The 72,089-nt window shown below is 33.5% G+C and overlaps 1 pseudogene; it reads right to left on the bottom strand.

Annotated features, from left to right (window-relative positions):
• Positions 1-16,083: 16,083 nt before the first annotated feature.
• Positions 16,084-39,605, bottom strand: LOC141424274 (uncharacterized; annotated as a pseudogene).
• Positions 39,606-72,089: the final 32,484 nt, after the last annotated feature.

Genomic DNA, 72,089 nt, shown 5'->3' on the forward strand with positions numbered 1-72,089 from the left:
AGTTGGTATCAAGGAAGCAAAAAACAATTGTATTTTTAGTAAGAATTTCAAGTACACTCAGCCCATCTACCTATACATCTAAATTTACCTGTAATTATATGCATTTATTTTTTCAGTTTTGAAGGTTATTATTTATAGAGAAGACACTTCAAAGAAACCTATTCCGCAACACACTGCCATCTGACATACAGAAACTTATGGGTAATAGAGATAATTACAATACTAAAAGGATGGATTAGAAACTTTGTGTTCAGTGCTTATTTTCCCCCATCTTTAGACTAAATGGATATTTTCATCTATTTTGGGAAACATTACTTTGACTTCTGTTTGAATCATACAACAGTGCTGACTCTACATGTCATAAAAACTGAATCTGAATTTTCTTTAAAATTCCTCTAGCACTAGAAAAATGATGGGTAATTTAAGCTTATTTGCAACAATTTTGACAAACTAAATGATGGACTGCTTCATTAAAGGTATCTAAATGTCCAGAATGATGATGCTTAGTAAAAAAAAAGTAAAACAATTCCTTAAGGAACATACATGGTTTATGTCACAAACCTAGTAACTTACCTATACATCCCAAAATTCCAGTTGTTATGAGAAGAAATAAGCACAAGACACCAAGAATCACAAGAGTGCGATGCCAGGCAAAGGGAACAGAAGATGCTGCTCAAAAGAAAAAGAGAAGCCGAGAGATCAAGAGAAGAGACTGAATTAGAAGAAGCATTACTACAAATTCCATATTCTGACTCTTTAATGTCTCCAAACTAAAAGGAATAGGGACCAATTAGACAAAGCATTGAATTGAGAGATAGATACTAGATGCTAGAGCTCTGATCCCTGTTCTCTTTTCTCTCTTACAGAAGTCAAATATTCTAACTTTGCCAAAATAATCTCTTGATTTATCTCAATGGTGTGATTAATGACCTTTACTTTTTAAAAAGTAAAATAGTAAGTGTAAATTAATTTTATTGGTCCATAAAAAGATATTTTATTACATCATATGCATGCACACACATTTATAAACATCACAATTTATTCACAATGAGTTTCTATACTCTTTTTCATCATGGAGAATAGCCACAGTCATGCACAGAAGAAACTGTTATTACAAATCCATATCATATAATGCTAAAATATATTGTTTCATGAATCTTCATAGAATGAGTTTCAAATAGTTTGAAATTCACAACTGTTTCTAACAAATGGAAAGGAAGTCTTTTTCCTACTGGATCAGTAATGAAGGTATGTGGAGAACCCCCGAACTGTGTGAGTATTCTTTAGAACACACTGAACTTGGATATTTGGCTTTTAACATTTCTTTTCCATTTAGATTTTTAGACATAGTTTACACAGCCTCATGGAATAGGGCAGGAATAGTAGTTGCTTGAAAGAGTAGTTTCTGAATTAAGTTATTTTAAACATGAATACAGAGGTTTGAACTTGGAGGACAGTGAAGCCCTATCCTCTGCATGAACTTTACCTTGATATCCAGGTGATTCACTTCTTTTTTTTGTCTGATTGGACTGTGAAGGATGTGTTTTCACTTCTGAGTAAATTATCTGCTCTTCTATTGCTGGAGATTTAAACAAAGATATTCATACTGCTTCATAATTACTCTGTCTGGGAAAGCATATGTGCTTTTGATTTGTGTGAAGATTTAGCACAGTTTATGGCCATAGTACCCTGAAAACTCCTGATCTCATCTGGTCTCAGAAGCTAAGCAGGGTTGAATCTGGATACTACTTGAATTGGAGACTGCCTGAGAATATTGGCTGATGTTGGCTTTTGGGGCCGGATCATGGGGGAAATTGTCACAACAAATATCCCCTGTACAATGACTATATCCTAATAAAAATGGAAAAATAAAATAAAGTAAAAGAATTCGCACAATAAGATTCTTTTCAAAGACTAGCAATCCATATAAATATTTTCTCCTTGCTCTATGTAGTCTATCAGCGAATTGTATTAGAGAATGAAATCTTAAACATTCAAACTCTTGAATAAGTACATTAGGCCAATCTCTACTTCTTAAATTATAATGAGAACAGAAAATAATCAGGGTTCAGTTGGAGTTGGGAAGAAAAAATACTCACTGTCCTTTTGCATGTTCTTCTTGGAAGGAAGATGTTTCAGCTTTGCACATTTTTCACTCATCTCTGAGAAATTTGCTGATGTGATTCTAAAACACACACAAACTTTTTAAAAGTAAATTCTTGGTTCTGTCTTTTTTGATGTCTTGTCACTGAAATAAATATTTCATGTGACTTAACTGCTTATGTCTGAGATTTCACTTTCTTAATTTTTGTTCAAGGAAGATTTTGTTCAGATAATTTTCTTATTCTTAAGATTATTAGTTACTAACATCTGTCCCTAGCTCCTTGAGTACTGTGATTTCACCTACTACATAGAGTTCTTCAAATGTGCTATTTACTTTAGTATTAAAAGGGTAAAATATGGTCATTTATGAAGATTTTATATGTGACATATTAGATTTCATAACAATGTTCAAAAGCGCTCTTTCAAGGTTTTTGGGGATTAATTCTGCATTTACTGACATTTCATTATTAGTTTTGAAAGAACAACCAATTTCTGGCACTATGTTTCTAAAGGTTTCTTGCACTTTCTCAAATACAGATGAAGGAATCATATGTAGGACTCAACTGGTTTGGTTGTAGTCCCTTGCATGTGCCATGGTATGCCATGATGTCAGGTAGTTTTGCAAAAAAAAGTAAACAGTTCTTGAAATATTATTTTTTTGCAAATTAATGAAAAAGTCACTTGTTTCAAGAATTTTACAAGAACAGAAATTAGTAAAGAATTGAATTCTGCCTCTGAAAAATTTTTAAAAATTACACTCACCACTTGCTTGAGTACTATAAAGTTAATATTTATATATTTTGGTTTCTTCAATTACCACATTTTCAATTTAAAATATATAGAGCTCTGTGTGTTCACACATACTCACTTAGGAACATTTAATAATTTCTCATTGGAATGTATTCCGTAATACAATATGTTTGTATACAAACATGTCATAATGCATTTAAAATCCTTTACCAAGTTTGGGCTATCTCAGGTATGTGGAAACTATATCACATAAATGAGCAAGATCTAGATGTGAATTCAATACAGGAACATTTCTAAATACATAAGAAAATCATAATTGAGTTACAAGTATTTAGTTATAGTAATTCTAACATCACTGCTGTTACCATTTTCTCTATAAACACACTAGGTCAGTACAAAAAATATATTGACATGTTTGCTGAGAGATCTATATTAATGGAAAGTCATGAAACATTTGAGGAAATAATTCTCCCTGTAAAGGAGTATCTAAACTTGAATTGGTCAGCATTATTGCCCTCAAGTTTAAATGTCATGACTTTACAAAATCTCTATTCTTTGTGCCATGTGTCCAATAATCAAGAGGTTCCCTAATAAAGTAGAGATGTACTAAGTGCAAGAGCTGTAGGTACAAATAAGTAATACCTGAGTCAGTGAAGTAGCTTTTCTCCTGGCAATGGAGTCTGGTCTAAGTAGAAGAGGTAAAGCCCCAGTGAACAGGTGGAACTGATGTATATGAGGCAGAATGCAAGGCACTTCGTCCTGGTCTTTTATCTTATCTTCTCTTATCATCCATGAAGCTTCAGTATTTTTCTGCTACAAGTGATGATGGGAGAATACAATTCATATTTGAGGTGTAGCTTTCACCCATTTGCATCTTTTGTTAAGAAATGAGTGCTTAAAAAAAAAACAGGAGATGAATGGACAAGAGAATTTAAAGGGCCCATACTCATTTTTCACAGAATCCTAATCAACAAACTCTAAATATTTACAGAAAAAAACAAAGTCCACCTTCATCAATAACAATGATTTTACTTCATTACCAAAGGAAATACTAAGGTTCTGAACATAATCATTATAACAGACATTAACATTTGGGCTCTAAATAGAAAATCACTTAATGAGATTTACACACCCATTCTCTATTATAGTATTTGCTAAGTAAAAATATGTGGACATTATTTGGCCATTAATTCCCATGTATATCTGCAGCGTATTCAACCACAAGGTCTTTATTAGACTCAATCTGTGTGTCCTTTAGGATAGATCTAAATTCAATTGCACTGTTTTAAAGTCTGCTTTTCAGTTCATTACAGCATGAAGTATAAATCCACATGATCTAAACTTTGGGTTTCAATGATTTTGTTTCCATTTCACTCTAAAATTTATTAAGATTTAGACATTTTTTCCCATAAAGGTAATTTTTCTCTTTTAAGATTTCTGTTTTATTAAGTTGCATGAAACAAGCCAGACATAATGACAAATAGCACATGTTCTCACTCATTAATGGAAACCAATCAGTCACCCTTGCAGAATATGGAATAGAATAGTGGTTACTAGAGACAGGGAGGATAGGAGTGATTCATTAATATAGACTCTTGGTTTTGGAAGAGCGCTGCCGGGAGTGTGAAGAAATGAAAGTATGTTTGTGAGTAGATAAAATCTATGCACAATTTATAAATGTATGGAAATACAGGCCATCTCATTAACTTATACAATTAATACATATTGACAATCATAATTTTAAAAGATTTCTGTTGTAAGATTTGACTGTGTATACAATGTGGTGTTTGGTTATCAGATCTTTGATTTGTGACAAAAATTTCAGTCTTCTTTCCCCATATTTTCAAGAATACTTTAAAATTTTTTTTGTTTAGTAGAATGTCTCCCAACTTTTATTTATCTGGTACTTTTTTCACTATTAGACTGGATTATGAATTCTTACAAAACTTCTCACAAAACTGAAGTGTTCTGCTAATGAATCTTATCTAAGACACACATTGTTCACCTGACATCATTGGTAATATTAACCACAACACTTGAGTTATTGTTTGTAAGGCTTCTCTACTGTAAAGCGACCATTTACTTCTTTGCATACTGTTTCTGTATGAAAACAAATCACTATGTCCATCTCATCCTGGGTCAATGTGGGCTCTATTTTCTGAAGAGGGAGTCCTCAAAATTGTTTTATAAAGCAATTAGTCTTTTCTCTGGCATTTGTCTAATTATTCAAATTTTTACACTATTTTTCACTTTAAAAAACATGAATATACTATTTTATGAATTCTAAGGTAATAAAAGCTGGTAATACAAATTATCTTTATATTATGAAAAGTTAATTACTTGTCTAATACTTTGTCTTAATAGAGGCAAATCAAATGTCTGATAGTCATAATTTCAAAATGGATGATCACACTATTGCCTATCAAGTAAAGGAAATGAATTTGATCTTACCCTTATGTTAAAATGTTGCATCCGTATTCTTTGCAATAGGAGAAATTTCTCCAAAACATCCCTAGTACATTTTCAAGCTCAATGTTAAAATCTGATCTATGTCCACTTTGAGAATTATACATTAAAATCAGTGAGGGGTCTAAGCATATTAATTTCAACCTATTTAACATGTTTTACATTTTTAAATACATTTAGAGTGCTTTAAAATAACATACAGAGCATATTCTTGGAAACTAATAGTTAATGACATTAAAATTAATATGAAATAAAATATATTTTGAAAAGTGCATTGTATGTCACAATTTAAATGGTTAAAAGTGATTAAGTTGAATTCCCTTAACACATTATGAAAATTATATTTTAAGTGGTCATGTGATTCATGTTCTCCAATAGTGCATTTTCCACTTGAAGTGTAGAAGATATTTACTGTTTGGCTGAGAATGAGACTATGATCTCTCCTTTCTTTTCTCCATTTCTACCACTGCAAACTTTGTTTTGCACTCTCGAGTGCTATGGTTTGGGTGTGGTTTGTCCCCCAACTTTTCACATACTGGAAACTTGGTCTTCCTATGGTGGTGCTGGTGTGGTGGGGGATCAGGAGGTGCTCGAGGGAGGTCATAGTTACAGCTCATTCCTCCCCTCACTCTGGTTTCCTATCTTGTGATGTGATCTCTTGCTCTTGCATGTCATTCTGCCAACTGCCATGAAGTCCTCACCAGAGTTGAGTTGATGTTTGCACATGATGTTGAATCTCTAGAATTATTAGCTAACTAGATTTCTTTTTCTGTTAAAGTAACTAGTCCAAAGTGTTTTGTAACAGTAATAAAGACAGACTAATACACCAAGTATTTTACTGAATTGGTCTATAGTTCCTTCCCTTCCTTTTTTTGTTATTGTTTTTGCCTTATACACTATTACAAAATTTACATGAAATTTAATTGACAGCAAAATCCATATTGCTTATCACAATCAAGATGGTATATGACAATCTAAGATACCCCAGTTGATTAGATGTACATTTTGATACAAAATGATTTAATTATACACAGTAAGAATTCTAAGACAATGTAACTTTTTAACAATCTCCCGTTGGTGTTAGGGTCTAAAAAATAGTGTCTTAGACTATTTATTATTTGTTTATTTATTATTTGGCTGTATTGGGGTTTGAACTCAGGGCTTACAGCTTGCTAAGCAGGCAGTCTAACCCCCCGAACCCCTTTACCAGTCCTTTTTAACTTGGCTATGTTTTGAGTTAGGGTCTTTCAAATCATTTGTCTTGGCTAGCTCTGAACAGCAATCATCCTGATTTCTGCCTCCTGAGTAGCCTAGATTACAGTTGTGGGCAACTAGTGACAGGCTATTAGCTCATTTCTGATGAACTAATAATAAAATGTCTGTTACTGAATGATGAAGAAAGAACAAAAATCTGTATTCTGGGGGCTATATAGTGTATCATCAAATTGATGGTGTTTTTGGTGTTTGAAAAGCACCTGTTCCTACACAGTGCCTTTTTGCTCTGTCCTCATATGGCGGAGGGGAAATGAGAGGAACACTGTGTCCTTATGAAACCGAAAAAAAAGAAGGACCAGGAAACTCTCTGAAACCTTACATTAAGGGCATCAACCTTATTCATGAGGCCAGGGCTTTTATGGACTAACTATCTCACCAAATCTCCCTTACTACTAGGACACTGGAGCTTAGGTACCAACCTAAGAATTTCAGAGAAACACATGCCATGAAACACTTCCCTCAGGGAGGTGGTGTACAAAGAATGCAACATTTCAATTAGGAAGAATAAGTGCTAGATATATCAGTATATATTTGATATTAATATATGAACTTTCAATTCTTGAAAATTGCTATTTAAGAGTAGATTTCAAGTAGTCTCACCACATAGATAATGTTATTAATTAATTTCATTTAATGACTGCAATGAATACATAAGTTTATATCATATATGTGATAAATATATATGTATGATTTTACCTTATAATATCTTTATTTAATAATATCATTCACCATGTAGATCGCTTTCTGTCCTACTGTAGAGATCTAAAGAGACAAGATAGACACAGACTACTAGAACCTTATGTTTTTGCCTTTTAAAGAGCAACTAGCTATTCCTTAAAATAAGAAATGTTATTAAAAATCTAAGGTAACTACAGTAGTAAAGATCATAAGAATTTAAAATCTATTTATTCTGCATAGTCTAATTATTAATCTTATAAATACTTATAAATTATTTTTATACCTTCAGAATCCTATGATCAGATATTAACTTCATTGATATCATTTTTCCTCATGCATTTATAAGTGAATTTAATCAGCTTTTAGGTAACTTCATGGAAAATTATACCTTACTCTTTTTTTTGGCAGCACTGGAGTTTGAACTCAGGATTTTGTATTTGTTAGGTAAATGCTCTACCACTTCAGCCACATCTTCAGCTCTTTTTGACAGATTATTTTTGAGATAGGGTTTCACTTTTGGTCCAGACCAGCCTGGAACATGATCCTTTCCTTTACACTTCCCACCATAACTTGGATGACCCAGCTATTTTTATTTATTTATTTAAATTGTTTTATTGTTCATATGTGCATACAAGGCTTGGGTCATTCCTTCCCCCTGCCCCCACCCCCTCCCTTACCACCCACTCCGCTCCCTCCCTTTTCCCCACACCCCCTCAATACCCAGCAGAAATTATTTTGCCTTTATCTCTAATTTTGTTGAAGAGAGAGTATAAGCAATAATAGGAAGGGACAAGGGTTTTTGCTGCTTGAGATAAGGATAGCTATACAGGGCATTGACTCACATTGATTTCCTGTGTGTGGGTGTTACCTTCTAGGTTAATTCTTTTTGATCTAACCTTTTCTCTAGTTCCTGGTCCCCTTTTCCTATTGGCCTCAGTTGCTTTTAAGGTATCTGCTTTAGTTTCTCTGTGTTAAGGGCAACAAATGCTAGGTAGTTTTTTAGGTGTCTTACCTATCCTCACCCCTCCCTTGTGTGCTCTTGCTTTTATCATGTGCTCATAGTCCAATCCCCTTGTTGTGTTTGCCCTTGATATAATGTCCACATATGAGGGAGAACATACGATTTTTGGTCTTTTGGGCCAGGCTAACCTCACTCAGAATGATGTTCTCCAATTCCATCCATTTACCAGAGAATGATAACATTTTCTTCTTCTTCGTGGCTGCATAAAATTCCATTGTGTATAGATACCACATTTTCTTAATCCATTAGTCAGTGGTGGGGCATCTTGGCTGTTTCCATCACTTGGCTATTGTGAATAGTACCACAATAAACATGGGTGTGCAGGTGCCTCTGGAGTAACCTGTGTCACAGTCTTTTGGGCATATCCCCAGGAGTGGTATTGCTGGATCAAATGGTATATCGATGTCTAGCTTTTTAAGTAGCCTCCAAATTTTTTTCCAGAGTGGTTGTACTGGTCTACATTCCCACCAACAGTGTAAGAGGGTTCCTTTTTCCCCACATCCTCACCAACACCTGTTGTTGGTGGTGTTGCTGATGATGGCTATTCTATCAGGGGTGAGGTGGAATCTTAGTGTGGATTTAATTTGCATTTCCTTTATTGCTAGAGATGGTGAGCATTTTTTCATGTGTTTTCGGCCATTTGAATTTCTTCTTTTGAGAAAGTTCTGTTTAGTTCACTTGCCCATTTCTTTATTGGTTCATTAGTTTTGGGAGAATTTAGTTTTTTAAGTTCCCTATATATTCTGGTTATCAGTCCTTTGTCTGATGTATAGTTGGCAAATATTTTCTCCCACTCTGTGGGTGTTCTCTTCAGTTTAGAGACCATTTCTTTTGATGAACAGAAGCTTTTTAGCTTTATGAGGTCCCATTTATCTATGCTATCTCTTAGTTACTGTGCTGCTGGGGTTTCATTGAGAAAGTTCTTACCTATACCTACTAACTCCAGAGTATTTCCTACTCTTTCCTGTATCAACTTAAGGGTTTGGGGTCTGATATTAAGATCCTTGATCCATTTTGAGTTAATCTTGGTATAGGGTGATATACATGGATCTAGTTTCAGTTTTTTGCAGACTGCTAACCAGTTTTCCCAGCAGTTTTTGTTGAAGAGGCTGCTATTTCTCCATCGCATGTTTTAGCTCCTTTGTCAAAGATAAGTTGGTTATAGTTGTGTGGCTTCATATCTGGATCCTCTATTCTGTTCCACTGGTCTTCATGTCTGTTTTTGTGCCAGTACCATGCTGTTTTTATTGTTATTGCTTTGTAATATAGTTTGAAGTCAGGTATTGTGATACCTCCTGCATTGTTCTTTTGACTGAGTATTGCCTTGGCTATTCGTGGCCTCTTATGTGTCCATATAAATTTAACAGTAGATTTTTCAATCTCTTTAATGAATGTCATTGGAATTTTGATGGGAATTATTAAGCATGTAGGTTACTTTTGGGAGTATCGACATTTTTACTATGTTGATTCTACCAATCCATGAGCATGGGAGATCTCTCCACTTTCTATAGTCTTCCTCAATCTCTTTCTTCAGAAGTGTATAGTTTTCCTTGTAGAGGTCTTTCACATCTTTTGTTAGGTTTACACCTAGGTATTTGAATTTTTTTGAGGCTATTGTAAATGGAATTGTTGTCATACATTCTTTTTCCGTTTGCTCATTGTTAGTGTATAAAAATGCTAATGATTTTTCTATGTTGATTTTATATCCTGCTACCTTGCTATAGCTATTGATGATGTCCAGAAGCTTCTGAGTAGAGTTTTTTGGGTCTTTAAGGTATAGGATCATGTCATCTGGAAATAGGGATATTTTGACAGTTTCTTTACCTGTTTGTATTCCTTTTATTCCTTCTTCTTGCCTTATTGCTCTGGCTAGGAATTCCAGTACTATGTTGAATAGGAGTGGAGATAGTGGGCATCCTTGCCTGGTTCCTGATTTTAGAGGGAATGGTTTCAGTTTTTCTCCGTTAAATGTAATGCTGGCTGTAGGTTTGTCATATATAGCTTTTATAATGTTGAGGAACTTTCCTTCTATTCCTAGTTTTCTTAGAACTTTTATCATGAAATGATGTTGAATCTTATCAAAGGCTTTTTCTGCATCTATTGAGATGATCAAGAGGTTTTTGTCTTTGCTTCTGTTAATGTGGTTTACTACGTTTATTGATTTTCGTATGTTGAACCACCCCTGCATCCCTGGGATGAAGCCTACTTGGTCGTGGTGAATAATCTTTTGGATGTGTTGCTGAATTCGGTTTGCCATTATTTTGTTGAGGATTTTTGCATCAATGTTCATTAAGGAGATTGGCCTATAGTTCTCCTTTTTGGAGGTGTCTTTGCCTGGTTTTGGGATAAGTGTAATACTGGCTTCATAAAATGTGTTTGGTAGTTTTCCTTCCCTTTCTATTTCATGGAACAGTTTAAGAAGGGTTGGTATCAGTTCTTCTTTAAAGGTCTGATAGAATTCAGCAGAGAATCCGTCAGGTCCTGGACTTTTCTTTTTGGGGAGACTCTTGATTGCTGCTTCAATTTCATTTGTGTTATACGTCTATTCAGGTGATTAATTGCCTCTTGGTTCAGTTTTGGATGATTATATGTATCTAGAAATCTGTCCATTTCTTTAGATTTTCAAATTTATTTGAATATAGGTTCTCAAAGTAGTCTCTGATGATTTCCTGGACGTCCATGGTGTTTGTTGTTATCTCCCCTTTTGCATTCCTAATTCTACTAATTTGGGTTTTTTCTCTCCTCATTTTAGTCAGGTATGCCAGGGGTCTATCAATCTTGTTTTTTTTTTCAAAGAACCAACTTTTTGTTTCATTGATTCTTTGTATGGTTTTTTTGGTTTCTATTTCGTTGATTTCAGCTCTTATTTTTATTATTTCTCTCCTATTTGTTTTGGGATTTGCTTGTTCTTGTTTTTCTAGGAGTTTGAGATGTATCATTAGGTCATTGATTTGGGATCTTTCAATCTTTTTAATATATGCACTCATGGCTATAAACTTTCCTCTCAGGACTGCCTTAGCTGTGTCCCATAGGTTCCGGTAGGTTGTATTTTCATTTTCATTGACTTCCAGGAACTTTTTAATTTCCTTTTTTATTTCATCGATGGCCCATTCTTCATTAAGTAATGAGTTATTTAGTTTCCAACTGTTTGCATGTTTTTTGTCTTGTCTTTACTTTTATTGTTGAGTTCTACTTTTACTGCATTGTGATCAGATAGTATGCATGGTATTATTTCTATTTTCTTATATTTGCTGAGGCTTGCTTTGTCCCCTAGGATATGATCTATTTTGGAGAAGGTTCCATGGGCTGCTGAGAAGAATGTATATTGTGTAGAGGTTGGATGAAATGTTCTGTAGACATCTACTAGGTCCATTTGATCCATTGCATATTTTAGATCTTGGATTTCTTTATTGATGTTTTGTTTGGATGACCTATCTATTGATGATAATGGGGTGTTAAAGTCTCCCACAACCACTGTGTTGGCGTTTATATATGCTTTTAGGTCTTTCAGGGTATGTTTGATGAAATTGGGTGCGTTGACATTGGGTGCATACAGATTAATGATTATTATTTCCTTTTGGTCTATTTCCCCTTTTATTAGTATGGAATGTCCTTCTTTATCTCTTTTGATCAATGTATGTTTGAAGTCTACTTTGTCAGAGATAAGTATTGCTGCTCCTGCCTGTTTTCGGGGGCCATTGGCATGGTAAATCTTCTTCCAGCCTTTCATCCTAAGCATATGCTTATTTCTGTCGGTGAGATGAGTCTCCTGTAAGCAACATATTGTTGGATCTTCTTTTCTAATCCATTTTGTCAAACGGTGTCTTTTGATGGGTGAATTAAGTATGTTAACATTAAGTGTTAGTACTGATAGGTATGTGGTAATTCCTGCCATTAAGTTGTCTTAGTTGTTTGAAGGTTTGATTGTGTGTACCTAACTTGATGCTACTCTCTACTGTCTTGCTTTTTCTTTTCCTGTGGTTTGGTGCTGCCTGCCTTTTCATGGTTAAGTTGGGTGTCACTTTCTGTGTGCAGAATCCCTTGCAGAATCTTTTGTAATGGTGGCTTTGTGGTCACATATTGTTTTAGTTTCTGCTTATCATGGAAGACTTTTATTGCTCCATCTATTTTGAATGATAGCTTTGCTGGGTAGAGTATCCTGGGGTTGAAGTTATTTTCATTCATTGCCTGGAAGATCTCACCCCACGCTCTTCTTGCTTTTAATGTTTCTGTTGAGAACTCTGCTGTGATTTTGATGGGTTTACCTTTGTATGTTACTTGTTTTTTCTCTCTTACAGCCTTCAATATTCTTTCCTTAGTTTCTGAACTTGTTGTTTTAATGATGATATGTCGTGGAGTAGTTCTATTTTGATCTGGTCTGTTTGGTGTCCTGGAGGCCTCTTGCATCTGTATGGGAATATCTTTCTCTAGATTTGGGAAACTTTCCATTATTATTTTGTTGAATATATTACACATTCCATTCGCTTGCACCTTTTCTCTTTCTTCGATGCCCATGATTCTCAAGTTTGGTCTTTTGATGGAGTCAGTGAGTTCTTGAATTTTCTTTTCACAGGTCTTGATTTGTTTAATTAATAGTTCTTCGGTTTTTCCTTTAATTACCATTTCATCTTCAAGTTCTGAGATTCTGTCTTCTGTTTGTTCTATTCTGCTGGATTGGCCTTCCGTTTGGTTTTGCAGTTCTGTTTCATTCTTTTTTCTGAGGTTTTCCATATCCTGACAGTTTTCCTCTTTAATCTTATCTATTTTTGTCCTGAGTTCATTTATCTGTTTATTCATTGTGTTTTCTCTTTCACTTTAGTGTTTATACAGTGCTTCTATGGTTTCCTTTATTTCTTCTTTGCTTTTTCAAATTCTCTATTTTTGTTGTCTTGGAATTTCTTGAGTGTCTCCTGTACATTTTGGTTGACCCTATCCAGTATCATCTCTATAAAATTTTCATTGAGTACTTGTAGTATGTCTTCTTTTAAATTATTCTTGTGGACTTCATTGGGTCCTTTGGCATAGTTTATCTTCATTTTGTTGGTGTCTGGATCTGAGTTTCTGTTCTCTTCATTCCCCTCTGGTTCCTGTACTAATTTTTTGCTGTGGGGAAACTGGTTTCCCTGTTTTTTCTGTCTTCCTTTCATTGTCTTTGGTGTTGTTACTGTCCCTGTACTGTGTGCAATTAAGTATTTTCTAGCTTGTAATAATAACAATGGTAATATTTAGAATGGAAGGGTGAGCTGAGATGGAAAGCAAGAAGTTAAAGAAAAGGGGAAAACAAATATACAGACAAGAGGGAGAAAGCAGAACAAGGTATCAGACAAGAAAGTTTCAAAGGTATAAACAGCGAGTGTTAGTGTACTAATCGACAGTAAGCTGAACAGACATTAGAGAGACAGAGAGAGGATTGAAAATCAAAGATAAAAAAATAAAAATAAGTAAATGAAAGAAATATCTATATATAAAAATGAATTAAAATAAAATGGAAAATAGAAAATTAAAAAAAAAAAAGAAAAACCAAAAAACTTCCAAATTTATATGCAATGCAGTTTCAGTCTTAATAATTTGGGTGTCTGTCTCAATCTCCAGTCCTGGAGTTGGTGCCTCAGATGTTGTTCTGTAGTTGTCTCATCAAAGGGGATGCATAAAGTAGAACAAAACTACACAGACACACACACATACACACACACACACACACACACACACACAAAGCCCCACCAAGTGTCCCAAGTTCAAATGCAATACAGTTTCAGTAAGTTTTTCGGCTTGCAGGTGTAATTCGGTTGTTCTCTCATCAAAAGTAGGGAGAAAAAGAAAAAATAAGAGTCTGGAGACAGTTCTGAGATTGGTATCTGCAACTGTGGCTTGCCTGCCTGCTGCTCTCAGCTTGCTGTAGCTGGCGGCATTATTTGTACAGATCTCTGGGGTGAACTTAGCACTTACCTGGTCCCACAGGCTTTGTTTGTTCAGAGTTCTGTGCAGGAGACTCTGCTACAGGCTTTCCCCTTTCCAAGCACTGGGAAAGGTGACAGTGCCCCCCGCGTTGTCAGGCCTGCGTGTTTATTTACAGTTCATGTGGGAGGTCGGTCTTCCTCCCTCTCCTGTGCAGTTTTCCTCCCACTGCCACTTTCATAAGCTTTCCTGCTCCTGCTTACTGGGCGGTGCTGCTGCTCCTGCCGGCCGCCATGTTTATTTACAGTTCACGTGGGAAGTGGGTCTTCCCTCCTCTCCTGTGGAGTTTTTCTCCCTCCATCATTCTCACAAGCTTCCCCGCTCCTGGTTGCTGGGTGTGCGCCCAGCTCCTGCCAGATGCTCTCCAGCCTGCCCGGCTTGTTTATTTATAGTCCTGGGAAGGATTCCCTTCCCCCAATCTTCAGCACTCAGGGCGCCCCACCCTCTTTCCAGCGTGTCTTAATTGTTCTTATTGCTTATTACTCAGTTTTTTTTTCCCGGGTGGAGGTCGGTCTGTCCAGGGGGCTATGCTGCTCTGGCCCAGGCTTGTCTGTGGGAGTACCGCGGTACCGCGAAGCTCACCTGGTATATGTCTTCCCTATGGGTGCCGGCCACTGGCGGCCCCGGGGGCCCTCCTCGTTTCTCCGTTTAACGTGAAGTGGAGATTCTCTGCACCAGCTGGAGGTGTGGAGGGGTCAAAGTTATGCCTTTTCTCAGTGATTATGCCTGCAAAGTGTGTCTCCAGCGTCTCTCCAAGATTTCACTATAGGAGGCTCGCTTTCTGCTTCCTACCTCTATCCACCATCTTGGAATCCTCCAAAAATTTCTTCAAAGTATGCATTTTTAATTATCATATTATTGTTGTACTTAGGGTACATCATGACATTTGCAAAATTCTTATAGTACATCATGGTTGAAGTCATCCCTACATCGTTCTCCTTTATCCTCTCCTCCCCCCTTTCCTGGAATAGTATCGACAGGTTTCATTTTTCCATTTTCATACATGAGCACATAGTATTTCCACCATATTCACCCACCTATGCATTTTCCTTATATCTTCCCCCTACACTGCTACAAACCCCCAGACAGAACCTGTTTTACCTTCCTATTCTCTGTCATTGATAAAAGGCATTTTTGTTTATAGATAGCTATACAGGTAGTTTCATGGTGACATTTACGTTTATACATATATATATACCTTTATATATGTACATATGTATTATAAACCAAATTGATTCATCACCTCTATTTTTCTATTTGAAGTTGAACTAGGTTGATGTACTTCTTATACAGGAATTAATATAGAATTTTTAAACCTCTCAAAAGCACCATAAGGAAGGGACTAAGGTAGAAAGAATGCCTTTTGTAAAAAACAGGAAAAGGCCTGCTCATTTTTAGGTATCCATGGGTATTTGGTTGACCTTCATGGAACTTTCAAATTATATATTTGAACATTTAATCAGTGAGTGGTTAAAAAAGAATTAAATATGAATTAGAATTAATGCATATTAATATATGTGACTACATTTTCATTCTTATAGTGTATGGTAAATTATGTTTGTAGATGGTAAGCTTAACTACTTAAAGAATTATTTTTAAGTGCTTATTTATTACAATGGTACTAACAGAAAATTGGAATCACATGAAAAACTTTAAGATCTATAAGTTTAGGACTGATACTCTTCAAACTATTAAAAATAGAAGGGTTTTGAAATCTAAGTATATTAAAACTTACTCTGAGATCATTCTGATGTATACTAGATTTGGGAAGCACTGCTATAGATTACAGCATGTCTGTGGAAATCAATATCCAGATTCAATTGCTACATGGGCTCTTAAGTTTCCTCCTTTCTTCTCTTTGATTCTTCTTCATTTTTTTCTTTGACTTTCAGTGCTTTATCACCTTTTCCAGCAGCTTCAAGGACAAGTTGTATCCTGGCTTTGGCCTGCTGAGCTGCTATAAAATGTTTTAATCTAGCTTTGATGTTTCCAGATTCACCAATTTGATGTTGTGCAATTCCTTGTCCTTGACTTTTTCCTTCTCTTTTTCTCTTTTCTCTTTATCTCTGCCTTTATGGCTTTCTCTGTCCTGAGATCAACTTTGGGTTCTTCTATGACTTTCACTGCTTGGACTATGGGAACATGGATGAGGTCTTGACATAAATCTTGTTCGCTTTTTGAAGTAGACCTTTGAATGCTATAGGATTTTCCTGGATCCCTTCCTTGAATGACTTAGGCTTTGTTTTCTTCTAGAGCCATAAGAATTGCTGGTGTTGATCAATGCCTGTACTTCTATCATAAGAATATAACTGGGACTGAAGATTTCTGGACCAATATCTTGACTTTGATCTTTAGTTTCCTCAACCTTTGTTTTGGCTCTATGTTATACTGTCTGAAGAACTGCTCAAAGGTGACCGTATTTGGCATTTTTTTTCCTCTAGATTATTCTTTCTTCTTCAGTGTCTGGTGACAAGCATCCCGTGTCTATAAGCTGGAAAACTTCCCTGGCCTTAGGGCACTGCCAGCGTCCTCCAACATGCCAAGTTTAAGCTCCCCCATTATATTTGATAAGAGAATAATATTTTCAAAAACAGTTGCTAGAATAATTAGCTATCTATATTCAAAAAGCAAATAAATAAGAAGGGAAAATAACTTTACCTAAGTGTTGTATCATATAAAAATTAGCTTACTAGGCAGTGTAGAATTCAGTGCAAACTTAAAACTTTAGAAGAAAATAGAGAAAAGATTTTAATATTATTTTAGTAAATATTTCTTAGCACAAAATGATCATGAATAAAACTTGACTGTATTTTATCAAATTAAAAACTGTCTAAAACTTTAGTGTTTTTTCTAAAGACACTGGTTTTTAAGAGAACAAAAAACAAGAATGACAGAATAGAAGGTAATATGTAGAAAGCACATACACAATTAACTATTAGTGCCATCAATATGTGAAGAAAACTTATAATTCAATAATTAGAGAATGAACAGGTCAGGCACACTGGATTACACCTATAATCCCAGCTAGTTGGAAGGTGGAAATCTGGAGGATCAGAGTTCAAGGCCAGCCTTGAACAAATAAGCTGGGAATAGTAGTGTATATCTGTAATTCCAGACACTCAGGAGGCCTTAGATAGGATTATAGTAGATATATGGTTGGCACAAACACAAGAAGCAATGTTGATTATAGTTTTTTAGATAGAGAATAACATTAAAATTACAAATAAATAGTTCTATGTCTTTATTAAAATGGTTTTATAAATGGACACAAGTGTTGGCAGCATGTAAAAAAATACATCTTTCAGTATGTCTAGAGGGAAACAAAAATAATGCAGCCAAATTGGAGAACAGCCTGTAAATTTTTTCCTGATAAGGGAAATGAGACTCAGAGCTTGTACTTGCCAGTGAGCACAAAGTTATTAGGTATGATGCAGATGTCAAACTTACCCTTAGTTCAAAATATGAATCAGTCTGGGTGCCCACATAAGATTAATGAGTAAAGAAAATGTGATATGCTGTGACCATTTATGTACAAAATTATTCAGCCAGAAAGAAAATGAAAGTATGTGTTTTGTAGGAGAATGGATGGACTATAGATCATGATATTAAGGGAAATGACCTAAACTGTTTTCTCTCAAGAATGAGTAACAGAAATGTAAAACAAGCCTAGTTTTGGGATGGTTACAAGCCAGAGGAGGGAGGAGAAGGTACGGGTTGAATATGGTTGTAGTAATCTATGCTCATGTTTGAGAATAGAACAATGAAATCTGTTGAATTTATTCCAAAAAGTAGAGAGAGAGAAGATAAGGGGGAGTGATAGAGGGAATGAGTTTGATCAGGGGCACACTGCATGCATATGTGGACACATGACAATGGAATCCATTTGTACATCAAGTATATGTTAATTAATAATGAATGGGGAAAAAGATATTCCTGTATTTTTTCTAGTACACCTTATTGTTTTTTCCTAGAAGTTAGGAATCAAATAGTAATGATACACACATCACACAGAATAATGAACTTTTTTATTATTACATCAATTCCTAGCAAATTGTGTATAGTAGTAACTGAAAGTTTTAGGATTACTTATAAATTTGCATGAATTATGGAAAGAGGGTATACAAAACTCAGCTTTCTCATTCTCTTCAGAAGTACTGACACTCTTAGTTCAGCACCTTGTGTTCATACATGCTATAGTTGAACAGTCTTCATATGAAAAGGGGCAGACTGGTGTGGCTGTGGGACCTTATTCTTGTAGATTTCAGCTCATCACTATCAGAGGTTACATGATAGATCCAGCCCATATGAACAGTGATTTAAGAAAGCTCTCAGAACTTCAAGAGTTTGGGTTTACACAAGGAAAAATTATTCTTGTGACTTTTTGGTTTAGGTTGCTGATGGCCTCATTACTTTTAGCAAGTAAAGAAGTTTTCTTCTTACAAATGTATTTCATGCATTTTGAACAATCTGAAGCTGACACCAGTGTTTCTGTTATATTCCACAGTTTCCTTTTGTTGACTCTTTCAATCGCCAAAAGTAAGTTAAAAAAACATAGAAATGTTGTAATATATATATTGACTAATCCAGACAAAATAAGAGATATTGGTTCAAAGTTATATATATATATATATATATATATATATATATATATATATGTTTTATTATACAAACCATGCCTGAGGGCCCAACGTAGTCCAACAGAGTAGCATATATGGAATATAAGGGAAGAGTCAGAGTGAAAAGGTTCTCTCCCTTTTCCATGTTCTGATCCCTTCAAATGTGTGACTTTGTCTGTATGTGCATATATATGCTTTTTATCTATGTGTACACAATGTGTGTACTTCTTTTCCCAAATGCACTCTAGGCTGTAAACACAATCTGTGATTATAGAATTTATTAGCTGTTAACTCTTCTAGAGATTTACATTTCAATAAGGGGTAGTGAGTTATCTTCCCTTATCCAAGGACTGCTGATTCCTTTATGGGACAATCCAATCCAAAAGAAATAAGATACTTGGCTTTGAATAAAGTTCTGTAATAAATTGTACATTTTCTGTAAGTAAGAATATTTCTGTGTTTCTGAATTGAAGTAACTTAGTATTTTATAATTGATGCGAATATCACATGTTGTAAAAATCAACTTCATGTGGATTCTCTTGAAGTTATAAAACAATGGAACATCAGTTATTGATACCTTGTTAAATGTGGAAGCTTAAGTAGTAGAGCTATATGTACCCAAACTTAGGACTGAAGCCTTTTAATTGCCCCTTAAGCCTTACATTTGTGGCTTCAAGATGAGTTCTGTACAAAATCTGGTTTGTGTTTTGGGGTTTAAGTGTCATGAATATGAGATTTCTAACAATGTTAATCATATTTCTATTCCATGAATTCTGCATTTATTTCCTGTGAAATGGGCATGGAAGTATCTTTTCTTATCAGAAGGGGTTTACTTGGATGACTGAATAATTATGTGACAAGTTTAAAAGTAACTGGTATTATTTCAGCAATCATTTGTCACTAAAGGACAGGGGAGCAGTTTCTGAGAAACGTATGTTAGGTAACTTTGTCATTGGATGCACATAACAGAGGGACTTGCACAAACTAAGATGTATATAATATGACTTGGGTATAATCTTAAGGGATCATTGTCCATCACTGGTGGAGGAAGTGTCATATGACACATGGGTGTATTTTAAATTTTGCATAGCCTATGTGCATTTATTCACCTGTATGTATTTCATAAAAATGTTGGGAAGAAAATGTAGACAGTATTATTATCTGGTTCTCATCTTTCCCAAGTGGGATCTAATAGTTGATCTATTCACACAAATAACAAATAAAGAGGGAGTTCAAATGAGGTTTTCAGACACTAGATTATATTTCTTTATCCATTTGTTTTTTAAATTTTAGTTTTTATTTTCTTTCTTTTTCCCAATGCATTTGAGGATATAGCACAATCTTATGTCATTCACCCTTCCAAATATACATATATATGTGTATATGTGTATATATACATATACATATATATATGTATCAAGATGTGACCTTTGGCATTCAATTTCAGAGGTTTCTCTTGAGGACTTAAATTTTCAATATGGAAGCATTTAAGAAAAATTTTGTCTAGACACTTGATCTAGGTTTCAGATTCTGTGTACCTCCATGGACATCAGGTTAAGATCTCTCATGTCAGAAGTACATTGTCAATATTGTTGCACACAAAGTCTTTGATGATGTCATTCCAAGTACTATAAATATATGAAAAGGAAGGGTAAGAAAAAAATGTTAAGGTACAGACACTTCCATGAAAAGCCAAATTTTCCATGTGCTAACACTTCTCACAATTTTTTTAATGTTTCTGTAGCAATTATGCACACAGTTGCATAAATCATGTCATCAACTACGTGAATTATATCATTCTTGTCTAATATGGTTGCCAGGGACTTTCTTACTAATATATGATTATTATTTATGCATAACAGAGGCCGATTTCATATTCATACTTCTATCTTGTTACTTTCTTTTTTAAATTATTTTAATTTTTTTATTGTTTTATTATTCATATGTGCATACAAGGCTTGGGTCATTTCTCCCCCATGCCCCCACCCCCTCCCTTCCACCCACTCCCCCCCTCAATACCCAGGAGAAACTATTTTGCCCTTATCTCTAATTTTGTTGAAGAGAGAATATAAGCAATAATAGGAAGGAACAAGGGTTTTTGCTGGTTGAGATAAGGATAGCTATACAGGGAGTTGACTCAAATTAATTTCCTGTGTGTGTGTGTTACCTTCTAGGTTAATTCTTCTTGATCTAAACTTTTCTCTAGTTCCTGGTCGCCTTTTCCTATTTATATTTCCACAGATGCTTTTTATTGTGTTTTTAAAACAAGGTGGATATTTTTTAGATTTATGCCAAAAACAACAATTAAAATCTTCTCATGTACAAATTCTAGATTAATCCAGATTCTGCAGACATCTTCTGGTCTCAAATTTTGCTTTTCTTTTTTGGTGTTTGGTTGCTCATATTTTTCACAGTTGTTTTCTGAGTTTGAAACTCAAAACATGGATAATTGGACTAGTACTCCATTTTATAATGGAGTGATTCTTATGTCTCTGTGCTAAACTGTTTTTGAAAACATATTAAAAGATTATCCTTAACCTAAAATGTTAGCAGCATTCTTACAAGAAAAATATGATATTAGCTCTGTATTTTAATTCTAAAATTTCAAAACAAAACATAATGATTAGCTGTATTTTGAAATATTTCTTTCAATTTGTTCTGGAAGCAGCTATGACCTTAAAATCAGTATGAGAATGAACTGGTCTTCAATTTCAATTCACTCAGAATTTTGCTTATTATTTCAACCTCAATTGCCACACTATTTATTATCTTTTCTTAGATATGTAATGAATTTTTTCCAAGATGAGGAAGCTAAATTTCCTTAAAACATTCAATATGAGCCATCTCATTTTCATTGCCAAAACAGGTCAGATAATAAGTTGAAATTTTCTAATTGTTTGATTTATACGTGCAACACTATGGAAATTTTAATTGCAAAAAATTAGGTGGATTGTTAAAATTATTTTATTTCTGTTTATATTTCTGACTTTCATATGGGCTCTGTCTGGATTTGACTCAACTTTCATCTATATACTGAGCTAAGACACTCACACTTTATTAGACAGTAAGAGTTAGTTAACTAGCAATGATATGAGATGGAAATGAAATATACATCACCAGTTCTTTATCTTCTATCTTAAGAAGTTTAGAGTTCATTGCCTTGCATAATTTCCTGCTGTTTTCAAAAGTCTCCATTCTGTGTGAAAAATAGTAACAGTTCTCTCCACAATATGGCCATTGAAATGTGCATGTACTGCTTCTCCTTCCTGGGAAACAAAAGAAGTTCCTCAGAATCAACTCAGAATGGAGTGAATCCTGAGAGGAATTTGTTGGCCTGAGATACTAAAGCATCTTCTTTTTTAGTGCTGTAAACACTTAATTTTGTTAGACTGATGGGCTTCATTTCTGTTTTATGGAAAGAACCTTGGTCCAGAAAGAGTGTCACATTACTTTTATCTGTATTTTATATTATACCTAAACAAAATATTGTTAAAATTTTCCTGGAAATATTTGTACCAACATTGGTGTTTTTGCTCACAACCTCTCCTTGGAAGAATTACTATTGAGATCAGTTTTGTTTGTATTCTTAGACTAAGTAAAATGTATTGTTAAAAAGCAGATCTAAACTCAGTTCTTAAAAACATCTATTAAAGGACACAAGTACTAGAGAATATGATAGAGGGATTTAAGGGAGTTTTTGTATCAAAAGTGTTATTTTGAGAAATTGTGTTTGTCAGCTTTAGAATATACAATCATTCACACAGAAAATATATATCTGGGAATAGCTGATATCTCAATTAAAAAAGAATGAGAGTTGGGGCACACTATTAGTTTGGTCTGTAAGGAAACCCAGTTTAAGGAGAGTATCAAGAAGTTAACAGCAACAGAGAAGAGGCCTGTTGTTCTCTGTGCTGAATCGTACAAAATATCTGTGTGGAAGGGTTTGTCTGTGAACACCATATCTTTATCTGTAGATCTGTCCTCTTGTGTTACACTTTTCAAAGGATCTTTCTGTGCTTGGGCTCTCTGTCGATCCTGGAAAACTTTACTCTACATGGTTAGCTCAAAGAAAATACAGCAAGGTTCTGAATAAGCAGAACAATTTTAATTTTCATCTATTTAATCTTTAGCTTAAAAGATCATTTTTATTCAAATCCTTTTTAGGTATTTCTTCTTTGCCTGTAATTCCATACATATTTATTGAAAAGTCATTCATGACAAGGCATCTTACTAGACCTTAATGATAGAGCAATGAAAATCACAAGAACTCAGTCATTATAATGAGAAGCAGGCAGTTGCAAGATGTGATAAGAGATACTGCAGAGAAAATCTTGGGGTGCTTTTGGATGTTAGAAAATGGGTTGGTTCCTTCAATGTAGGTTGTGGAGCAGAAAGATAGCTCTGCAAAGCCTCATGTAATTAATGGTGATAGTCACTTTGCTTTTGTCCCATGAATGGAAAATGGATGGGAGGTGAAGAGATAGACAATGAAATCCAAAATGATTGATCAGTTGGGAATAATATGAAAGCAGGAATCTTAAAGTGGCCAGCTAGAAACAAGAAAAGAGACATCTAAAGGAAATCTTCCTCAGATTTTTCTCAGTAGGCAAAAAATTTTTCTCAAAAACTGTACCTTAAAGTTGACCTACACACACACATGCACACACACACACACACACACACACACACAGAGTGATCATACTGTGAAATAGTTTATTCCCCTGGGGCATTGTGAAATCAGTCATTTCGTAGGGTCTAACAGTAAGATAGGACTCCAACCAAGGCTGATATCTTAAAGAGATCAGGGAGAGTCAAAGAAAAGACTTAAAATCACTGCCATGTTTGGGTGGTGGTGCATACACTATGCAGCATCCTGTGGTGAAAGACTGAATACTTTCCTCCAGAATCAAGTACAGGATGTGAATTTTCATCACTCTTAATCAACATTGCACTAAAGGTTATAGTTAAGAAAATTATAATAGGACAAAATTATCCATGCTAGAGTATTAGAATAAAATTCTGTTCATAGATTCCATTATATTGACAATAGAAAACTGTAAGTACTTCACTTGAAACTTGTAAGAACTAATGAACACGTTCTGTAAAATTGCATAGTACCAGATATGTATATATATATATATATATATACACACATATATTTGTATTTATGTATATATGAATATTACCTTTGCTTCTAGTCATTAAAAATGAGTAAACCAAAAGTTGTAAAAATGTCCTCCAATTTTATAGTATCAAAAATAAATTCTCTGTCAGGCACCAGTGGCTCTTGCCTGTAATCCTTGCTATCAGGAGAATAGTGGTTCAAGTCGTACATGGGCCGTAAAAGTTTGCAAGACTCCATCTCAATGTAAAAAAGGCTGGATATATTCAGTTACACCTGTCATCTCAGTTACAGCAAGAAGCATAAGACACAACAAGTGTGATCTCCAGAATAACTAGAGCAAACAGGGATGGAGGCTTGTCTCAAGTAGCAGAGCACCTGTCTCACAAGCATGAAGCCCTATATTCAAACTTCAGTATCACCAAAAAAAATTATCAAGAATTAACTCACTCAAAGAAAAAGGTATAAAACCTGTAATTCTGAACATACGAAATACTGTTAAAACTTAACATCTAAATTATTGGAAATACATTCCATACTTACATTTCAAACACAAGTTATCTCTAAATTTATTATACACATAATGTAGTAACTAATGCTCTAAAAGTTTCAGAATAAAGTTTGTGTGCAAATTCTTATTATCTTGGAAATGACTATGTTTTGTTACCTATAATACCCAAAACACAAGCAATGAAAACAAAGATATATATATATATATATATATATATATATATATATATGAAAGTATACATACACATACACACACATATATATTTATAAATTTGATTTCACAAAATCATATTTATGTATGCATCAAAATTATTATCAAAAGAATGGAAAGGCAATGAAAAGATTAGGAGAAAATGTTTGCAAGTCATGTATCTGGCAAAATATTCATATGCAGAATATCCAACAAACTCCAACAATTCAATAAGTAAAACCAATCAATTCAATTAAAAATAGGAAAAGGACTTGAATATACTTTGCACTGCATGACATATATGAATGACAATAAACACATGAAAAGATGCTCAACACCACTAGTCATTAGGGAAAAGCAAATCAAAAACCACAATAGGAGGAACTGTCCTACCCACAAGGAGATAATCCAAACACAGGTAATAATGTTGTCCAGTATAGGGAGAAATTTGAACTTCCATGCTTTACCCATGGAAAGGTAAATGGTGCCATCATTTGGAAAAGAAAACGTCAATGAGGAGAGAGAAAGCTAACCTATTCATAGCACGATCTACTATGAAGACCTCCTGGGAAAGGCCTGAATAGCCTGGATATTATCAATGTTTATAATTATGTAGATACCAGAAGCCTTGGAAGAACTTTTCAAACAGTAAAAATATTATGCTAGTGGTGAAGGTAGAAGGATTGCCTTGGTAGAACTGTCATTATAGCTATAGAACTTTTAAGAAAAGGAAGAATAATGAAAATAAAGCTGAACAAATTAGGTATAGAAGGAACATAGTTCAACAGAAGAAAGGCCATATACAATAAGTCCACAGCTAATAACTCACTGAATGATGAAAAAGTGAATGATTTCTCTGCAAAATCTGCAGCAAGGCAAGGATGCCTGCTTTCACCACTTTTATCCAACATAACTAGAGCAATCAGACAAGAGAAAAAAATAAAGTGCATCCAAGTTAGAAAGAAGTCAAGTTGTTGCTACTTGCAGATGATATGATCTTAAATACAGAATCCCCTCCAGACCCCACAAAACTGTTAGAACTAACAAATTAAGCAATATGGCAAGTTACAGAATCACCATACAAAAGTCATATTGTTGCCATTCACAAATAATGAATTATCTGAAATAGAAATATATAAAATTAACATTTACCATAGCTAAAAAAATTAAAAAACTTAGAAATAAGTTCTACCAATGATTTCAAGGAATTCTAAAGTGAAACTATGCAACATTGATGAAAGAAATTGAAGAAAACATGCATGCACAAATGGAAAAATATCCTTTGTTCATAGATTTAAAGATTCAATATTGTTACAATGTCCATATTACTCTAAGTACCCTACAGAAGCATTGCAAGCTTTATCAAAATGACAAGGAGATTCCTCACAGATCTAGAAGATACAACCCTAAAATTTGTATGGAAACAGACACACACACACACACACACACACACACACACACACACAAACACACACACCCTAAACAAATAACCAAATCAATCTTGAGCAAAAAAAGAACAAAACAGGAGGCGTTCCTTACCTGACTCCAAAATGAAGCTGTAATCACCAATACAGCACCACACTATCTTATACATAGACATCTAGACCAATGGAACCCAAGAGAGGGCCTAGAAGTCAACTTGCATACCTACAGGGAGTGGATTTGCTACAAAGTTGCTATGAACACTTGGAGAAAAAAGGCAGTATTTAGGATAAATAGTGTTTGGAAAATTAGGTATCCATGTGTACATAATGAAATCAGTCCCAGTTTCTCATCAGTTACAAAAATAAAGCCAAAATGGATTAAAGACTAAAACAAGAAAGCACTAGAGGAAACCATAGATGAAATGCCTCAGGACATTGGAATAGGCAAGGAGTTTTTGGATAGAATTCAAAAGCACAGCAAACAAAAGCAGAAGTAGAAGAATGAGATTACATTGAAGTTTAAAGTTTCTGTACGGTGAAACAAGCAGTGATCTGAACGCAGAGACAACCTACAGAATGGACAAAGTACTTGCAAACTATACCTGACAAAGGATTCATATTCAGAATACATAAGGACCTCCCCAAACTCATCAACAAACAAATAATCAAAAACAAAAATAATATCAAGATTTACAAACAGGTATTTTCAATAAACATTTGTTAAAAAAAGACACACACATAGCCAATATGTGTGTGAAAAAATGTTCAACATCACTAGACATTGAAGAAATGCAAGTCAAAAGTACAATGAACTATTACCTTGCTCCAGTAATAATGTCTCTTACCAAAAACACTAAAGATAATGTATTCTGTAGGCAAGATTGTGGCCCAGAGAACTCGTGCACATCATTCATAGGAATGTAAATTTTTACAGTATGAATGCTTGTCAAAAATTAAAATAGAATTATCATATGATCCAGCAATCTCCTCCTGGGTATATATCTAAAGGAAATGGAATAGGATGCTAAAGGAAATGTGGTACATGCACACCATAGAATAGTATTCAGCAATAAAAAGAATGAAATCCTGTAGTTTGCACCAGCATGGATATAACTGCAGAGTATTATGCTAATTAAATAAGCCTGGTGCAAAACAGCAAATACCACATCTCACTCATATGTAGAATATAAAAATGTTGATCTCATAGAAGTGGAGCGTCGTACAATGGTGGTCACCAGATGATAGTTGGAGAAGGCCAAAGGGAGGGATGAGAGAAATCGATTAATGTATCCTAAGTAGTCACTAGAGAAAAAAAGTTCTAGTATGCTACTGTACAGAACAGTGATTACAAACAACATTTGTGTACTGTGTACCTTAAAAAGTTAGAAGAAAGAGTTTTGAATGTTTTCACCATTAATATTTGATGGATGTTTGAGGATACATAGGATACATTTAGGCTGATGGCACAACATATACATGTATGAAAAGACCCCATTTCACTCTATTAGTTTCTACATTTGTGTTTTTGTGTATAGGTTTTAAATTAATTTAATTATAAAAGAAAACCATACCAAATAAGAAAATAGCCAAGACAAACATCATAATGAAATATTGTATCTATTAATAAAATCCCTAGTTTCTTCACCAGTATGAGTAGTATATCTTAACAACTTACACTCTCTGCTCTGTTTCTGTAAAGAGAAACTTAACATGTTATTTTCATTATTTAAACACAAATTTGAAACAGATAAAAGTTAAAACAGAAAAAATCATCAAGCCAATCTTTTCAGATTCTTAACAATATTCAAAGAAGTTACTGATCTTAAATATGTGCAGTAGTATACACAGAACAAACTTCATAAATCTCAGAAACATTGACTTGATGACATGGAAATAAATAGCAATTGTATATTTAGCATATTTAGTCCAATTGTACTAAATATACAATCACACTAAAATTGTAAATTTAGAGTTTTGAATATATTCAGTTTATCTACTTACATATCTAATATTTTACTATAGGTATATGCATTTATTTATTCAGTTTTTAAGGTTTTTATAGAGAAGATGATGAAAGAAATCACTTCTGTGATACACTGTCATCTGACATACAGAAGCTTATGGGTAAAGATCTAAATAAAAATAATTAAAATACTAAAAGAATGGATAAGAAATTTTGCATTCAGTGTTTATCCCACACACAATCTTTAGACTAAATTGATACTTTCAACTGTCTTTGGGAGATGTCAATTTGACTTCTTTTTGAATCCTGCAATAGTGCTGATTCTACATATAATAAAAACTGAATCTACATTTTCTTCAAAATTCCACCAGCACTACACAAGAATGATGGGTAATTTGGACTTACTTGCAACAAATTTTTCACCAAACCAAATGATGGACTGCTTGATGAAATATTTTTAAATGTCCAGAATGAAGATGCTTAAAAAATAAAATTTTAATTTCTTAAAAGTGATATTTGGCTTAGGTCACAAACATAGTAACTTACCCATACATCCCAAAATTCCAGTGATTATGAGAAGAAATAAGCACAAGACACCAAGAATCACGATAGTGAGATGCCAGGCAAAGGGAATGGAAGACACTGCCAGAATGCAAAATTTGTGCAAATTCTTGCCTCCTGCCTTGGACAACCCAAAAGAAAAAGAGAAGCTGAGAGATCAAGAGAAGAGACTGAATTAACATCAGGGCTTCGAGGAGGCAATTCCATAATGTTCAGACCTTCATTCTTGAATGTCTCAAGCTTTAAGGCGTATGGATCAGCCTGAGAGAGCATCATACTGAGAGAGATCCGGGGCTCTGTTCCCTGTTCTCTTTCCTCTGTCTCTTAGAGAAGTCAAATATTCTAACTTTGCCAAAATAATCTCAATGGTGTGAATACAAACTAGAATATTAGATATACAGACTTACCTTTAAGAAAGTAAAGACCTTTCTAAAATAATATTGTATAAATGAATTGTATTGATCCATAAGTAGATATTTTATAAGCATCACATGCATGCACACACATTTATTTACAAGGAGCTGCTGTACTCTTCTTCATCACCGTAAATGGCCACAGTTGTGCACAGAAGAAATTGCTATCATAAACACATTATCAAGTAATGCTAACAAAATATTGTTTCATAACATTTCATAGAATGAATTTCAAATAGTGTGAGGTTCACAGCTGTTTCTAAGATATGGAAAAGAATTCTTTCACTACTTGATCATTATGAAGGTATATGGAAAGCGCCCAACTATATATCAGTATTCTCTAGAACACAGTAAACTTGGACATTTGGCTCTCATCTTTTCTTTTCTGTTAAAATTTTAAATAGATTTTAGGGAATCTTATGGAACAGGGAAATGAACTACCTATTTCAAATAGTGGTTTTTGACACAAGTTGTATGAACTTGCTTGAAGTGAGAGGGCAGTGAAACTCATCTTCTGCATGAATTTTACCTTGTACTCCAAGTGACTTGCTTCTTTTCTTTATCTGATTGGAGTTTGTAGAATATTTTTTAGCTTTTGAGTAAATTGGCTCCTCTTTTTGCTCTGGAGATTTAAACAAATATGTTGATACTGCTTCATACTTACTCTTTCTCCGAAAGCATGTATGTTTTCTATATGTGTGAAAAGGTAACACAACAAATTCTTTTTAAATGATTGACATTCTTTCTCTACAGTCTATCAGAAAATACTGTTAGAGAATGAAATCCTGGATATTCCAAATCTTGGAAAAACAAGTGAGACATAATTTACATGCTTAATTACAATAAAATTCTCTGGGGAGTAAATTGTTTAACAGAGAACAGAAAATCACCAGGATTCAGTTGTTTTGGGAAAAAAATACTCACTATATATTTGCATGTGCTTCTTGGAAGGAGTACATTTCACTTCTTCATAGGTTGGGAATGATTCTGAAACACAGAGAAATATGTCATTATGCATTTTAAGTCCTTTACCAAGTCTAGAATATCTCAAATATGTAGAAGTCATATCATAAGGAAAGACTTGCTGTGGATAAAATGCAGGAAAACTATTAAATACCTAAGAAAAATATGACTGAACAAATTATTATTCATGGCTCACTGTTGTGACCATTTCACTATTAACACACTGGGTCAATACAAGAAATAGATTGATATGTTAGCTAAAATATCTTTCTATTATACAGATGGAAAGAAACATTTCAGGAGATAATTCTTCCTGTACAGGATTGCTTAAACCTGAATTCTTCATCATTATTGCCATCAAGCTTAAATTTACTGACTTTACAAAATCTCTACTCTTTGTGCCATGTGTCCAATAATGAAGAGCTTTCCTAGCAAAGGAGAGATATGCTTAAAGCAACAGCTATAGGTTCAGATAGGTAATACCTGAGTCAATATGGTGGTGTTTCTGCTGGTAATAGAGTCTGGTCCAAGTAGAAGAGGGCAAGCCCCAGTGAAGAGGTGAAACTAATGAGTGTGAGGCAGCACACAAGGCAATGCTTCCTGGCTTTATATCTTATCTGCTCCTGTTATCCACAAGTTTTCAGTATTTTTCTTCTACAAGTGATCATGGGAGAATACAATTCATATTTGGACTGTAGTCTTGGCCCATTTACATCTTTGTTATTTAAAAAAGTGTGTTTTTTTAAACGGAGGAGAGGAATGGACAAGAGAATTTAAAGGGCCCATACCCGTTTTGCACAGAATCCAATTCAATAAACATTGCATTTTAACAGAAAAAAACAAAGACCACCTTTGCCACTATCCTCAACATCATTACATTACCAATGGCAAATGCTAAGATTCCAACAGCTCCTTTTTCACTCAAAATGTGTCTTGTTACATATAGAAGATATTATGATGTTTGACACAGTTAAATTATTATTATTGGGGCTGAGAATGTGGCTATGAACTCTTCTCTCCTTTCCTTTCTCTATCTCTACCACTGCAAACCTTTGTTTTTCATTCACAGCTGCTATGGTTTGCGTGTGGTTTGTCCCCCAAGGTTTCATGTATTAGAAACATTGTGGTTGTGTTGAGGTGGTGGGAGTTCAAGGGATGCTGGAGGGGGGTTGTTAGTTACTGGAGGTTATTACTCCCCTCACTCTGGTTTCCTGTCTTGTGATATCATCTCTTGCTCTTGCACCTGATCCTGTCATCTGTCATGAAGTCCTCACTGGAGCTAAGCTGGTGTCTTCACCATGATGCTGAATCTCTAGAATTTAAATATACTTCTTTTCCTCCTAAAGTAACTAGCCCATGGTGCTTTGTAATAGTAATAAAAGACAAATTAATATGTATGCATTTCATGAATTGGACTACAATTCCATTTCTCCTCCTTTATTGTTTTAGTTTATAGACCACTGCAAAAATCTGCTGGCCAATTAATTGACAAGGCAGTTAATTTTTCCTACCACAATCAAGATGTGTTTATCAATCTAAGACATCCAATTTGATTATGTGCATTTTAATGTGGTGTGCTTAAATTATAGATAGTAAAAGTGCTACCGCAGCATAATTTTATAATAATTTCCTGCTGGTTTCAGGTGGAAATTACAAAAAATTATCAAGTTGAAAAGTTAGAAATGAAAATTTCAATAACTCAAACACAAACCACAATGGACAGTATTATCAGCAAACAACACAAGATAGAATAAAGAATATCAGAGATGGAGGAAAAAATTAGGGAGCTATTGCATGCAAATAATCATAAAGAAAAAATTAATACACATGAATATAACATGCAAAATATCTAGGACATGATCTAAAGACCTATCCTAAGAATTCATAGGGTTGAAGAAGGAGCATATGAAATATAAACCAAAATAGGTAGGCTAGCTATATATTAGCAATATCACATAAAATAGAAATTTAAAGTTTGATGCCACTTATAATAATTTAAAAATGAATGCATACTTATGATTCTCTTATGTAACATGTATATGCTGTAAACTATATGAATTGATTGAAGAAATCAGATTATTGAAGCAAATATAAATATCATGTCACAGATAGGGAGGCTCAGCATAATAAATTAGATCAAGTGTCCTGAAATTCACCAAGAGGTTTAAAACAATTCCTATCAAATTCCTGGCATTATTTGTGCAAACATACAGTGTAGTATTCTTAAGTTTATACCGAAAGGCAAAGACACTAGAATGGTTAATATCATTTGAAAATCAAGGAAAAATTGAGGCAATTCTACCTGATTTGAAAAGTTAAGAAGATGGTACATTAATGAAGTAATATTGATAGAAGGATCGACACACTGATCAATAGGACAAAATAGAACACCCAGGAATAGGTTGGCACAAAAACAGAGAACTAGCTTTTACAAAGGCACAAAAGCTATTTAACTCAGCAAATAGTGCTGGGAAAATTGGACATTCATAGACAAAAATGTGAAACTTAACCTAAACTTCATATCTTATGCACATATTAAATTTCAAAACTAAAACATAAAGATTTTAGAAATAAATGTAGGAGAAAAATTTTGGTACTTAGAGCCATTCAAACAGATCCTCAATTTGACAGCAAAAGTGAGATATGTGGAGAAAAAAAGTCAATTAACTGTACTTCATTAAAATTAAAAAATCTAGTTCTGAAATAGACATTGTTAAAAGGAAGAAGTTAAAGAAATGATCTAGACAAAATTTTTTGTCTATCAAATAAATGACCCTTATGTAGAATATACAGATATATCTCAGAAATCAGTAATAAACAAATGATCCAATTAGAGAATGGGCTAAATGCACAAACATTTCACCAAAAGGGTCATCAAGGGCTACAAAGATATTTTAAGCATATAACAACATATTTAATACCAATCAAGACTCATTGGGGAAATACAAATTCAACCCACAATGAAATGTCCCTAAACACCTAAAAGAGTGGTAAAATAAAAAGCAGTGACATAGTGATGCTGATGGGGATGTGAGCAATCAGTCATCTGAAACATTGCATGATAGTGCCACTGTGGGAAATGGCCAGTTGCTTACAAGTGCGCTCTTGAGCTTTTATTCAGAATAATGAAAGTTAAGTCCACATAAGAAAATTTCTCCATGAAGTATCAGGGCAGCTTTATTTACAATGTCTCTAAAGTGGAAGTAATCAAAGTGCCCTTCAACAGGAGAATGATAAACCAAAGGTAATATAACTGTACAGTGGAACACTACTCAGTGTTAAAAAGGAACAAATAATTCACACATGCAAAACTTTGATGGATCTCAGGACAGTTGCTCTGAGTGAGAAAAGAGCCTCAAAGGGCCTCAGAAGTTTACATTCAGTATGATTTCACTTACAGGATATTATTTAGAAGGAAGAGATAGTTGACTGCCTGGGGTCAGGAACAGGGGTGAAGAATATCATGAAGGAATCTTTGTTGTGATGACGTAGAAGTTTTTGGATTGTAAGGGTGGCTACATGGACATATAGATGTGGTGAAGTTGTACACACACACACACACACACACACACACACACACAGATCAACACAGTGAGGGCATAAGAAAAGTGGTCATGGAAGGATGTCAGCAGAAGGCTGACTAGGAAACTCCAGGCTAAAATTCCCTCAGAAATATTGAACATGCACTACATGTGCAAGAATAGGTGTGTGAGAAATCTAGAAATCAGATTAAAAAGCTATAGCAATCATACAAATGCCTAATCAAGAAAAGGATTCATTCAAATGGTAGGAAATTATATCGCTGTTTATACTTTCTATATGTCAGCAACATGTCTAAAATTTATATTACTTGCAAAACAAAACTAGATGTACACAAGAAACCAGAGACCATATTCATAAAACACAGACACAAACATCCTCAATAAATGCACATAGACTCAAGCAATTTATAAAAAAAAGATCACAGATCACAATGAGGTGTTCTGTATTCTGCAAATGCAAGAAGAGTAAATAAGTGTATCTGCCTTGTTGATAAACTAAAGAAGATAGATATCCACCTTACTAGATGTAGACAAATCACTACACAATTAAACTTCATTTCAAGATAAATAATCTAAGGAAAGTAGTACAATATAATGAAGGCTGAATGCTTCATTTTTAGATTGGTACAAGAAAGACTCTTTCCACTCCACTTATCATTACATTCCAGTGAAATAAGGCAAGAAAAAAATTATACAGATTGGAAAGGAATAAGCAAAACTCGGCCTATGTGCAACATGACATTGTTATCTATAATAGAAATTTTCAATAGTCTCTACAAGACTCCTAAAACTAGTAAGTGACTTTAGCATGGTTTCAGATACAAGGACAATTATGTACTAATCAATTCTGCTTCCTTTTATTAGTGTATATTAATTGTACAAAAGTAAGAGTTTTCATTATGACATTTTCCATACAGGTATGTAATATACTTAGATCATATTCACTCTCTGTTATCTTTTCTTATCACTCCTCATTTCTAACCCTTTTCTGCCACAGCATTTCTGATATTATGCCTTTAGCTTTCAAATGCTTTTCTTGCCCTATATTTTACATATGAGGCAACACTTTCAATACTTATCCTTGTGAGATTTGCTGATTTCACTTAATATAATTATCATGTTCCATCCATTTTCCTAAAAATTACATATTTCCTTCTTCTTTATGACTGAACAAAATAGGAATATATATATGTATATGAACATGTGTATATATATAGCTATATCTATAGATATAGATATACTTTTTTTATCCATTCATCTGTTGATGGCCATCTAGGTTGATTCTATTACTTGACTACTGTGAAATGTGCCTCAGTATTCGTGAGTATGCAGGTGTTCCTATAGTAACCTGGCTGATTCTTTTGGGTGTATTTCTATATGCTAAATTGAGAAATTGGACATTAAAATTAATAAAAAGTACAATTACAATAACATGAAAAGCATTAAAGAATATGTAGATGGAGATTTCCTGATACTTCTTATGATGGAAGAGGCAGACAAGTTCCATGACCTTCTTAAGGGCTCAACAATTCTGATTTAATCACCCTTTGAATTTCCTAGTTTTTAATATCATCATCTTGGGGATTAAATTTCAACATAAAGAGTTTGTGGGGAACACATTTTGACTATAGCATTCCCTGATTTTAACGTCTTAGAACAGTTTAAATGGGTCTCATGTATTCTATACTGCTTCCCTTATTATTAACAAATTATATTAATATGCATTTGTTATAATAAATCAATATATTGTATTTAGTAATGTCAATATTTTACCTATTTCCTTTGTGGGGGCATTGTGCTTACTAGGCAGGCACTCTACCTTCCTGAAGCCCACTCTGTTTTTTCAGATGGGGTATTGTGCTAAAGAGCCAGAGTAGGCCTTGAATCATGATCTTCCCGTCTCCGAGTAGATAGAGTTACAGGTGTGCACCACCACACCTGACTCCTATGTCCTGTTTTCAACTCCAGGATCCCTCCCATGTCATGCCTTTACACTAACTTGCCATATGTCCTCAGGACTTTTTGGCAATGATAATCTATTCTTATTTTTCATAATCTTGATCATTTCGAGTAGAACTGATTTGGTATTTTGTAGAATCTCTCTTAATTTGTATTTGTCTGAGAATTTTTTAAGAGTGTGATCATAGGTATTTCTAAAGAAGAACCCAGAGTGCCATTTTCACTACATCATAGGAAAAATACATAGCATCAATAAAGGTGACGGTTTTCTCACTGAGATAGTGTTTGTCTTATTTTTTCACTGAAGTTTATTTTTTTGTTCATCCTTCCATGCTGTGTTCTTTGAACTAAACTAGAAAGATGTGTTATGCAATATATACTTCAGGGAGGGGGATTATGCTAAACCTCATTGACACAAGAATATCTGCATAATTTATCAAGAATTCTTATGTATTCAGATTTTTCTTATCTTTTTTTTACATAATCAGTTATTTCAATAATATTGGAGATTCATAGAAATGTATATTATACTGTAGGGTATAATGTAATACTATTATACTTAACTTTTTGCTAATGGTGCTTCCTCTTAGGCTATGGAGATTCTTTTACTTGGCTCCTTATTCCTTTGACATCATACCAATATTTTTGTGTGATTTTTGCTGTTGTTTATTGGGACAGAACATTACTATATTATCCATCTGGCTTTGAACTTGTGATCTTCCTGCCTCAGCCTCAAAAGTGCTGGGATTCCAGATATGTACCATCAAGCTCATCTTAATCTCAACATTTTAATCACATTTACATGATTTGGCACTGAAAAATGCTCAATGCTTGTCTTATATAGTTGTTGCCTCTCTCTTAGAATCAGCCGTTTCTCTAAGGAACTCTACTTCTTTATATTGGTGAATGGAAATATCAAGATGTAGTCACTTGGTATGATTCTTCTTCTTAAAAAAATGTAAAAATCAATAATATGAATAAGTTGAAGAGTTCCCATTTTAAAAAAATTTCAAGATTTACTCTAAAGTTGCGTTAAAGAAGATAATGCTATATTGACAGAAAATAGATATCTGATGGATGGAATAAATAGAAGGTATAGCAAAAGATCAACACATGAATGATCACTTCCTTTTTGACAGAACTCCCATTGTATTTCAGATTACATTTTTCAAACACTGCTACTGGAATAATTAGATGTCCACATGGAAAACATAAATGAATAAAAAAGTAATTAAAACTTCACTTAAATCTTATATTATGTAACAACTATCTTCAAAAAATACAGAATTCAGTGAAAGTTTAAAACTTCTAAAAGAAAATAGAGGAGAAAAGATTTCAACTTTAAATTACTAAGGCTGGTGGAATGGCTCAAGTGGTAGACAGCCTTCCGAGCATGCTTGAGACCCTGAGTTCAAACCCCAGTGCTGTCAAAAAAAAATATAAATTACTAAAGATATTTTATCACATGATAACATAAACCACAAATAAAATTGATTAATTATACTTTATCAAACTAAAAACTTCTGCAACTCTAAACTTTTCTGTCTAAAAGTTTTCTTTAAAAAAGTTAAAAGTTTTCTAATGCTACCATAAGAGAATAAAGGACATGAATGAAAAAGTTGGAAATAATATTTGCAAAACATATATGTAATAAGTACTATTTCTCAGAATATAAATGAACTCTCATTACCCATTAAGAAAACTGAATAAAAATAGGAACAATTTAAATATATGCTCTATCATAGTAGATAAATTATTGACAAAACCACAATAAAAGATGGTTAGTATAATTTATTCATTAAGGCAGTACAAATTAAAATGCTGGAATGATGCAAACAAATGGAACTTTCATATATGACTGGTGGGAACACAAAAATGGTAACGTTACACTGGAAAGCACCTGAAAACTTATTCTGATAAAGAAACTGAGACTCAGAGCATTGGGCTTGCCAGTGAGCACAAAGCTACATGTGATACAGGTGTCATATTTACACCTGATTCAAGATACTATTTTATTTTACCTCAAACGTAATGCTGTCTCTCTCCTAAAAAGGTAAGGAATCAAATAATAATGCATCCACCCTTCACTTAGAACAATGACCTTATTTATTATTGTGTTAATTCCTAGCCAAATGTGCATGGCCATTACTGAAGTTTGTAGCATTATCTGTACATTTTTGTGAGTTGTAGACAAGAAGGTATATAAAACCCTACTACCTAATTATCATCGAAAACACTCTTAGTCAATCAATTTGTGCTCATACATGCTGTGTTTGGACCATCTTGATGTGAAAGGGGCAGAATTGGGGCAGCTATGGCACCTCATTCCAATAGATATAAACATATCACAAGCAGAGGTTGGCTATAGGAACAGCCCATATAAGCAGCAAAGATTTTCTGAACTGAGAAAGCCCTAAGAACTTCTAAGAGAATAGGATTTCACAAGGAAAATTATTGTGTTTGTCTGTTTTGTTGGTTGTGTTCTCATTATTTTTAGCAAAATCATTGATTTTCTTCTCACAGATATATGCCATGAGTCTTGAACAATCCATAGCTGCCATCCTTGTTGCTGTTATGCTTCCACAGTTTCCTTTCGTTGACTCTTTCCAATCACTTAAACTAAAAAAACACAAAAGTAAATAAAATCTGTAAAGTAGGCAAACATAATAACAAATACTGGTGCACAGTTAAAGTGATATATTTTTGTTTCCTCTTATAGACCATGCCTCAGGGCCCTCAGGAGTTCTAGAGAGTAATTCTGTGAATATAGGGGAAGAATTTGAGTTGTAGTCTTTCTCTTTCTCCATGTTCATGTCCACAGCTGAGCTCAGCTTTAGAAGTGTGTGTTTGCATATGTATGCCTATATACATGTGGAGATATGTGCTTCTTTTCCTAAATGCTTTCTGGGCTATAAACCTGAATCTGTAATTATAGAACTTAGCAGCTTTTATCTATTCTAGACACTTACATTTCCAGAAGAGGTGGTGAATTATCTTCCCAAGTCCAGGAACTGCTGATTCCTTCACGGGACAATCCAATCCAAGAGAAATAAGACACTTTACTTTGAATAAATTTCTGTAATACATTCAATATAACAAATAAGAGTGTTTGTATGTTTCTGAATTGCAGTATTAACTTTGTTAATATTTTATAATCAATGTTAATATCGAATGGTTTAAAAATAAAAGTTGCTTAGATTCTCTTGAAGTTGTAAAAATGCAACCTCTTATTGATAGCTTACTAAATGTGAAGGCTTAAATAAAGTCTACAATGATACAAAGCCTTTTTGCAATGTCCTTCCAAAATGTTGTAAGTCTGTAAAGGGCATAAGTGTGAATAAAACAAAACTGAGGCGAATAAGCAAATTTATGGAACATACACTTCCATGAAAAGCCTGAAGTCCCATGAGCTCACACTTCATACCTCTTTAAAGTGTTTGCAATAATATTTTTGGGTGGCATACACATGGTTACATACACATGGTTGCATACACACACACACACACACACACACATATATATGTGTATATAATGTATATATATATGTGTGTGTATACATATATATATATATATATATATATAGTATCCTAGAAATCACATCAGCCATATAAATTTTATTGTATTTTATCTAAAAATATTCTAAAGGACTGTCTTGCTATAATGTCATTATTATTTATGTTGAACAGAGACATGTTTCACATTCATACTTCTACCTGGTTATTTTTCAGCATATTTCCATAGGTGCTCTTAACTTTATTTTTAAAACAAAGTCTAATATTTTCTTTTTCTTTTTTTGGCATACCCTCCATATTTGTGCTTATTTATAGATATATTTATAAAGCATTTTCATTTAAAAAAATTAATAGGGAATAAATACAACTTTTGATATTATCTTCTTATGTTCCAAGTAATCATTTTCCCCTCCTGACCACCAGAACCAGCCACATTTACCAGCTGGACTAGACCTCACCCTCTGTCATGTGAGAAAGAAGGGAGCCTCTGGCAAAGGGGTATCCAAGTTCACTGTGGGCAGACTCTAGGTTGCTGGGCATCTCTGATACTGTTTTCTGTTGCACATCCTCCAGCCCAGCCATACTCAACATGAGGGATGTCTTAAACTGCTTCATTTCCCTTCTCATTTCCATATTTCCTCCATTCAAGATAGCCCAAAACAATTACAATCTTCTAAGTCACTAAGTCCTAGATTAATTCAGAATCTATGGACATCTTGTGTCCTCCAATTTTCCTAGTATTCTTGATGGTTTTTTAGTTCATATTTCTTTTATAGTTTCTTTTGAGTTGTTGGAAGCTAAGTGTATAGATCAATGGACTACCACTAAGCGTATATTAACCTAGTTTTTGATTTACTGTACATTAGTAGTACTTGTGGATTTCATTGTGATAATAACATACATACACACATGTACCTTGAATAAGTTCACCTCTCCATTATATTCCCATCACCCCTCTCCCACGTACTTCCCTCTTTCATACAGTGTTTGGTGGGTTACATTATGCTGTCTTCAAATGTATATATGCAGTGTATTTCCATCACTTTCAGCCCTCAGTGTCCTTCTGTTTTCCCCTCCCACTTCTGCTGATCATTTCCAATTAGCCCTACAGATACATTTTTGACAGCATATTAAATTACCCTTAACCTAAATGTTAGTATTTTTTCTGGAACAATGGCAAATGATTTCTATAATATAACTGTAAAAGCAAGAAATAAAAAAAATTAAATTAAAAAATTCAAAGCAAGAAATAAAAGTATATGAAATAGTTCAGTTGCTTATGGAAGCAACTATTACCTCAAAGTTAGTATGTGGGAAATTAACTGATTTTCAATTTTAAATTCATCTTAGTTTTGCTTATTATTTTAAGCTTAGTGTTCATGTTATTATTTTTAAATTTTTCTAGCGCCTTTCACAGAGGCTGCAGCTAAATTTCTATGACTCACTCTGTATCAATTATACAATTCTCATTACCAAAATATGATATATATTAGAGATACATTCTAATTTTTATGTTTGATTTATATTCGCCACCTTGTGTAAATTGTAATTGTGAATAAATTAGTGGGTTGATAAAATTAGTATGTTATTTTTGTTTACATTTCTGACTTTCATATAGGCTCTGTCTCTGTCTGAGTCAACTCGCAAGTTTATAATGTCCTAAGACATTCTAAGGCCATCAGACAGTTAAGAGTTAACTGATATTAATGTGGTATGAGATTGAAGTAAAATATACATTACCAGTTCTTGTTTGTCTTCTATCTTCAGAAGTGTGGAGTCCATCTCCTTGCAAGATTTCCTGCTCTCTTCAAAGTTATTGTATCCATATGAAAAATAGTAACAGTTCTCTCCACAACATGACCAGTTAGATGTAAATATGTGGCTTTTTCTTCCTTGAAAACAAAAAAAAAAGTCTTGGAGACTACCCTGTACAAATCCTGGGAGAAATGTGTTGGTCTAAGAGACTGAGGCATCTTTTTTTTTTTTACAGTCTATCTAAAGGCACTTTATATCTTAAAAGTAATGTGATTCATTTCTGCTTTAACAAGAATCCTGGTCTAAGAAGACTGACATATTATTCACATCCCTCCAAGTTAACGTACAATATTGCCACAATTTTGTAAGAAATGTTTATAAGAAGATTTGTGTTTTTTCTCACAACCTGTACTGAAAGGAATTTCTAATGGGAACTAGTTTCTTTACAATATCATCCACACAGGAAAAAATCTAACCTCTGGGAATTGCTGACACCTTCTTGATTTAAAGAATGAAGTTGGACCAAACAATTTGTTCTGTTTATAAGAAAATCCAAGAATTTGAAGGTGATAAACATAAGACCTGTTTTTCTCTGTGATGAATCCATACCTACATACCTGTGTGGAAGGGTTTCTCTGTGAGCACAATAACTTTATCAGTGGACCTGTCCTCTTGTGTTACATTTTGCAATGGATGCTTCTGTGTCTGGGCTCTTTGGTAAGTCTGGAAAACTTTAATCAACATAGTTAACTCAAGGAAGCATCACATGAGACTAAATAAGAGGGAACATTTTAGTAATATTCATCATTTAATCTTCAGGAACATTTTTATTATTGTGATTTTTGGCATTTATCTTTGCCTATATTTCCACACTTATCTCCATTTATCAAAAGGACATTCATAACAAGGCACTTACTACACTTTGATGATAGAGCAAAGAAAATTGCAATACTTCTGTCCTCCAAGAACTAAGCCACTGTAATGGGGAGCATGGAGTTACAGGATGTGTTGAGAAATATAATAAGAAAAATGTGGGTGCTATTGAAAGGCAGAAGATAGATGGCCTGTTTAAGTGAAGGTGTGGAACAGGACAAGAACTCAATAATATACAACCTAATTAATGGCTATCTTAAATTTGCCTTTGATCTGTGAATGGGCAAAAGGTAGAGAAATGAGGAGAGTAGACAATGAAATTTTAAATTGACTGATTGATTGTACATAGTATGAAAGTAACAATCTTCAACAGGCCAGTGAGAACCAAGGAAAAAGAACTAAGAACTCTAGTCTTCCTAGAGTCAGTATATCAATTAATGACTGGTCTCAGAATCTTCCCTTTAAATGTAGTAATATAGAACAGTTTATTCTCAGCACATTATAAAAATGATACAGCTATTAACAGAGGCAGTTATCTTAAAGATATCAGAGAAAGGCAGAGAAAAATATGCTATAATATCATTGCCATCTCTTGGTGGTGGTGCACATGTTTGACTATTCTTTGGTAAAGACTAACTCCTTCCCCAGGATCAGAAATGAGAATTTGAGTTTTCACCTTTCCTATTCAACAAAACACTAGAGGTTCTAAACAGAAAAATTATTTGAGAACATGACATGAAGTTTTCTAGACATGAGTAAAAGAAGAAAAATACACCTACTTATAGATTAATGACATTGCATGTAGAAAATTGTAACTTTAGAGAAAACCTATTAGAACTAATGAACAATTTCTGAAATTTGTACAATAAAAGTTCAGTATGTGAAAATCAATTCCATTTCCATGCATTAATAAGGAACATAATGAAAATTTAAAAATCAATATTATCAAACACAAATTCTCAGAAATGAAATTAATTAAAGAAATGTAAAACCTATACTCCCCAAATTACAAAGCATCGATGAAATATAAATGTGGTATACATACAACATGAAATACATCTAGAAATAAAGCAGGACTGACATGCTGATCTTCTCCAAAGCATGAAAGAGCCTTGAAAACTATAATGAGTGAAAAAAGCCAGTCATAAAAGACTGTTTATTATATGATACAATTTTTATGAAACATACAGAGCAGTAAAATGAATAGACCCCAAAATAAATGAGAGGATGGTAAGTATAAACAAGAGTGAAGGGAAACAGAGGTCAATTGTTAATAGGTATACTTGTTTTCTTTTATGATGATCAAAATATCCTAACACTGATTATAATTATGGTTGTACATAAATATACTAGAAGCTGTTGAATACTATATTTTATATAAATAAATTGGAGTGAATAATATCTCAGAAAAGCCAGCATATATGATCAAATAATTTTTACATAAAAGTTATTTTATATAAGTTTTTTTGTAAAGTTTTATATAAAAGTACAAAGAACAGTATGTGTGTATTGTGTGTGAGTTTGCAATACAAAAGGATTGCTCTGCAAGTGAGAAAGGTTGGGGTCCAGGCTTAGCAATATCATTCAAAAAGATGTTATTTGCTAGGGGTGTTATTCAGTGGTATAGTCTTTGCTTAGTATAATCAAGGCCCTAGATTCAACTCCAAGCACCATAAGCAGCATAAGCAAAAAGAATAAGAAAAGAAAAGAGGAATATGGGGCTATGCATGGTGGATTGTACCTGTAATCCCAGATTTCAGGAGACTGAGGCAGGAGACTTGCAAGTTTGAGACTAACTTGGGCTACATAGTGACTTCCTGCGTCATTTTAAAAAAAGAATAAATGTGTTCTTCAAAAGCATACACAGAGAACTATGAAACTTTAACATGCTGTAATAACTGTGAGTTCTTTTGAAGCAAGATTCAAAGACTGGCTAGTTGCTCTTCTATTTTTGAGTCAAAGACAGTGTCTGCCATGAAAGGAAAATCTTCTAGTGTAGTCATGTTCATCTGGGGTTATTTTTCCCTTTGGTGGACACTGTCAGTGTGTGGAGACATTTGGGATTTAGATACTATAGTCTTCTATAATCTAGTGAGTAGAGGGCAAGGATGCTGTTCATCAAAGTATTATCTCCCCAAATGTCTACAGTGCTGAAATTGAAAAATCATGACCTGCAGAACAAAAATTTCAAGTGGAAAATAATGAAAGATCTTAAATGGGATTTAGAAAGAAAGTACTTACTAACACTGGTTATGGAGTTATAAAAGACATTATGAAGGAACAAAGTTGTTTTATTGAATGAACTCACTAATTACATATAATCAGAGAAAAAATTTTGAAAATCTTACAGGAAATGTATAAAAAGTGATTGATAACATTGCATTCATGTAGGAAAGAGGTCATGTTCTATTTTATGATTTAAGCAGTATTACTGTAAGATAAGGAATTTAATAGATAAAGATTTTCCCAATTCACTGGTCATAAGCAAAGTGAAGTTATAATATGTAAGTGTACCTAATGTATAAACCATATTGTATTTATCCATGAAATTTTTGCTTAATTATTGCAATATATTGTTATGTGACATAAAAAGTAAGTGATAACAAAATAAAATTATCAATATCACCAACATATCATCATTGCTAAGAGGTCTGTAGAGCTTTACAGTTTACTAAGTTTCAGTAGAGCTTCAACAACTATGTTGTATCATTTCTTGTCCTAGTTAATTGTTCCCATAAGAAGCACATGTACCTCATACTTACTTATATATCCTATGCCAGAGACTGCCACGAGGAGAAGCAAACTTATTATTCCCAGGATTGCTGCAATGATGTGCCAAGGACACTCTGTACAAAATCAAAAAGCAGAACGTGTAACAAACATAGCAAAGATCTCAGAATTAGAGCAAAATGGATATTTATTTTGCAGTTTAAAATGAAAATCACTACTTACTCTGACTCTGTCTTATTATTACACAGAAATAAATACCCTTGTCAACATATAAAGAAACCAACACATAATATCAAACATGTACAGGCACGATTGTGATTTTTCAAATGTTTTTTGTATCTGACATGTTTTCATAAAACAATCAAATATCAGAAAAACTTTACCTTTATTTTTATGAGTTAGATGTCTTTTGTCTTTCTGTTTTTTTGAATAGGGGAATTGTAGGTTCTTGTATGTCCCTCTGTCTTCACTCATTCTTGAAGACAATAGACAAAGAAGTTTGAGGATATCAAGCAAAATGATTTTTTAAATTTCTTTGTCATGTTTGAGAATAGAAACCCTATACAGTTACTTAATGGTCCATAAAAGCTTATGTATAAATTATACTGAGATTATAGATATTTTTAAAGTAATTTCAGAACAAGGTAAAATAGGCATTGCCAGTTATTCCAGCTCTGAAGACTGAGGCAGAAAAATCCTGAGTACCAGGTCAGCCTAGTCTACATAACAAAACATGTCTCTTTCAGAAAGAGAGGAAGAGAGAGAGACAAAGAGAGAAAGGAAGAGAGAGAGAGAGAGAGAGAGAGAGAGAGAGAGAGAGAGAGAGAGAGAGAGAAGGAAAGCAGGGAAGGGAAAGAAAAAGAGAGTAATTTCAATGCTACCAAAATTTTGATACAAGATCCCACCGCTCATTTATCCTATATCATTAACTTTATAGTTACTGAACCTCATGAATACTGACTTAGAGTGTGAGAAAATTAAAAAATCATAGTATTATTCAAGGCAAGGTATTAAAAGAAGTAATTTGAGCTCAGCTGGGCACCACTTGCAATTGTAACAACACTGCACAGTGATGGCATGTTTCAATTTAGATATTTAGAAAACTGAAATGCAGAGAACTTAAGGTAAATTCAAAAAAGTAATTCTTTTAAAAATAATTTTATTGTATAATATTATGGGGTTTATTATGATATTTCCATCCATACATAAAATTTAATTTGTGATATATACCTGTACTTAGCTCATAAAAGTAACACTTGTACAAAAATTAAAAATAACCTCTCTCTCTCTCAGAAAACAGTAAAAAAGTTTCTCAATAAATAAAAGTTTTTTTTAACTTAGCTATTTGTGCTTAGAAAAAGTTAAATACATCTCTCTTGCAATACATGTATGGGTATTTGCAGACCTGATGGCCAATCTACTCTAAAACTTCAGGTGGGTGGTAACACGAGCTCTTCTGAGAATGCGTGAACAATGCAAACTTATAATTTCTCTACATTTCGAGTCTTGCAAAACAAACTGCGTTCAAGATATTGCAAAAGAACTTGAGCTTGAATATACAGGCAGTTTTAACACTTGTCGTGTCACAAATTAATCCTATGTCCTTAAGAAAATAACTTCTCTAATTCCTTCGGTAAACAATAAGAGGTAAGATTAAACCATCTAAATCTTTAGTTAAACAAAGACATGCATATAAACTTTCAGTTTATAAGATATACCAAACTAAGGCATTTATTTGGGTTTGTATTTTCTGTTCCAATTTTTTCATTCCTTTACTACATGCTATATTTAGTATATATTGCATAATACATAATTGTCCATACCATACACAGTGATTAATTCCATAAATCATACCATTATGTTAAAAAAGTATATTATTTTATCACCAAATCATGGTTGCCAGGACAGATCATTCAATTAATGGAGCTGGGAACTTGAAGAATTACAGCCTTTTCTTTTACCAAAATAGACTTGAGTTGCTGTGGTTCCCATAATTTTTTATTCCCCAGCATCTATGCTCTTCTAGATACATAGCTAAGGATATTTGTGATCACTTATATCACCTTGATAGTGCTTTGATTAAGAAATTAAAATGAGACCCAGACTTACCAAGTAGACATATGGAAAGGCTTCCCCAGGCTTCTGGGAAAGACTTGCTTTAAAATAAATAAATGCCAAGAGAACCCAGGCCCTCGTTCCTTCTCTGGTTGTTGTGCGGGAGACAGGAGGGTCTGGACTGTGACAGCCATATCACAATCAAGCAGAGGGGTCTTAGGATGAAGCAGATGCTGAATATGGTGGGCAGAGGGACAGAAGGCATCTGAGGATCTTGTCGTTATTGTACCATGTGCATGGCTGCTGAAGCTCCAAGCTTTGTGCTCATTATTAACTTCAGCTCAAGTTCATGCAATGATATAATTAGTGTCAAACAGACACTAACAAATAAAAAGTACTCATATGTACATGTACACACATATGTAGAAATATAGGTATATATATTTTTACAAAGTATAATTTAAACATAGTTGAGTATATTTAGTGGCTCTGCTTTAATGACAAAAACTTTAGTTAAAATGATACAGTGAAATTATATTGCTATTATAATTATGTTAGTGACTGTTACCTAATTTTCATAAGAAAACATTCAAGTTCTGGCATGCAAGTAAAAATAGAGATGAAAAATTCTCCCCTTAACTGGTCTATTGTTCCCCAGCCAGTAAGTTCTAGATACTTAACAAATTATATACTTATTTAATGATTTATATTTAATGATTATACTTAGAGATGACTGTCTGTATTGAAGAGGATGAGAAGAGAATCAAGATGACTAAACCTAAAATCTAAAATGGAGTGCTATTAGAATTCTCCTGAATAGCAAACATAAAAATAAAAATAAAAAGATGCAAACTCTCCCTATGAAAGGATGTTTTAATGTTATGTAGTAGCATGCCACATTCAAACAAAGGCTATTTTGAAACGAGAAAATTTACAAAACATCGACAATAAAAATGTACATTGCAGCTTCGGATTTTCTCAGAATACACAATTATTCTGCATGATAGAGAATTTTGAAAGTGTTGTAGTGGTAGGTGTCTTGTAATTCTGTAACACATGAATAATGACTTACTATTATAAAACACTTCTTCCTCTAAGTGTTATTATACTGATGAGTGGGAATCTTGCATACCATATATCATAGGGTATTTCAAATTTGAGTCATAAAGGTAGTTTCAAATTTTTCAACTGTATTTTCTTTGAAAGTAAAGCTTTAAAAATAAATGATAGAAGAAAGTAGGTAATGTGAATTAACAAAATTTAAAGAGAAAATAAAAAGATAATTACACATATGATACACATGAGGGTAAAAAGAACTATAAATATTCTGAGTAAAAAATATTTCCTAATTGCCACATTTCACAAATTTGATAATTGATGACAATATTTTACATGATACAAATATTTTCACCTGTATTTTTCATTGCTAGTGGATGTGTAACTAGCAGCAATGAGTCTGGAAAGCATTGTGGATAAAAGACTTATGGACGTTCTTATCCTTTCAAGCATTGCTCCTTTAAAAGATTTTTGGAATAAAGCAATAAGATCAGTAGAGAACAACATTCATGCCTTACAAAGGATGTTATACCCTTTAAAATAAAAGGCAATAGGGTCTTGGATGTAGAGTGCTTACCTGATATATACAGGGCTTGGTCCTCAGCACTGAAAATACAGATACATAGTATGAAAAGCTGCATAAATCCAGTAAGAAGTGTTTAAATGTATCTCATAAAATTCGTATTTAAAATATTATTTATAATGGAGAAATATTCTTGTTTAAAGAAAAAATGCTTAAACATAAAAATCTCTGGTACACTATGGATACCACTTATATTACCATACAAAAGTAAATTAGTAAAAGATAAAAATAACATAAAGAGTTCACTTATGAAAAGTATAATTAGTGGAGAATTCTATTTCTTCTTATACATCATTTCTGCAACATTTTCTTGAATACCTACACAATTTGTTTATTTTATGTGTCTTCTCAAATAGATTTATTCATAACATGAGGGTTATTTTGCCAATCCACTCTTCGCCCTCACTTAGTATAGTCATGACATTCAGTGAATGTTTAGTAGAGTCTGAATGATATTCCTCTACTTACTGAACATTATCTGGCAAATTAACTTCTATCATAAAATGTTTTAAAATAATGAGTAAAAGGCATTTGATCAATGAATCACGTAGAGAAAATACAATGAATTTAAAATATTTCAGTGCATTCTTAAATGACCATCACAGATAAATTAGTAAGGAAATGTGACATATTTATAATCTAGGAGGAAAAATGTATTTTTATTTATTTATTGTTGTGCTGGGAGAGACACATTGTGGCATTTGCAAACGTTCTTACTATATATCAAATATATTGTGCTTGAATTCACCCCCTCCACCATTCTCCCTCATCCCCTTTCCCCCATTCCTGGGAAAGTTTCAACATGTAACATCTTTGTCCAAAACAATACTTTCACTAACTCTGTAGATAGAACAGGCATCATTTGGTGACAGATTTGATTCCTTTGTAATTTGAAGAATTTGATTTAAGCCATCATCAAATAATAATAAAATGTACTTGTTTTTCAATAAACATTATAACATAATGCTATATCATAAGGTACATCTTATCAAAGTCATGTATTTCCTGGCTAACTTTTCTGACTTTTGTTTAGTGTTTTTCTATTGAATATCTGAACATGTAAAACATTAAAATATATTTGTAAATATAAAACTGAATTTGCTAGAAAAATAATCACAATGGCAAGCTATTCAAACTTTTCATACTATTCTTAACTCCAGGAGAAGGGATAACCATGTCAATAATTCACTGCTAATCAGCTACATAGCATCCATGATGAGGATCATAAAACAGACATGTATAATGTTAAAAATGGAAATAAGTTATTTCCCAAAACATCTGAGAAATTCTTTCACTGTTTTCAAATTATTTACTTGTTATTTTCATATTATATTGTACTAGGGGTACATTGTGACATTTTCAAAAGTGCTTACAATTTATCTTGGTTAAATTCACCTCCATATGTGAGTATTTTAAAAGCCATTTTCTTCAAGGTGAATATTTTTAACTCATTCTCATTCAAATTCACTTCTGTTTTCACCTCTAGAATAAAGTTAACATGAGCCTTAAGTTCAGTACTCTCCTACAATAATTCAAAATCTTTCCAGCATTCTATACAGTTCCATACAACAAATTCACTTTACCCCCTCCCCCAGCAGTGTGACAGTGGAGAACTGTGTCCCACACCCATGGTGGCTGATATTACCTGGGTCTCTGCTTTGGAATTTCACTGGCTGGAGGACAAGCTTAGTCTGGAAGTCAGTGGGATGGGATGTGCTGCTCAGCTGCTCTCTCACCTCTGCTTTGAGGTAGGAGGGGCTTCTTGGTGCTTCTGACTGGCCCAGAGACCACATCAGAGAAAGAGCTGGTGATCTGACAGAATTCAATATTTCCATACAAAAAGTCTCTGCTGGAGTCAGGATCACATGTTCTACCTCACTCTGTGTTGGAAAAGAGCCAAAAAGAGCTAAGATGATAAATTTTTGGAGTGTTTCATGGATTAATGAAAACTTCAGCTTTAGAAGCTACCATAAAGCTTGGAGGAAAAATGGGCATTTTAGAATTTCATGTATGCAGGAAATACTTGACAAAGTTCTAAAAATATTAAAAAATGAAAAGAGAAATACATATCCTTGTTCTTCCTGGCATGATTTATACCGTTTTATAGAATAGAGACATCTTTGTTTTTTATTACAGCAAATATAAATGAATATCAAAACGTGCATAAACATTGTCCTATATTTTTGACAATCATCCTAAGTATTTTCGGGTTATTTGATGTATTACATAAAGTATAAATGCTCACAGTATTGGGTTGGCTGATTTAAAATTTTCTTTTTTCCTACCTCTTTCTTGTGTTCTCATTAACTTATCCGAAGAAACATGCTTTCTCTTTACATAATAAAAAGATAGAAGCAGAATTATAAAGTTTTAAATGGTGAATAGGGTTTCATCTGGCCTTTTTAAAGTTGTTCATCTGTTCTAATTGTCACTATACCTTCTCATGGATTTTCAATTCAGTGAATTGTATCCACCTCAGCTGTATACTCTAGTCAGCCTTAAAAGTGGGTGCTGTTTAGATCATAACAAAAGTGCTTTTTTCATATTGAACTCATTGATCTGCCCAACCTAAAACGTTTTTACTGTGATGATACTCTAAACTTCCTAGAAATGTGCAGTGATAACAGTCAAATCCATCTCTATGTCAGTTACATCACTTGAACTTTTTCAAAAGCCTCTTTCTGTGCTGCAAGATTCCCTCCTTTCTCACACCTAATGCATATCTGTTTTTGTCTTTTCTAAATCTGGAGGAAAAACTAGCTTCTTTAACTTTTTCTTTTGTAGGCTTACTTTTACCTCGTTCTGTTCCTTGCTTACAACTAATCATTTTCATAAAGTAGGTTTCTTTCTTTTTTAATTATTCATTTATTCACAAGTGCATACACTGGGCCATTTTTCCCCGCTGCCTCCCTCCCCCACAATCTTCTCCTCAATCTTCCTTGCTTCCAGGCAGAACCTGTTCTGTCCTTATCTCTAATTTTGTTGAAAAGAAGACATAAGCATACTAAGGAAGACAGCTGACATAAATAAATAAGAAGAAACATTCTAGAAATTCTCTAGGCAGTAGTGCTTTCTCTGAAAGACAAATTGATTCTGAACACTACCATATAATACAGTTATACATTGTTTCTACTCTTAAATTGTATAGGAGTACATTTGTCATTATTTAATATTACCAAATCAGCCTATATATATGTATATCATATGTGTGTGTGTGTATATATATATATATATATATATATGTATGTATACATATCTAGTCTAGGTATACAATTTTTAGTTGTATAAATATATCTCTATATATGTGTATGGTATATCATATTCATCCTAAATAAATATATACTTATCTAAACATTTGGGAACAAAGCTCCAAAGAAAATAAATTATTAACATTTAATAAATTACCAGGTTTATTATATAACATAAATAAATGTTTATAAAACAACTAACAAAATATATAGGTAAATATTGTATTAACAATGTTAACAACAAATAAAAATATAAAATGTTTTCCAGTACAGTATTTCATATCTTTTTCTTGAGAATTTTAATTTTATAACTATTTATGTAATAGTTTTTATTTGGATGATTATAAATATGTTCCTTAAAGCTCTTTCCTGTCCTCAAAACACCCACAGTTTTTCACCCAAAAATATCAGTTTACTTTAGTTCTTCTTAGAATACTTCTTTTGTCTCTTTTCTGGCTCAGTTTTTAATAGCCTTTAAAGTCCGCTGAAACACCATTCATGCTTCATTCTTTTATCTTCAACAAGCCTAGCCAGTATTAAAAGCAAAATACCTAAACTGACATTGAATGAAAGAATGATAGGCTAGTAGAAACAAAGATACAAATCCAAGATGAAATAAATAAATAAACATGATCAGGGGAAGAGGGAGAGACACTCATGTGCAATACATGCATGAATATATGTACATATATTCAGACTATATCTAAATGAATGTGATTAAAACAGGGAATGCCTAGAACTTTGAAATATCTTTTTAAATTTGAAAATAGATTTTTTAATTTTATATTGTGTATTTCTTATCTACTGTTATTTTCACTTTTTTATTTTAAACTTGGTGAAAGTTAGAAGAATGTAGATACCCAAATCTGTAGTTATTTTATGATATAATGAGCACAGGTGAATGGTTTAGGTAGAAAATCATTAGGAATTTGTGTGAATACAGAAAAAAAAGTAATGAGGTGGTACCGTTTAACTTATTTTTGATCTTCAGAATATTTGCATGTATAATTTTTAATCAATAAGTGATATATTAGCATACTAAATCTCAAACTAATTGGGAGCATTTCTGCTACAGTTTTGTTTTTTGTGACTAAAGATGCAGATCTCAGTTGGTCTTATTTGGTCACTGATTCAGTTAGCATTCTTTTACCATAGCTTCTAAAGCAAAGGAAAAGTCTTTACTGTAGCAAGCTGTCAGGAGAAATATGTAATAATAAATGATAAGGCTGCTTTTCTTGGACTTTCCAATTTTATACTATTTTGCCATCAAGCAGTTATGAAATAATAGTATTTTAGGTATGTTTTAGATAGGAAGTATACAAAAGTATTCTATTGTTTTTTCTTGTGACCCTAATGCAGTTTTGGTGGAAGCATCAACGAAGAAACGAACTTTCTAAAACTGATTTTCCAGAAATGTCAAAAACTCTGTGTGTTACTACTTGTGATGCTTAATCAAAAGAAATAAAACCATAATCTGGAGATGAAGGATACATGGGACTAAAACTGGATGAGTTTGAGGAAAGGAAGAAAGGCATGCTGGAAAAATGGGTAAGAGCTGACTCAAGTCTGGAGTGCAGCTAACAGTAACATGCCAATATGGAACTCTTAGTTTTGACAAATGTAAGATGTATAATTCTAAGATACTGTGAGATAATAACCTTAGGTAAACTGAAGACAAGTGAGGGATGTACTCTGTACTATCCTTTTTGTTTTCAAAACATTTTTATTGGCATACATTTGTTGTACATGGAGGATTCACTATGACATTTCTAATTAACCCTACACTATACATTGGTTAGGTTTGCCCCCACCATCTCTCCCCCTCGCCCCCTTCTTCCCACATAAAACAATTGTGAAAGTTTTCATTGTTCTATTTCATATACATATATAAGGCACATCAACCATATTCATCCTCCTTCAACCCCTACATTCATCTTCCCTTCAACCCCTACATTCATCTTCCCATCCTCCCACAAGTATTCATCCTCCACAGGGACTATTTTACAGTCTTGTTTTTCATTTTTAATTACACAGACTGTGTCCAAAGGGGTTTCTCAATATATCTCAGCTATGAATATACTGAACTTTGATCAGTTCAACCCCTTCTCCTACTCTCCCTTAGCCTTTTTCTCCTACCCACTAGTATTTAACAGCATTGAGCACTCATCATTATATCATCTACTTGACTGTTTCATTCTTTTTCATTCCTTCCTCCCACATATTTCATAATATAAAATGAAACATTATATATATAAATGTGTATATGATTATATTTGGTTTTGTGTGTATACATATCCTGTGGATCTATCTTGCACATATGAGGGAAAGCTTGCAGCCTTTGACTTTCTGAACCTGGCTTATTACCCATACCATGATTTCTTCTAAGTCTACCCATTTACTTGCAAATGTCATAATTGCATTTTTCCTTATAGCTGAATAAAATTCCATTGAGTATATATACACACGCATACTCACATATCACACACACATACATATGAAATATAGATATATATCATATATAGAATATATATCTATATTATATAGAGACATAATATACAAATCACATTTTCTTAATCTATTCATCAGTTATAGGGCAACTGGGTTGTTTCCATAGCTTGGCTATTGTGAACAGTGCAGGAATAAACATCTGTATACACGTGTCTCTATTATATCCTGATTTGCATTCCTTTGGGTATATGTCCAAGAGTGGTATTTTTGGATCTTATGGTAGTTCTAATTGTAGCTTTTAAAGGAATCTCCATATTACTTTCTATAATGGTTGCAATAATTTACATTCCCACCAAAATGCATAATAGTTCCTGTTTCACTGCATCCTCACCACCATTTATTGCTGTTTTTGTTCTTGAACATAGTCATTCTAACCAGGGTGAGATGGAATCTTGGTATAGATTTGATTTGCATTTTCTTTAGGGTCGGGGAAGTTGAATATTTTTCATTTATATATTGGACATTTGTGCCTCTTCCTTTGAAAATTGCCTATACAATTCATGTGCCCATTTCTTCATTGGTCTGTTGCTTCTTTGGGAGTTTAGTTTTTTGAGCTCTCTGTAGATTCTGGATATCGGACCTTATCAATAAATAGCAGGCAAACATTTTTTCCCATTCTGTGGCAATCTTTTAAGTCTAGTGACTGTTTCCTTTGCTGTGATGAAGCTTTTTAGTTTGATATAGTCTCTTTTTTAATTGTGTAAATTCTCATTTACTCACATGTGTATATATTGTTTGGGCCACCTGCCCTCCACTGCCCCACTTCTGGGCAGAACCTGTTCCACCCTCTCGTTTTCTGATTTTGTTGAAGAGAAAACATAACAGATAATAAAAAAGACATAGCAGTTTTGCTAGTTTGAGGTAAAGATAGCTACATAGAGAGAGTCCTAGCACAGCTTCCAGGCACATGTGTATTGCAACCCACATTAGTTCATCTCTACTAGACTTCTTGACTACTTCCTAGTCCCCTTCCCATAGCGGCCTCTGCCAGTTTAAGATTACTGTATTTGCTCCTATACAGTAAGCACATCAACCACATTCAAGTTTTAGGTTTCCTTCCCTTTCCCTATCCCTCCTGTGCATGTCCTCCCTTTAGTGTATGACCCATGTCCAATAGTATTACTGCATTTGTTTTAGGTCTATAATCTCCATATGAGGGAGAACATGTGATTAGCTTTCTGAGCCTGGCTAACTATGCTTAAGAACATGTTGTCCAGTTCTATCCATTCACTTGCAAATGACAAAATTTCATTTTTCTCTGTGGCTGAGTAAAATTCCATTGTGTACAAATACCACATTTGCTTAATCCATTTGTTGGTAGTGGGGCATCTTGGCTGTTTCCATAGCTTGACTATGGTGAATAACTCTACAATAAACATGGGTGTCCAGGTGCCTGTGTAATAACTTGAGTCACATTCCTTTGGGTATATTCCTAGGAGTGGTATTGCTGGATCATGTGGCAGATCTTTGTTTAGGTTTTTAAGAAGCCTCCACATTGTTTTCCAAAGTGGCTGTACTAGGTTGCATTCCCACCAGCAGTGTATGAGGGTCCCTTTTTCCCTGCATCCTCGCCAATCTTTTCTGTTGGTGGTGTTCTTGATGATAGCTGTTTTAAAAGGAGTGAGGTGGACTCTTCATGTGGTTTTGATTTGCATTTCCTTTATGGATGGGATGGTGAGCATTTTTTCATGTTTTTTTTTGAACATTTGGATTTCTTCCTTTGAAAAAGTTCTGTTTAGTTCAGTTGCCCATTTCTTTATTGGTTTATTGATTTTTTGAGCTCCCTGTATATTCTGGTTATCATTCCTTTGTCTGATGTATAGCTAGCAAATATTCTCTCCCATGCTGTGAGTGGTCTCTTCAATTTAAAGACCATTTCTTTTGTTGCATAGTAGCTTTTTAACTTCATGTAGTCCCTTTTGTCCACCCTTTCTCTTAGTTGCTGGGCTGCTGGAGTTCTACTGAGGAATACCTCTACGGAGGTATTCCCTGCTCTTTCCTGTACCAACTGAAAGGTTTTGGGTCTGATATTAAGTTCCTACTCCACTTTGAGTTGACACTAGTACAGGGTGATAGGCATGGATTTACTTTCAGTTTCCTGCAGGCAGATAGCCACTTTTCCCAGCAACATTTGTTGAAGAGACTATCTTTTCTCCATTGTATGTTTTTAGCACCTTTGCCAAAAATAAAGTGGGCATAGCTGTGTGGATTCATATCCAGTTCTTTTACTCTGTTCCACTGGTCTTCATAGCTGTTTTTTTGTCAGTATTATGCTGTTTTTATTGCTATGGATCTGTGGTATAGTTTGAAGTAGGGTACTGTGATTTGGCCATGCTTTTTCTTAATGCTGAGCCATTGGAATTCTATTCATAAAGTTATTTTCTATTCCTATATGTTCCAGTGTATTCTCTATTCTTTCCTGCAGTAGTTTCAAAGTTTCAGTCCTTATAGTAAGGTGTTTCATGCACTTTGTATTGATATTTATGCAGAGTGAAACACATGGATATAGTTTCAGCCTTCTTCATATCCAGTTTTCCCAACAACTGTTGTTAAATATGTTGTCTTTTCTCCACCACATGATTTGGGTTTCTTTGTCAAAAATCAGTTGAATGTAGCTGTGTGAATATATATACAGGTCTTCTATTCTGTGCCATTGATCTTCATGTCTGCTTTTTGTGCCAATACCACGCTGTTTTTGTTGTCATGGCTCTGTAGTATGGTTTGAAGTCAGCTATTATAGTGTCTCTATCATTGGACTTTCTGCTTAAAATTGCTTTGACTGTTTGAGGTTACTGTGTTCCTATATAACTTTTAAGATTGATTTCTCTATTTCTGTGAAGAATGTCATTGGAATTTTGATGGGTATTACATTAAACATGTAGATTATTTTTGGCAGTATAGCCATTTTCACAATATTGATTCTTCTGTCCCATGAGCATGGGAGATTTTTCCATCTTCTGATGTTTTCTTCAATTTCTTTCTTCAATTATTTATAGTTTGCATTGAAAAGGTCTTACATTTCCTTTGTTAAATTAATTCCTGTGTATTTTATTGAAGCTATTGTAAATGTCTGTTCACAGGCTGTTCATTGCTGGAGGATAGAAAAACCTCTGATTTTTGTATATTGATTTTGTATCCTGCTACTTTGCCAAAATTGTTTATGATTGCTAAGAGTTCTTTGGGTCTTTAGGTATAAGTTAATATCATCTGTAAAGAGGGATAATTAGACTTCCTTCCCTATTTGTAAATTGCTTTGGCTAGGAATTTCAAAAGTATATTGAATAAGAGTGGTGAGTGTGGACCTCTTTGTCTCATTCCTTTCTTAAGAGTAAGTGGTTTCCATTTTTCCCCATTTGATGTAATGTTGGCTCTAGGTTTGTCAAATATAGCTTTTATCATGTTGAGGAACGTCCCTTCTATTCCTACTTTTTTCATTGCTTTTCTCAGAAAGGATGGTGAATTTTGTGAAAGACATTTTGTGCATCTATTGAGATGATCATGTGAGTTTTGTTTTTACTTTTGTTTATATGCTATATTACATTTGTTGGTTTGCATATGTTGAATCTTCCTTGCATCCCTGGAATTAAACTGACTTGATCATGTTGTTTGATCTTTTCAATGTGTTGTTGAACTCAAATTGCCAGTATTTTATTGAGAATTTTTCGTCTAATTTGTTAAAGATGTTAACCTATAATTCTTTCTTTTTTTTCATTCCTGTTGCATTTTCCAATGAGTGTAATGCTAGCATCATAGAATGAGTTCGGTAGTGTTCCTTCATTTTCTATGACTTGTCAAAGTTTGAGTAGTACTGGTATTTGTTCTTTTTTAATGGTCTAGTACAATTTAACCATGAATCCACTGGGTCCTGTATTCTTCTTTGTTGGGAGATTATTACTGTTTCAATCTCATTGTTTGTTATAGGTCTTTTTAGGTGGTTTATATCCCCTTAGTTCAATTTTGTTAGTTAAATTTATGTAGCAATGTATCCAACTCATCTAAATTTTCCACTTAACTGGAATACAAGTTTTCAAAGTATTACCTACTAATCCTTAGATTTCATTGATATTTGTGGTTATGTCCCCTTTTCCACTTTAATTGTTATTAATTTTGGTATTTTTCCTCCTTCTGATCAGATTAGCTAAAAGTTTATCAATCTTACTAATCTTTTTGAAGAACCTCTTTTTCTTTCACTGATTCTTTGTGGAGTTGTTTTGGTCTCTATTTCATTGATCTTAGCCTTGTTCTTTATTATTTCTCTCCATCTGCTAGTTTGGGTTTAGTTTATTCTTCTTTTCTAAAAACTTATGATGTAGGGGGTTAATTTTTTTAAATTTGTTAATACTTGATTTGTTTCCTAGAATATGATCCCTTTTGGAGAAAGTTCCATGAGTTGCTGAGAAGAATGCATATTGTGTGGGAGTTGAATGAAATACTCTGTAATATCTCTTAAGTCCATTTGGTTTATTGTGTCTGTTAATGCTGATGTTTCTTTTTTTCCTTTTTTTAGTCTTGATGACCTGTCTATTGATGATATGGGTATTGAAGTCTCCCACTATCACTATGCTGCAACCTATATGTGTTTTTAAGTCCAGTGGTGTTTATTTTTTTAATGTAGTAGGGTGCACTAATGCTTGCAGCATGCATGTTAAGAACTATTTCCTCTTGATGAATTGTTCCTTTTGTGACCTTCATTGTGTCTTCTGACTAATTTTAGTCTACATTATACTTTGTCTGCTATGAATATGGCTACTCCTGTATGTTTTTAGGGTACATTTCCTTGAAAGATATTTTTCCACCCTTTCATTCTAAGGCAGTGTTTGTTTTGTCAGTGAGATGTGTTTCTTTTAAGCAACAATTGCTTGGGTCTTGCTTTTTAACTCAACTTTTATTCTTCGTCTTTTGATTATGGCATTGAGATCATTAACATTCAATTGTTTTGTTGATGTTTACTTTCCCTTTACTCCTTTTTGTGAAACTGCTTGGTCAGTGGAGTTTTATGCTTTCTTGCCAGGTGAGTTAGCTTTTTCTTTTGTGTGCAAGATTCTTTAAAATGTTTTCTGCAATACTGAGTTGGTGGTCATGAATTTCTTTAATTTTTATTTGTTGAAGAAGGTTTTTATTTCTCCTTCAATTAGGTTGGATAGTTTTGTTGGATAGACTAGTCTAGGTTGATAATTGTTTTCTTTTAGGGTCTAAAATATACCTTTCCATGACTTCCTTGTATTTAGAATTGGTGTTGAGAAATCTGTTGTTATTCTAATGGATTTGCCTTTATATGACCTGTTGTTTCTCTTTTACAGCTTTCAGTATCCCTTCTTTGTTCTGTATATTGAGTGTTTTGATTATAATATCTCTGAGGGTGTTTACTGGCCCAACTGGTTTGGTTTTCTGAAATCCTCCTGCACCTGGATGTACCCCTCCTCTCTCAAGAAGCTTTTAGCTGTTATATTATTGAATAAGTTACTTATGCCTTTAGTTTATATCTATTCTTCTTCTTCTGATTCATAGATTTATTTTTTAGGATTTCTATGACTTTATTAACTTCATTTTTCATATCCTGTATTGGCTTCCTTATTTCATTCATCTGTTTATTTGAATTTTCTTTGAGCTCAGATAGTAGTTTATTCATATCCACTTTGAGTTCAATCACTAGCTTATGTGTCTTCTCAAGGAGCTCATTGATCATTCTTGTTATTTTTTTTAATTCAATGATTTTTATTTCCTACTTTTCACTGTTGTTTAAGTTCTTATTGGTCGAGTTGACTTTTGAGGGAAATATGTTCCCTTGTTGCTTCATGTTTATGTGATGAAATTTGTACATCTGAGGTCATTTTTGATTTGAAGTTCCAATCCCTTGTGCCATTTTAGTTGACAATTCAGTCTGTAGTTATGCATAAATGCAAACTTTTGTCAGATGTTTACACTGGCAGGAATCTCTGCAGTGAGGTTGAAAGTGTGGCTCACTATTGCCATGTCCCAGTCACTGCTGCTGCCATTCACTCCAGGCAACTCCTTTGCTCTAAGATATACCACATGGCACCAGTTCCATGGGGTCTCTGTGAGTTGCCAATTCTACATCTTTCTGTTTGAGATCCAACCTTCTGTGTCATCAGTGCCACTGCCACCTCTGTGCCTTTCAAACTCTACTTTGTTCTAAGGCACGGTACACAGCTCCACATTCAGCAGGACCTCTGTTGACCACCACTTCTAATCACTGGGTCCCAGCAGCATAGGCTGTCACTGGGCACCTTTCCCACTGTTTGGGCATGAACCTCTCCCTCTGTAGGAAGCTGGCATTGAGCTCCACAGCTTGAGGCAGTGTATACAGTTTTTTCATTTCTGTACTGTCTTTGATACTTCCATAAATCTAAAATTATTTCAAAGTTAAAATTGATTTTTAGAAAAAGACCATGATTTTAGAGAGAACATGTGCATTAATAGCTTAAAAGTTACTATACCTGCTATTGAAAATTTTATCATGTGGAGTAGAAACTCTTTTTCAACCTATTTTATTAGAGTAACTTAAAATGGTGACTATGGTAGACGAAATCTGTTAAAATTGTTCTAAAAAAGGGAGAGGACAAATAAGGAAGAATGATGCAGGTGGTAAGTCTAACTAAAGTATATCATAAGCATATATGTAAATATTGTATTTCCCCATGTACACCTATTAAATGCAAACAAAAAATAAATAAAAGTACATTGATAGTGATATGATAGTCCCATAAATTGTTAGAGATTTTAAACTTAAGATATGATTTGCAGATTATTCAAAGTGAAAACATGAAATAAAGTATCTCATAAAAATACAAAAGAATGACTGGTATGAAATTCACCAGACAATCCCTAATGAAATCCTTATCCTAATAAAATTTATGATGAAGAGTTTATCTAATCACCACAAAAATGACTAACCAATCTTAATGAAAAATTTGAAAACCACATCTTGTTCATTGACTAATGTGATGCAACAGGAAGTGCATAGAGATGTGTATAAAGTTGTCATATACAAAACACACTGAAGTTGAGTCTAAGACTTTCAAACTATCTTCCATTGATAGGAAGGGGAAGAAGTACAAACACAAAATAAAGGACACCACAAGTTGTCTTATTGTGATTTCAATTTGCTTTTCTCTAATGAATAATAATGTAGAACATTTTTTTTCATATACCAGTTGGCAATTTGCATCTTCTTCTGAGAAATGTCTTTTCATGTCCTTTGTCCATCTTCAATAGAGATATTTGTTTTCTGGTTACTGAAAATTTTGAGTTCCCCAAATGTATGTGGGATATTAACACCTTAATAGATGCATGGTTTGCTAATGTTTTGTCTCGATCTATGGGTTTTCTTTTTCACTTTGTTAATTATTTCTTTTGATAAACACAGGGTTTTTAGTGTGATGCAGTATTGTTTGATTATCTCTGCTTTTGTTGCCTGTGCTTTTCAGCTCATAGCCAAGAAATTACTGCCTGACCAATGTCATACAGTATTTTTCCCTTTGTTTTCTTCTAGTAGTTTTACAATGTCAGGATACACAATGCATAATTCCAGAAGACACACTCTGTAGCTTATAGAATGATCACATTGGTTTCAACCTATGGGATAAATGAAAGGTCATGTGGAAGCCATTACAGTGTCTCTACCTAAGAACATAGCAAAACAAAAACAACACATTTCTGATGGGATTGAAACAATAAATACTACCATCCAGGACTTGAAGAATGGAATCAAACATAGTGCATCTTTGAATTTATCAGTTTCCACTTTGTGGAAAGTGGATGGATTTGAAGAATGACAGTGAATTATTGCAAGCTTAAATGTGTTGTACCTGCAATTGCAGCTGCTGTACCAGGAGGTGGTACTTGTTATACAGCAGTAAATCTAGTGGATGTCATTGTTAATCCTGTCAATTAGATCCACCAGCATGCGTTTGGCTGGTAAGGACTGGAAAATACCTTTGCAGACCTACATCAGAGATATATCAGCTCTCAAGTGTATGTCATGGTTCAGTTCCTAAGGATATTGGTCACCTTTCCTTCCACAAGCTGTTACACTGGTCTGTTAAACTCATGAAATTTTGCTAAGTGGCCATTATATGCAAGAAGTAGCAACAACTCTAGACTTAAAATCAAAAAACAGAAGGAAAGCAAGAGAATGAGAGAACAGAGAGACATCAAGAAGGAAGGAAGGAAGGAAAGAAGGAAGGAATGAAGGAAAGAAGGAAGGAAAGAAGAAAAAAGAGAGAAAGAAAGAAAGAAAAAGAAAGAAACTGTTCCAAGTATGTCAAAGGGACAGAGGAGCCAAATAAAAGAGTTCCAATCACCAAAGAGAAAACATTTTTGGTAAAAAGAAAAATATGATTGCATTACAGTGTACAGTTTGAAATAAGTATCCACAGGACTCTTTTATTATTAAAGTCTATGAATATATAAATAAAATCAGAAAATGAGACAAATCTGTGAAGCATAAGAATTCCCAATAAATCATGTCAATATTTCTGCCTCACAAGATTTTAGTCTGAAGATTATAATATGGAAGTATAGAAAATGAATAAATTTCAATGGTAAAGCAGAAAAACACTTCCTCAGTGAGCAAAGTTAACATTATCACCCATGGTTTACTGATACTATGTTCTCTTGATATAATATAATTAAAATGGCACTCTGTCCCTGGAGTCCTTCTCCAAACGACCTAAATCTCAATCCACTCATGAGAAAAGGCTCACACAAGTCAGAAATGAGTAATAATCTACACAGTACCAAGCCAGTACTGCTTAAAATATCAAGATTATAAAAATAAAAGAAGACCATCAGAACCAAGAAAACCCTTAAAAAACATGGCAAGTAAATGTAATGCCATAATATGGGAGAGGAAGATACTGTACTTAAAAAAAGAACACAGGTAGTCTTACTAGGAAAGACAATGGAGTAGATTTCTTTATGTGACTCTGTGAATGAGAAGAGTCATTGTAACAAAAGACAAACTATATTCCAAAGAAAGAGATGATTAGCATCAAGAATTAAGAAAGTGGTGACCAGAAAGCTGAAAAACATGGAGAAAAGAAAGCTATGCAGAAAAAACTGGGAACAGTCTGCAGCTCCATTCCAGCTCACTGGTACCAGGGGAGTCAGAAGCTGCAGACATCTGGTTTGGACAGTTGCCATCCCTGGGTGCACAAAATAGGAGGTCTGTAGAGTTTTAGGAACGCACCCAGCTCATAGACTGCACATTAGTGACAGCTATGGCTTGCAACATTAAGGGAAACTTCTAAAAGGAATGAGTCCAGAAGCAGACAACTGACCCTTGACTGTCTTGGTCCTCAGCCTGTACATAGCAGCAGCCTGAACAGTAGGAGTTACACCAGATTTCAGGTAGGACTCAAATATCTATCTCACACAAACACACAACCTGGCAGATTCCAATATTAGAGGATCTAGTAAAAAAGCTTCTCCAATTCTTTATCAGTTTTCAATTTTTTTTGAAATTTATTACTTACTGTATTTCTACTATTGTTTTCATTTTTATTTTTAAAATCTTTTTATTGATTTTTCTCACTTTTTTATTAGTGTACATAAGTTTTACAAGAGGGCTTATTGTGATGTATAAAGATGCATACATTGTACTTAGAACAAGTTCACTCCCTGCATTATACTCCTGTAACCACCCTCCCTTCTTCTTCCCCTTTTTAAACACTGTTTAGTGGGTTTCATTATGTTATCCTGTGTGTGAGTGTGCGTGTGTACCTTTTCTTATTCCTCTTCATACCTTTATGCAATTTTATTTTCATGTTTTTCTTTAGTTTGTAAACAGATTTTTCTCTTATACTTTTCCTCTTCCTCAAATCCTTCACTTCTCTTTTTTTTCTTTTCTTTTATTTAGTTTCTTCTGTTTTACTGTTATTTTGTCTTCTTTGGTTTGTTTGTGTATTATTACTACTTTTACCTCAATTAATGCTTAATTTCATAGCTTATTCTATTTTTACCAAGTTTTTTTGTTATTGCAGGTGTAGTGGTTGGCTTCAATTGAATTTTATTATTTTTCTGTGTTGGGTTTTATATCTGGCTTTTCTGTATTTTGATATTGTTGTTGTGGTGGAATAAAACTACCAAATGCACCTCTAGAACTAAGTAAGTCCAGCAAGTTCAGAGGGTATAATACTAACAAACTTAGTTGCTCATCTATAAACTAACAATAATTACTAGAAACAAAAATTAAAAATTGCCTGCCACTTATAATCATTGAAAAACCCAATACATAGTCATACAACCCAGTTGATACATGCAATACATATATGCTATCACCTATAAGAGTAATAAAGGAAAGCAGAATATTGAGGCAAATGTAAATATCATGCTAATGGATTGGAGAATCCACAGAGTAAACAGGTCAAGTGTCTCTAAATTGACTTATAGCTTTAAAACAATTTTTATTAGTATGCCAGCAATAGTTTTGCAAAAATACACAGCTTACTATAAAACTCTGCAGAATGGAAAAAACCCTATAATAGTTTAAATGGTTTGAAAAACAAAGATAAAGTGAGAGGATATACTCTTCCTTAATTGAAAAGTTAAGAAGGTTATACAGTAATGAAGGTAATATACTTTTGGTGATATGATAGTCACAGTGCTCAATGGAACAAAACAGAAAGCCCCAAAATAGATACCTACAAGAAGAATATTTTTTCTTTTTCTTGGTTTTGCTTTTTTGCTTTTGTCTATTCACTTATCTATTTTTATGGTACGAGTATTTGAAGTCAGCGCCTCACATTGTTTTGAATAGTTTTCAGATAGGGTCTTGTGTTTTGCCAGGATTGGCCTCAGATCCCAATCAGTCTCCCACATAGCTGAAATAATAGACATGTGCTACAATACCTGGCCTGAGAACAACCTAATTTTTGAGAAAGACACTTTCATACAGTAGAATGCTACTTAATGTAATTTATCTATGTAAAAATTTTAGCAACTCAAGAAAATTATGCTGAGTGAAGACTAAAACTCTAAAGGTTACATGCTGTAGGAGTTCATTTATAGGACATTATTTTAAATGATACATTAATGAAGGAGAAGAGATTAGTAACCACCATTACTGAGGTTTGGAACAGGGATGAAGAATATCATGAGGGAACATTGGTTGTGTTGGGATATGTTTCATGAGTGAAATGGTGGATACATGCATATATATATATATATATATATATATATATATATATATATATAATGAAATTGCAAGACACCCATCCCCACTCAATTGTGGCATGCAAAAACTGGTAATGCAGTGATGTCAGCAAGAGATTGACTAAGAGACTCCAGGTCATCATTTTCTCAGAAACATAGTCAAACAATATATGGGCCGGAAGAGCTTTTTGAGGACTTTACCTAATCAAGGAAAAGCTGCATTCAAATTCTGGGCAATTATTTCCCTGTTTATACTTCTAAAATATAACAAAAAAAACCCAAATTACTTGGATATCAAATGTAGATATACACAAGAAATCAGAAAATATATACACACAAATCTTCAACAAATAGTTATACAGTGAATCAAGCAATGTACAATAAGAAGATTACATATCAAGTTGAGGTACATTCTGTTTTGCACATGTGAGATGGGTCAGTAAATGTTATCTGCCTTGTTAGTGAACTAAAGACTAAGAGCATATATCAACCTTACTAGATACACATAAAACACATTTTCCATTTCATTTCATAATAGATACAACAAATTAGGAATAAATGAGACCTTTCTCTATCTGATAAAGGACTACAAAGGGAAATTGATAAATGACAATAAACTAAGAAAAAGATGGAATACTCTCACTTTAATATTTGGTATATGGTAGCATATCTCCTTTTCCCACTGTTTAGTATCATAAAAGAGACAATTTCATATAATAAGGTAAGAAAATATCAGATTAGAGGAACTCAATTTTTTACAGTAATAATGCAGAGTTCCCATCTATTCTGCACTCAAATTTCCTCAAACAGATTAGAAAGGGAGAAATAAAACTATGCCTCTGTGCAACATGACATAATTGTTTATATAGAAAATTTCACTAGTTTCCAAGTGATCCTTAAAAGGTAAATAAGAGTTATAAATTTACAAAAAAATGCATACACTTGTGCACTGAAAACTGTAAAGCACTAGTCAGAAATTTAAAGAAAACCAATAAATTGATAGATACACCATCATCTTGGATTGAAAATCTCAATATGGTTCAAAATCTATTTCTCCCCAAACTTATCTATCCACTTAAATCATTTCAAATCTGAATTCCAGCAGACATTTTTAGGGGTAAGGAGTACAAATTTACACACTATCTTGGTCTATTAAGGCTAGTATAACAAAAGATCATTGACTGGGTAGCTGATAAATATCGGAAATTGATTTCTCAATTCTGAGGTTTAACCAGTTTTGGTGAGTGGCAGATCTGGTTTCCTGGCTTGTATATGGTGCCTGTGGGTGTCCCCTCACAGTAGAAATGACAAAGAGACTCCTTTGGCATTAATCCTATTGTTAAGGGCTTATGATCTAAACCCATTACAAAGGACTGATCATTTAATACCATCACTTTGGAGATTGGACTTTAACATACAACTCTGGGGAAAACAAAAACATTTTGCTGATAGCCCACCATAATTTAATTTTTTTTGGAATGATAATACAGAGTTCCCATTTACTCATCATTCAAATTCCCTCTCTTAAGTTACGTTAGTTTTGTTCAATTGATATTCTAAATCATATGTTTTCATTAATAAAAACCCATGCTTTATCCAGATTTCATTAGCTTTTACCTTTGTTCCCTTTTCAAGTCCAGGATCCCATCCATGACATGTCATTACATTTACTTACCATGTCTCTTTAGGATCTTCTTTGTGCTGACAGTCTTTTCTTATTTTTGCTTACCTTGTTAGTTTTGAGCAGTACTGGGTAAGTGTGTTGTAGATTATGTCTCTGTCAGGATTTATCTGATATTTTTGTCTTTAATAGACTGGAGTTGCAAATGTTTTAAAGGAATACCTCATGGGCAAAGGGCCATTTTCATTACATTATAACAAGAGTACATGTTATCAATAAAATTTATTTCTGGTGATGTTCACTTTGCTCATTGAGGTAGTGTTTGTCTGACTTCTCAACTAAAATTTCTTTTTTCATTCTTTCATGCTATACTTTTTGGAATGAAATATCCATGTACAGTGCATATTTCAAGGGGGGCTATATTCTACCTCCTTTAGGCAAGGGTATCTATATAATTCACTGGGAACTCTTATGCATGGCAGATTTGTCTCATCTCTTCCATTTACTTACTTACACATTCAGTTGTTTTCCTAATATTAGAGACTAAAAGAAATTTATTTTGTATTGTATATTGCAATGCATATGATTATATTTATCCTTTTGCTAAAATGTTTACTTTTTGCCTGTGAGTTCTTTTATTTGGTTTCCATGTCCCTTTGACCACTGCCAAGTTTTTGAATGCTTTTCTCCATTTGGCACTGCAAAATGCTCCAAGCTCATTCTGCTTACTTCTTTCCCCTCTCTTAGAATCAGCCATTTCTCCAAGAAGCTCTGGTTCCTTATAATGGGGATTAGAATTAAAATCAAGGTGTAGTTACTTGGTGTAATTTTCCTCTTGCAAAACTATAAAAATAATTTGAAAAAGAATGAGCTGGAAGACTGACTTTGTTTTTACTTTAATTTACTATAAAGTCCCATTGATGAAGACATTGTAATGTTGATAAAAGGACCCAGATATTCAGATGGATGGGACAGAACAGAGAGTACAGAAATTGATTCCTACATAAATGTTCAATTTCTTTTTCATAAAATTCAGTTTATATTTCAGTAGAAGAACTGTGTCTCCAAAAAGGGGTGCTGAATAATTGGATATTCATATAAAAATCAATTATTAAAAAAGAAGAAAAAAGGAAATTTCCTTAAACCCTGCATCATACACAAAAATTAGCTTAATATGGAATCCAGTACAAACTAAAAACTTCTAGAATGTAGAGGAGAAAGGATTTAATATCAGTTACTAAAGATTTCTTAGGACAAAAGGATAAATCATGAGTAAAACTTAATTGTACTCTATCAAACTAAAAATTTCTGCTCTTCTCAACTTTTAACATTTTTCTAAGCACACTAGTATTAAGAAAATAAAAGATAAGAATGAAAGACTGAAATGTCTTACATGTATAACAAATACTAGCACTCAGAATATATGAAGAACTTTCATAACTCAATATTAAGAAAACAAGCAGCACAATAAAAATGGGCACAAAATGCATATATATATACACATATACCTTAACATTGTAGATACATTGTTGACAAAACTTGAGAAAAGATGCTTATCATTATTTATTCATTAGGGAAGTACATATTAAAATTAAAAATGAATGGTTCTATACGCTCATTAAATTGGTTTTACAAAGTGACACTATCAAGTGTTGGAAGGATACAAACAAATGGAGCTTTCTTATATGACTGGTGGAATGCAATATGGTAAAACCTCTTTGGAAAACAGTATGGACACTTTTTGGTAAGGAAACTGAAACTCAGAACTTTGGACCTGCCACTGAGCACACAGTTAACTGGTGTCACAAAAGTCTGGTGCAGATATCAAATTTACACTTGCTTTAAAATAATATCCTATTCTCTGTAGTATACCATACCATCTTTCTCCTAAAAAGGTAAAAATAGTGATGGATATACGCTTCACCCAGTGTAATGACCTTCTTTACTACTGCATTAATTCCAACCTAATGTGTATAATAGTGGCTGAAGTTTGTAGGATAAACTGTAAATTTGTATGAGTTGCAGATAGAGGGTACACAGAACTGAGCTTCCTATTCCTCATCAGAACTCTCTTAGTCAACCAACTTGTGCTCATAAATGCTGTGGTTGTAGTCCTGATATGAAAGGGAAAGCATTGGTACAGCTATTATACCTCATTCCAGTAGACCTCAACTAATTGCAATGAGAAGTTAGAATATAGGTACAACCCATATAAACAGGAAAGATTCTCTCACATAAGAAAGTCCTCAAATTTCTAAGAGTATGGATTTTTATAAGGAGAAATGATTGTATTTGTCTTTTTTGTTGGCAGTGTTCTCATTATTTGGTAGTAAGACCAATTTTCTTCTTACAAATATATGCCATGTTTTTCGAACAGTCCATAGCAGTCAAACTTGTTGCTGTCACACTTCCACAGTTTCCTTTTGTTGACTCTTTCCAATCACTTAAAGTAAAAAAATAAATAAATAAAAGCTGTAAAAATGCATTCATTTATGCAAACATAATACAAGATACTGACACAAAGTTAAGGTGATATATGTTTCTTTCCTTATACAGATAACCCATCAGGGCCTCAGGGGTGAAGAATACAGGTGAAGAAGTAGATAAAAAAGGCTCCCTCCTTTCTCCATGTTCACCCCCACAGCCAAGCTTTGGAAGGGTGTGTTGGCATATGTATGCCTGTATATATGTGCAGTTATGTGCATTTTTCTTTTTCTACTTCTTTCTAGATTTAAACTTGTGATTATAGAACATATTAGCTCATATATTCTAGACACTTACATGTCAATGAGGGGTGATGAGTTATCTTCCCACATCCAGGAACTGCCAATTCCTTTACGGGACAATCCAATCCAAGAGAAATAGAACATTTGACTTTGAATAAAGTTCTGTAATAAATTCAATATTATAATTAAGAATATTTGTATGTTTCTGAATTAAAGCATTAACCTTGTTAATATTTTATAATTAATGTAGATATTAAATGGCTTAAAAATAATAATTACTTACATTCTCACCAAGTTATAAAAAATGGAATCAGTAACATTTGGTTTAGCTATACTTATTTCAAGTGAGGACTGAAGTCTCTTAATTTCCCCCTCAAAACTTATGCTTGTAAGTTTTTAGTAACTTAAGATGAATTCTGAGCAGAATCTGATTTGGTGTTTGTGATGACTTCCAGACTTCTAACAATGTTGCTTTATATTTTTGCTTCGTTAGTACCGTGATAATGTCCTATGAAATAGCACGTGAAAGTATCTTTTCCATCAGATAAGAGTTTTACTTGACTGATTGAGTAATTAAGCAACAAGGATATCATTAACCAGTATTTTTTTCAGCACAGTCCTGTGTCACTTAAGGAATGTTGAGGAATGCACTCTTTAGTGATTTTATCATAAAGTGAACATCATAGAATGCAGTAAAACATTCTATATGACTATAAAAATCACTAGGGAATATAATCTTAGGGAAACACTCTCCAGCATTTCTAGTAGAAATTCCATGTGGTACATGACTGAATTTTAATGTCTGCAAAAACCCTGCACATTTATGATCTCACTCTTCTTCCCAAATATTTTGGGACAAAAATGTACTCAGGTTCATTACCAGGTTACCACCTTATGCAAGTGGGTAAATCCATGTTTTAGTTGATCTAGTCACACAAATAATGTGTAAAATGGGAGATAAAATGAGGATTTTGGACAATGAATTCTGTTTTACTCATTCTGTTTATGTATATTATATATGTATGTGTGTGGACTCATTGGTTTGTGCTTGCTAAGCAGGAGCTCTACCACTTCACCCATGCCCCAACTCTATTCTATATATTTTATTATTTTTTTTTCCTTTGTGTTTCTTATTCCATTGAGAAGGTAATGTGGCATTAGTTCATATACCCACCAAATGCATGTCTGTATCAACACATAACATTTAACACTCAATTTCAAGGTTTTCACTGATTGTTTTATTTTTCAAAGGAAATACTATCTTTAAAAAATTAGGTTGTTTTGACTCCATATCTTGTTCTAGGACTCTATATGTATCTTAACTTGAATCCCCAAGTAAATATATTTTATGTTAAAAGACTAATTATCTATATATTATTTAATATAAAGCCTTTTTCAATGTCCTTCTAAAATTGTGTAAGTATAAAAAAGATAAGTATGAATAAGAAAAGGTAAAGACATTCCCATGCAAGGCAAAAAGTCCCAAGACTAAACTTCATACTTCTCTAATGTTTTTGTAATAATATTGGGTTATTTAAGCAAATGATTATGAATAGAATACTTACATATGTGTATATATATATATTCTGGAAATTATAGTATCAGCCATGTAATTTCTATTGTTTTTATTTATGTATATTATAAGGGGCTTTCTTATTAAGATGTGATTATTATTTACATTGAAGAGAGACATATTTCACAGTCATACCTCTATCTGGTTACTTTCAACATATTATATTTTCATAGATGCTCTTCACTTTGTTTTAAAAACAAAGTATAATTCAAGTTACCAATAAAAATTACAATCTAATGTATTAAATTCTAGGTTAATTTGGACTCTATAACCATCTTCTGGCCTCAAATGATTGCTTTTATTCTCTTCTTTTTGGTTTTTAAAATTATTACTAGCATATAATAGCTGTACAAGGATACATTGTAATATTTACATATGTGCTTACAATATATCTTAGTTAGATTCACTACCTCCATCTCTTGACCTCGTCCCCATCTTAGAAAATTTTCAACATATCATTAATCTATTTTCATATATGAATACAAAATACATCCACCATATTCATCCTCACTCACCCTTTCTTTATGCCCTCCCACTAGTGCCTACTCCTGGAAAAGATCCATTTTACTCTCCTGTTACTCATGTTTTAAAATATATATATTAAATGTTCAAAAGTGTTTCACCTTAACATTTCAGATATGTGTATATCATGAATTATTCTGACTAACCCCCAATTAATTACTCTTTCTCTATCACCCTGCTTCCCTATTATTCAATGGTTTACAGTACATTACATTGTATTATATTGATATGTTTTAATATTTTTCAGACTCTGACGTTCTCTTTCTCACTCCCACCTCCTGTAGTCCCTTCAGACAGACACACTAATAAAATCTTGTTTTCTCTCTCACTATATATACATATATAAAAGATCATATATGTGTACATTTAACTTATAGAAACTTTTTCAGTCATTGTTTATGTTTTTCTAGTTCATAATAATTTTACAACCACTTCTAAGTTGTTAGAAGGTAAGTATATAGATGATTGGGCTATTTGCAGAGAATTAAATTAATCTTGGAGTCTGTAAATTAACCTCTGCTTTGATTTGTCATATGTTGATAATATAAGGGGATGTATGTATGTATGTAATTGTCACAATTACATGCATACTCCTTCCATTATAATCCCATCCCTTTCTCTTTCTTTGCCCTTCTTTCAAA

This window comes from Castor canadensis, chromosome 6 (assembly GCF_047511655.1).
Source record: "Castor canadensis chromosome 6, mCasCan1.hap1v2, whole genome shotgun sequence".
In the NCBI taxonomy this organism is placed as follows: domain Eukaryota; kingdom Metazoa; phylum Chordata; class Mammalia; order Rodentia; family Castoridae; genus Castor; species Castor canadensis.